Source organism: Asparagus officinalis, chromosome 10, assembly GCF_001876935.1.
Source record: "Asparagus officinalis chromosome 10, Aspof.V1, whole genome shotgun sequence".
In the NCBI taxonomy this organism is placed as follows: Eukaryota; Viridiplantae; Streptophyta; class Magnoliopsida; order Asparagales; family Asparagaceae; genus Asparagus; species Asparagus officinalis.
The window spans coordinates 5,283,836-5,355,924 of NC_033803.1; the positions used below are offsets into that span (position 1 = coordinate 5,283,836).

A 72,089-nucleotide genomic window follows, 5' to 3' on the forward strand; every position below is an offset into this window, starting at 1 on the left:
AATAGCCAGGCATATATGCATCAGTGATGTCAAAAAAAAGCTAGCCAAATAGAATCGTTATTAAATTAAACGAACTTTCACTTGGGACATTGAAGAAAATAAGAACATGCAAATTTTCATCACAATATTTTCTAAAATGAAAATTTCAGATATTTTCGATCAGTTGTCATGAAAATTTTCATTTACCGTCTAAATTTCAAATAATAATTTTCAGATAATTTCAACTAATTATAGGAAAATGAAAATTTTCATTTACCGTCTAAATTTCAAATAATAATTTTCAGATAATTTCAACTAATTATAGGAAATGCAACATCCAAATTTCATCACAATATTTCTAAAACATACAAAATTTTCATCACAATATTTCTAAAATGAATGAAAGCTTTAAATTGAGGGACTTTTTTCTTTAAAGCATGGGTTGATACCTTGGTATTTCCATCATCATTCACAAAATTAAAGACACGGGTTGATAAAGAATATTTTCGAGAAAAATTCATGTATAACCTTCCAAGCTTTCACAAAATATACAAAAGTTTTCAAGAAGAAAAGGATGGCCTTATGAACCTGAAAAAGATTGCTATGAACTGATTTTGACACCAAGAATTTGCATAACTTGGACAATGTATATTAAGTAGAATTGAGATAGCCTTAATTTATTTAGACATGTATGAATGTGTCAAAATTTTTTGATAATCCCAAATGGTTAATTAAGTAAAATGTATAATCATATTTAAGATCAATTAATTTTTGTAAATATAAAACCCAAGTTTAGTTCTATGTCTGATAAAAAATACAGAATAATAAATTTTCATTTACTGGGTTGCTTTGCTTGCCTTAACTTGAAATATAAAGTGTATATTATTTTGAAGAAAATATTCAAAATCCAGAAATCAAAACTCATTCCTAGCTGAGGGTTAAATTGAAACTTTGGAAAGATAGTATTGGCTTTCCATAGCTACTATAAAAGGCTAACGCATGAGATGCCGAGCCCAATAAACTATAAGTTTATTAAGAAATAAAGTCTCTGTTCCCTTTATATTTTTAATTTAATGCAGCTTTATTAAATGCAACTTGTTATATATGGTTTGTGTCATTCACCGCACTCTTTTAACATAAAATAAAAATAAATGTTACTCAAAAAACATAAAATAAGAGAATTAAATTTTGAAAGTAATTGCTATTACATCAAAAATGAAATATAATGAATTGAGTTTTTTTAAAGGAAATTACAAGTGGTTTATAGATGCGGATATCGTGTTAACTTTAATAAGGATACTGAAAATTTACCATTTCTAGAGGAATTGAGCACTTACCGTAGATATCCACTTATGTGTTCATACTATCCATGGAATTAGCAGAGCGAAGAACAAATTTTCCCTGAAATAGCGAAATTAGGCTGAAGGAGGAAAGCAAGCCTAAAGCAAAGATCTATTAAATAAATTTATATTAATATCAGGTTAATAATAAGATATAGAGATGGGGAGAGTGCAAGCTAGCTTGTATATACCTCTTTGGTGTTGATGAATACAATCAAGATAGTAATGGAGAACAATCGTTTGTTGGTGAGCGAGTGATTGAAGCTGCAAGATGATCTGATAAGAATGAATGCATTGTTACAAAATTCTATGCAGTTAGACCTCAAATTCTATCAACAAATAAAATAATATGTAAACAAGAAATCATCAAAATGAAGTCAAGAGTCCTCTATAGCAAGATCCAGCAAAGATTTCAGCAAAAATACCCAATTTTCCCAATAAAGGCGTTGCCTTTTTCTCCCGACCCCAAAGTCAGCGATCTTGATCTGCTTCTGGCTGTTGATGAGGAGATTGGACGGCTTGATGTCGCGGTGGATGATCTTCCGGCTGTGAAGGTAGTCGAGGCCCTGGAGCACCTGGCCGGCGACGTGGGAGAGGAAGGGCTCGCTCTCGATGGGAGCCGCCGTCCATGTACTCGAGCGACGATCTGCCGCGGGATGAGCGGTGTCGCGCGAGGCGGGGAGAGCAGGGAGGGCATCAGAGTCTGAGGGGTGTGAGGGGACAGCGCGGAGAAGTAGAAGCAAGGAGGTGGGGGGAGGACTCTAGCGAGGTCGGCGACTGCGGGTCCACGCGGGTCATGGGTCAGGACGGGTCGCCGTTCGCGAACTTGGATGCGCGGAGAGGAGGGCGGAGGGCGTTTAGGTTAGGGCCGTAGTTCCAGTGGAACTTGAGGAGGCTGTGGTTGTGGTTGAGGGAGTATGAGAGAGATATGGAGGGATGGGAGTGGGTGAGAAGGTCTCTTTTGCTGGCCTTATCCGAAGAGGAAGGTTCCCAAAATATCCTTGCATCTAAGAAACATAGAGAGGGCAAAATATGTATGAGTAGTGAATGATGAAATTTGGCGTGGACCCCCTAAAATACCCTTGGTCCCAAAACAAAATTTAGATGTTAAAAATGCAAATAAATTGAAATGTAGATGGCAATTGAGGAAGAAAAACAAAAAAGCCATCTAGCTTTTAGACAATGTTTTTTATGGGGGCACGTTGCTCTGCAGTATGTTCCTTGTTTTGGTTATGCTTGGGCTTTTGCTTATCTTTTGCACAGGGTCTAAGCATTGACAAGTTTGTCTTTCCTTTTGTATAGGGTCTAAGCATTGACAAGTTTTTCTTTCTAGTCCTGATGTGATATAATTTAAAGGTTGATGATTAATTTAATTCCATAGAACTCTATAATATTAATATTAAAGCAACATTTTCAAACCTACCATATTTTTCTTGGGGGAGCTTTTTTGTTAAGAGTATGGTAACTATCATGCCCAGTTAGGGACTTGGAGTAAGCTGTCACTTGCTTCATGTATAACATGTTTTCGACAATTTATGACGTACTGCTTATGTCAAGGCAATGTGTAGACTGTGTTATCTGTGATTAAAATATTTGATAACCCCTCACCTGTTCTGGCTTGTTTGATGATTAATTTTATGTCCTATGTGTTGCAACTTACTATGTGTTGAAGTTAGGGGAAGAACTGAATTCTGATTAATTATCATCTCAAATAAACAAATCCTTGTATCAGACTGTTTGGAATCTACTTCATTTTAACGTTGAGCGTTAGCTTTGCCATTCTTTTGAGAAGAAACATTTAGGGTTTAACCTTTTAAATTTTCATTCTTGCAGTGGTAAACTAACATAAATCTTTAATATCCTTTATGCAAGTCTAAAATTTCATACTTGCAGTGGTAAAATGACATGAATCCTTCCAAATTTATCCTTCATGCAAGCCTTTTCGAACTCACGCTCCTGCTCCATGTCTGTGATGTCTTCACAGAGAACTCTATTTGAAGTTTCTTAAATTACCACATCCATTTCCAGTTCAGCATGCAGCTCTGAACCCCAGACCTTAGGACCTGCATCAATTTTATGGCTAATTTCACCAGATTAGTTTCGAGTTATATCAAAACCAGAAGCTTCTGCAATGCTCATTCTTTTCTAACAGTATTGTCATCTGTCTGACGGGGTTGCTTTGATTCTATAGAATGTTAGTTATGATCTTTTGTAGAGCAAGGATTTCATGGTAGGCATGGTTCATGGTATGATATCGACTTTTAAAAAGTGAACAAGTCGTCCAGTTCTTTTTCCCCCTCGATTCCTCTAGTATGCACAACATATTTCTAAAACAAAATTATTTCCTTGTGTACAAACTGTTTTCATGGCAATAATGGTCATGTTTGTTACTAATTGGATTTAATTTTTTGTCATATCAATGCTGTGTGAATATCAGCTGCCCATCAATGTAGGTATATAGCAATTCAGTAGGTTTGGGTTCTATTGTTGCAGTCAATGTTAGCCTTGTTCGCGTGGAAAACTGTTTTCTTTTTCATTGATATGATTGTCATCTTGGATTACAAAGATCCAGTCTTTTATAGATCCGGTTACAACTAAATCAAAAGAAAAAAAATAAAAATTACAACTTTCCTCTTGTGAACAAATCGCAAGCTCCTGTTTTGCGGTTGCTTGCTTGTGTGGGTTCTTTGCCAACGCCGGGGTTAATCCGTGGACCACCGCGCGATCTAGATCCGGTCGGATCTACACGATTATGCGGGTATTATTCCACGAAGGGAATAATAGCCGGGAGGGATTAATCCACCAAGGGAATAATCGCTCAGATCTCGAGATCTAAGACCAAGCTTAGATCTGGAGTGTAGTCTCGTGTAGATATCAGATCTGTTCTTTCTTCCTCTCGAAATCCTGCCTTTTCTGACGTGGATGGTCGCCGAGGATCAGATCTGTACGTCCAAGTCTTCAAGTCTTCAAACTTCGAGTTCACTCTTCAATCCGGCAGAGTTTCGGCTCTTGAAAGTTCGACCCCTGAAAATGAACATCTCTAGGCCTATTTATAGGCTCTCAGGACAGTGGCTGCAAAAGGGGAAATGTCGGCCACCTTTGGCCACTGTCGGCCACCTCTGAGTTCCGTTGTTTCCGGTTCTGTCCGTGATTCGGTTGATTGAGACTCTGATTGGTTGATCTGATTTGGCAGTAAGTTGGATTCCTGATTTGGCAGTAAATCCGCTTCTGAGTTCGAGTCCGAAATTGATCTTGATTCGATCGTGATTCGTCCGAGTTTCCCCTTGGTTGGATGGCTCGTTGATTCCTCAACTCATTAGCTTGATTCTGCACGCGGGTGGATGCATTCCGTCGCTTCTGTGCGATTCGTCGATCTCGTCGCCTCGTTGGTTCGTCGGTTTGTGCCGAGCTATGCTAGGGGACCTATAAGCAATTTTATATGCCTACAGATACCCCCTCCAAAGTATTTCAGTCTCGTTCTTTTATAGAAGAGTCTGGGATACTTTGGATATGATTGTCCCTACCTTCAGTCGGTATAACGGGACCTCGGAATGGCTTCTGTTCTTGACTCCTTCAATTCTCCAGGCTTTTCGGTGCTTTGTCGAAAGTCTGTAAGAGTTCCGGTGCTGCATTTATTGTCTGACCGTTTGTCGGAATTTTTTGAACTTGAAGTCGATTCCTTTTAGCTGGCTATTGATTGTGGCGTCGAGTCTTTATGCACAACGCGTTGTCCGGCGTAGTGTGGTTGAGTTATCCTTAAGAATATTTATAAACAATATTCTCCAGGAACTTCTCAACCCAAAAATAGGGAATAGTTTATACTCATATACCTTATTGGAGTATTAAGAAGTAGTTTATACTCGTATACTTTTCGGAGTGTTTTCTGCGCCCAAATGCGCTGAACCGACTTAAAATGAGCCAAAAAAGGCAGTAAATCGGTTCAAAAAAATCCTCCGACTCTTCCGAACATGTGGGAGAAGAGTGAGTAAATGACGGGTTGAATCGTCGCTCGATTTGAAGTCGTTTCGATGCTCGGTTCGACTTCAATTTGAGTTTTGGTTTGAACTGGGTCTGGTCCGGTTCGGTTCGGTTCGGCCCAAAACCGGTTCACCCTATATAAAAGGGTTTCTTTTTCTTTTCTTTTTCTTTACCCTAGGGGGTTTTTTTTTTCTTTTCTTTTTCTTTACCCTAGGGCCGGCCCCCCCTTTGTCCTCTTTTCTGAGTTTCTCTTCCCTCGAGTCTCTTTTCTCCCTCTAAACTTCAGATCCGTATTAGATCTAGCCTTCCTTTGGATCTTGGACTGAGAAATTCCCCAAAAACTCCAAATAAAAAGTTTCTCTCAGGCCCCTCGAGCGCGTGGTTCAGGTTTCCTTAAAGGTCTCGCCTTTATTGGATTTTGGGCTTCTCTTCAGGTAAATCCGCGGGATCGCATATAAGGGTTGAGGGAGTGATTTGATGCCTCAAGCTCGCCTTTTTAGGGGATAAAAAAGTGATTTTTATTTCTAGATCTGACCTCTTGAATTCTTTTTCTGTAGGCCATTATGTCGCGAGTATCGAGAGGTCGTTTTCCTGCTGCATCGGTTGATGACGCGCTTCCCTCATATGCTGGTGAGCAATTTTTTGACCTTTTTCGAAAATTTACAAATTAGTCCTCTTTTTTCTGGATATTTGCAAATTGGTCCATTTTACCCCCCGTTGTTCTCCTTGGTGAGGCAACCGGGAAAGGCCTTGGTTCTCCTTGGTGAGGATCGACGCTTTATGGAAATTTTGCAAATTAACCCTCTTCTTCTGAGAATTTGCAAATTAGTCCTTTTACCCCATTTTGCTCTCCTTGGTGAGGCGATCGGGAAAAGCCTTGATTCTCCTTGGTGAGGATCGACGCTTTAAAGATGGGTTTTGCTTGGTCAAAACCACATCTCATAATAAAGGGGGCGTTTTGACGCTGCATTGTGCTTTATAAGGCAGGGATATATTGTCGATATACCCTATCTTATAAATGCGCAATGTGGCCAAATCGTCTCGCCCTTTATAAGGCAATGACTCTATCTTACCAATTTGTAAGATGAATTCAATTTCCTTTTATATCTGAAATTAACAAACACTTAACTGCTTGTTTTCAGTGGAATATCCTTCCGGAGCTTTTTCATCGCATGCGGTGAATGGACGTCGTGATGAGTATTATTCAACATCTGATGACTTTTCGCCCATTCCGCTCACCTCCCAGTTTGCTCCGGGCACGTCGTTGGAAGTTGTCCAAGTGGTGAGGGAAGGTGGCCATCAAGCTCTTCGCCAGCTGATCACAGATGCGCCTCTCGTGCAGGATGCCAGTTCCGTTCAGTCTCTTAGGAAGACTGACTTCTTGTTTGGAGACTCTACCAGGGATCCCGATGCAGTATTTATTGAGGCTGAGCAGTGGCTTTACCAGACTGGCAGTCGTTATATGTATTTGCCGAAGATTCCTCGACACCGTTCTTTGACTGAGCTCAGGCGCCAAGCTGTGAAGCGGGAGATGTCGTGGAGTTTGACAAAGGAACATGAGAGCGTTCACTGCGGCTATATTACTCATCAGGCAGTTCCTGGTTCGAGTCGAGATCACATTGTTGGACTACATCCTGGAGTACTGGGGCTAGATACTCCGCCTCGCAATGAGTTCCTCACCACTGCTTCTACTTTGAGGAATCGCCTCGCTATCTTAGGACGGGAGATGCCTGCACCGCGCCACAGATTCTATGGTTGGGTCCATTCTTTGGACAGGTTTTGGTGGGCTCGTATGACGAAGTATGTCTTGAGCCGATGGAAGCTCTGCGTTTGGCGATGGCGAGCTCTGCGTTTGGCGATGGCAAGCTCTGCGTTTGGCGATGGCGAGCTCTGCGTTTGGGGGGGGTCCGACCTCTGCGTTCGGGGCCTGCGAACTTGGCGTCAAAGAAGGACGCTCGCGTGGCTGGCGACAGGCTGTCGCCAGCCTGTCATTTCCGTCTATAAAACCCCTCCCCCGTCGACCTAGGGTTTTGGCTAGAGCTTCCCCCTTCTCCGATTTCTTCTCTCTGGCGGCGGCGGCGAACTGCCCAAAATCGCAGCAACGATTTGTGATAAATCTCCGGTGTGAGGGGATTTGAGAGGAGAGAGAGAGATCATTAAAGAGGGTGTATTTATAGTGGGGTATTCATTTATTCTCAAGTGAGAATTGAAAGGGTTCATACCCTTTAATTATTAACACTGTACTACAGTGTTTAATTGAGAGATCTCATTTTTGATCTGCTCTTATAATTGTAATTTCTTGTTTGATTAATAAGAAATTATCTGTGTGGCTCCCGAGGACGTAGGCAGTTGCCGAACCTCGTTAAATCTTGGTGTACTTTTCTCTATACTGCGTTTCTGTTGCATTAGGGGTTTAGGCGTTAAATTCCCAACATTTATAGGTTTTGAAAATGTGCTTCCAACAGTCACAACTTTTCAAAACACCCCTTGGAGCAAACAGCCACTTTTCAACAGTCACTTATCTTTTCATAATTTTTTACACCCCTTGGAGCAAACAGCCACTTTTCAACAGTCACTTATCTTTTCATAATTTTTTTTTAAATTCAAAATAACATTTAAAAAATATATATATTCAATATATATATAAAATAGAACATTTAAGCGGCAGCGGCAAGCGTGTAAAGTGCTAAGTGCGTCTAATAATCGCGTCAAAATCGCGCATTATTCGCGCTACCCGCACTCGGGTTTAGAAGCCTATACTTTGATCCATTATTCAAATCCCAATAAGCATTCAATGCTTTTAAACCTCTAAAAGAATGTTCAAAATTCCAATGTGGGACTATCTTGTTTTTTTACAAACAAATACTAACAATCCCCCACTTTGTTTGAAAAAAACATTTTATAGTATTATATTTAAAAATAATCTGCAATATGTACAAAATGAGATAAGTATACATATGTAGAGGTATCTTTCGATTTAAACCTTTACTTAGTACAAATACCTCAAAGTTCTATCAAAGTCGTTAGTTGCCTTAACATTAAACTAATTACTCTTTGTGATAGAACCGGAGAATATTGTACATACACTAATCTCTTGTTTCAATGAGAATTAATATTTTAGCACTGTTATGGCCTTGTGCTTATTCCTGGTTCATGAACTCTTTAAAGAACAAACCTTTAGTTCTTTTAAGAAGCGGCACCACTTCTAAGTTCATATAGGTGAAACGTCTACAATGTGTTTTCCATTACTTTAAACACACAACAATAATGTATTAGACTTTCATTAAGAGCATAACTCATCCTCTTATTCCGTAATGGACGATATTGACATTATCTTTTAGGGCTTAATGCGTCACTATCAATCAATCACTTTCAGAAACTTGTTATTACCCATTTAAACCATTTAACCAGTTTAGTTCTAGTAAATGGTTGGGTTACTATTCCTGGTGATTTTTAAATATAATGTTTTAGCCCCATTTCACTTGATGTCATCTTTACTACCTCTCTTGCTAGAGGTTTTGTAAATGGATCATCCAAATTTTTATTTGTCTTGACATAGACAATAGTTATGACACTATCTTGTATCAAGTGTCTCACATATTCATGTCTTAGACTTATGTGTCTAGACTTACCATTATATGTACAGTTATAAGTCCTTGACAAAGTGGCTTGACTATCACAATAGATAGAGATAGGAGGCATTAGACTCAGCCATAACTTAATATCTAGCAATAAGTTCCTAATCCATTCAGCCTCTTTACCAGTTGCTGCTAAAGCAAAACTTAATATCTAGCAATAAGTTCCTAATCCATTCAGCCTCTTTACCAGTTGCTGCTAAAGCAATGAATCCAGATTCCATAGTGGAGTGTGAGATACATTTTTGTTTCTTGCTTGCCCAAGAAACTGCTCCTCCACCAAGTGTAAAAACCATTCCATAAGTGGATTGGTTGTCTCCAACACTAGTCATCCAGCTTGCATCGGTGTATCTCTCTAATACAGCCGGATATTCATTATAGAACAAACACAGATTTTTGGTTTTCTTTAAATATCCAAAAATCCTGGAAATGCTTTTCCAATGTTCTACACTTGGATTACTAGTGTATCTACTTAATTTGCATACAGCAAATGAAATATCAGGTCTAGTACAATGCATGACATACATTAAAGAACCAATTGCACTAGCATACTCAAGCTGTGCTACAGCTCTACCAGAATTGGCAGTCAATTTGACACTGGGATCAAAAGGAGTGTTAACTTCTTTAAAACCAAGATGATTAAATTTATTCACTATTTTTTCAATATAATGTGATTGGCTTAAAGAAAAACCCCCACTATGTTTTCTAACTTTGATCCCTAAAATAGTATCCGCTTCTCCTAAATCTTTCATTTTAAACATAGAAGATAGATACTCTTTAGTCTCATTTATGCCAATCATATTAGTGCCGAATATTAACATGTCATCCACATACAAGCAGACAAGCACACCATATTTATCAGTGAATTTAGAATAAATACACTTATCAGCACTATTATGTTTGAAACCATAAGATAGAATAACAGAATCAAACTTTTCATGCCATTGTTTTGGTGCTTGTTTAAGACCATAAAGAGATTTAATTAGTTTACATACTTTTCTTTCATTTCCTGGAAGAATAAAACCTTCCGGTTGTTCCATGTAAACCTCCTCATTTAAATCTCCATTTAAAAAAGCAGTTTTGACATCCATTTGATACACAAATAATTTATGTATAGATGTCAAAGCAATAAGAATTCTAATAGATGTTATACGTGCGACAGGTGCATATGTATCAAAATAATCTATGTCTTCTTTTTGTCTAAACCATTTGGCTACTAATCTAACCTTAAAGCTTGAACAGAACCATCAGAATGATATTTTCTTCTAAAAACCCATTTACATCCTATTGGCTTTGATCCTTGAGGTAAATCTACTAAAATCCAAGTACTATTTCCCATTATAGAATCCATTTCATCATTGACAGCTTCTTTCCAAAATGAAGCATCTCTAGATGACATTGCTTCTATAAAGGTTTTAGGATCATCACTTGGATTAAAACTTATAGGATGTTTATTTAAAACATTATTATTCCTATCACCTTCAACAAGAAAAATAATTTGTTCAGGAGAAATAAAATCTGAAGGTAAAGATTTCTCTTTTCTTGCTCTAGTGCTTCTTCTCGGCTCTGATATTTCTTTAGATGTATTCGTTTCCTTAGCATGAAAATCAGAACTAGAAATATTATTAGAGTTAAGCAGAATAGGAACATTTTCAACATTTTCAGAATCTACAGAAAATTTATTTTCAAAGAATTCAACATCTCTAGATTCAACAATAGTATTAGAAGATAAATCAAGTAGTCTATATGCTTTGCTATTTTCAGCATATCCGACAAAAACACTTTTAAAGACTCTAGGTCCAAGTTTTGTTCTTTTAGGATCAGGAATTCTATAATAAGTCAAACACCCCCACACTTTAAAATATAACAGATTAGGTTTTCTACCTTTCCATAACTCATAAGGGCTTATATTTGACTTTTTAGAGGGAATCCTATTATGAATATAGCATGCTGTGTACAAAGCTTCTCCCCATAAATTTAAAGGTAACTTAGCATTATTAAGCATACAATTTATCATTTCTTGTAAAGTTCTATTTTTTCTTTCGGCTAAACCATTCTGTTGGGGAGTATAAGGTGCTGTACATTGATGAATAATGCCATGTTCTTCACAAAAAGTATTAAAATTATCAGAAAAATATTCACCACCTCTATCAGAACGTAATACTTTAATTTTCCTTTCAAGTTGATTTTCAACTTCTGTTTTGTATTTTTTAAACATATCAAAAGCTTCATCTTTTGTTCTTAAAAGATAAACATACATATATCTACTGCAATCATCAACAAAAGTAATAAAATATCTTTTTCCTCCTCTAGTTAACATACCATTCAATTCACATATATCAAAATGTATTAAATCTAAAACTTTAGAATCTTTGCGAGAAACACTTGGAAAAGATTTCTTTGTTAATTTAGACTTAACACAAATTTCACATTTATCAAATTCACCATTAAAGTTAATGAAGTCTAACTTTCTCATATTTTTCAAATAGCGAAAATTTAAATGTGCTAAGCGATCATGCCATAAATATGAAGACTCAACAATATAAACAGAAGATATAACTTTATTATTAATACATAGTTGATACATTTCATCACAAGAGTAGCCCTTTCCCACAAACATCCTGTTCTTAGACAGGATAACATTATTTGACTCAAAAGCAACTCGAAACCCTTTCTTACAAAGAAGATCAACAGAAACTAAGTTCTTTCTAACTTCGGGTACATACAGAACATTTATAAGAGTCAATTTCTTTCCAAAAGTAAAATCTATATCAACAGTCCCCTTTCCAGCAACCTTTGCACAAGCATTGTTCCCCATTTGCACTTCTGTAATTTCCGAAATTTCTTCAAATCCTTTGAACAAGGATTTGTCCTTGCAAACGTGGATTGTTGCTCCAGAATCAAGCCACCATCCAGACTTAACAGAAGCCATATTGATTTTAGAAATCATAGCAACCAGATTCTCTTCTATCATATTTGCAGAAGGCTTTGATTTTACATTATTATTTTTTTTGTGACGACATTCTTTAGCAAAATGTCCAGGCTTGCCGCAAATAAAACAGGATCCCTTTTTCTTCTGAAAATTCTTCTTTTTAAAGTGTTGTCCACTTTTCTTTACTTGAAGGTTCATATTTTTTTACCGAAGATTCATTCTTTTCCACGGTGTGGACCTTACAATCACTTTGGACAGAATTCTTTGAATCACGTATGCGTGACTCCTCTTCAATTCTAAGATTCTTCTGAAGTTGTTCCAAAGAGATATCCTCAGTTTTATGCAATAGTTTCTTCGAATAATCTTTCCAAGTTGATGGTAGTTTTGCAATAATTGCAGCAACTTGAAAAGACTCTGGAAGAACTATTTTGAGAACATGAATCTTATTAACCAGAACCTCCAATTCATGAACTTGCTCTAGGACAGACTTGTCATCAACCATTTTATATTCTAGATATTTTGCAATTAAATACTTGTTTGTACCTTCCTCCTCGGCTTTGTATTTAAATTCCAGTGCGTTCCAGATCTCCCTTGCTGACTTTATCCTCGTGAAAAGATCATATAATCGGTCCGAAAGTGTGTTCAGAATGTGACCGCGACACAACACTTCATCTTCCTCCCGTTTTGCCTTCTGCTTTTTGATTTCTTCTATTTCCTCCTCAGTAGGTTGTTTGCCATCTGCACTTGGTTTTGGATCTTTTTCTTCTATTTCCTCCTCAGTAGGTTGTTTGCCATCTGCACTTGGTTTTGGATCTTCTATGGGCTGTAGATTAGGGTTAAGGATGTAGGAGATCTTCAATGCTGTAAGAAGAAACATCATCTTGTCTTGCCAGAGAGAGAAATTATTCCCGTCGAATCGGTCCAATTTGACCATGTCTTGATTCATCACCTTGATTGATTCCGACTCCATCGTAGCAGAGATATTTCTTTAAGATTGTTAGTTTTAAAATTGAAGGAGACAGAAATTCTAAGGCGTGAAACACTTTCCTTAAAGAAATATTTGCCCCACTTGATATTCAAAGTTGCTTCGGGTTAATACAAATTTTCTTCCCAGGATACAACAGAAAATAAAAATTCCAGTAAGTAAATCTGGAATTTTCCTTAATTCGTTGTGAAACAAGTTTGTAATATTGCAGAAGTTTTTGATAGAAAAGATTCAGAAAAGAATTGTAAATAGATATCTGAAAACATAAACTATTTATAGGTTTTTGAAAAGGTGCTTCCAACAGTCATAACTTTTCAAAACACCCCTTGGAGCAAACAGCCACTTTTCAACAGTCACTTATCTTTTCATAATTTTTTTTAAAAAAATTCAAAATAACATTTAAAAAAAATATATATTCAATATATATATAAAATAGAATATTTAAGCGGCAGCGGCAAGCGTGCAAAGTGCTAAGTGCGTCTAATAATCGCGTCAAAATCACGCATTTTTCGCGCTATCCGCACGCGAGTTTAGAAGCATATACTTTGATCCATTATTCAAAGCCCAATAAGCATTCAATGCTTTTAAACCTCTAAAAGAATGTTCAAAATTCCAATGTGGGACTATCTTGTTTTTTACAAACAAATACTAACATCTACATCTGCAATTTTTTTTAGCTCTTTCATTTTCCTCCTTCATTTTCTCCTTCAACCTACAGAGCAACAGTGTTTATTAAATACTGGGTTTTTTCTAAGAAAACCTAGGGTTAGATGGTCAAATTAGGGATAAAGGTTTTAAGGAGTGAGAGGAGAGCACTTACATGTTGAAGAGGAGATGGTGAAGTAGAGGAAGATGAGATGGTGTGATCGTTGTCGGTGGCAGATTGTCAGAGTCGGTGTGGTCGTCGGTGCAGGCGGAATAAGAGGCGGAGAAGAAGGATGAGGCGCAGGAGAAGGCAGAAGACAAGGCGAAAGTGTCTGTGTGGTGGAGGGTATGGGAGATCTAGGGTTCTCAACCGAGCTTCGAATGGTGTGAGGCGGTTCTCGACCGGAGGAGATGAGGACGACGAGGGGGCAAGTAGGAGGAGAAGTGGGGCGGTGCTCGGTCGAAGGAGATGACAACGAAGAGAGCGTCGGCAGAGGAGCGAGAGCACCAGCGAAGATGAGGGAGGTGGAAGGGGATACGTTGGCCGGCGAAGATGAGGGTGCACGGTGATGAAAATTTTGGGGACTTGAGAGGGTGCGGGGTGGAGGGGGTTAGGGACTTGAGAGGGTGCGGGCCTGCGAGATGATGAAATTTTTGGGATGAATTTTTTGACGGTGGGACGAAATTTTCGGGGATGAATTTTTGGCGGTGGGATGAATATTTTGGGGAGAACGGAGAGAAAAACGACATTTAATTTTTTTTAAAAATACAAAAAAACTCCCAAACGGTTTTAACCGTTTGGGCTAAAATATCCCAAACGGTTTTAACTGTTTGGGATGTCTGTTTGGGATTTTTTTTTATAGCCCAAATGAGTTTAACTGTTTGGATTAATTATTCCAAACGGTTTGAACCGTTTGGGCTATTTCAACTTGCCCAAACGGTTGCAATAACTGTTTGGACTGTTCTATTTTGTACTAGTGAATAGAAAACTTTATAGGATATAATAACTAAGATAAAATCTAAACATAAAATTCGACCCCTTACATGATGTGTAAAAACAATTGCAAGAATACTAAGTTATGTCTTCTAAAATAAAGAGCTAACACATAAAAATAGAAATAGAAGCTAAAAGAAACTAATCTCCTAAAAATTTTGATACAGACACGGATATGAGTATGTGCATACAGATATATAAGTAAATATACATGCAGACATAACAAATATGAAAAAACTATATATAATATTAAAAAATACAAGAGAGCTGTATCTAAAAAGCTAGAATTAGATCTTTTAGTCATCAATATAACCTCAAAGTCCATTAATCTAAAAGGATTAAAATGTTGCAACTGTATAATGAACATATATTTGATATTTTAGATGCGGATATTAATATTTCTACTAAATATCTATATTTCTAATTATATCCTATCGAATATAAGTTGTAATAACCATATTCATCTACTTACGGATTCAAATTTTCTAGTAGACTTATATTTTTTTCACCCCAGTCAATGGGACGAAATCTTGGATCCGCAGCCACTGCTACCAACAGGTATATTTTTTACATTATAATTTCGTTCTCAAAGCCTAATCCAAAATTTTAAACTTACTCAAAACTCAGGGCATGTTACTTATTACTTATTAAGTGTTACTTATGTTCTTAAAGGATAAGCACCAAGAATTAATAAGTAAAAGTTACTTGTACGTGCCAAAAAATAATAATAAGTTGCCAAATCTCAACTTACTTTTAATAATAAAATTTTCTTACTTATAAGTTAAAATAAGTAGATTTGCCATACTAGTGAAAACTTTTTCATACGTTAAAAAAAGTAACATGCTCTAGAGCTGAAGATATATATTTTTAAAGTAGATTTGCCTTATTATACTGGTGAAAACTTTTTTTAAGTAAAAATAGGGCAAAATTTCCTATCAAAATTATATTAAAAACTTGGGAAAAATGTGTCCAGGCCCCAAAAACAGAAACTTCATGTGCTGCAGCCCCTCCTACTTTCCCCCATGTGATTCAGCCCCTTGAAGTGTGACGTTTTGTGCTGCAGCCCCTTTTTAACAATTATTGCATGCCAACTAAGCTAAAATCCCCAAAACAACCTTATCCCCTCTCCTCAATCCTTCAAACCCAGTTCTCTCTCTCTCTCTCTCTCTCTCTCTCTCTCTCTCTCTCTCTCTCTTTAAAAACAAGGGTTTTCTTAAGCTCGTCGCTCGTAGACAGAATAGAACTAACATTGTAGACAGAATAGAACTAACATTGTAGACAGAATAGAACTAACATTGTAGACAGAATAGAACTAACATTGTAGACAGAATAGAACTAACATTGTAGACAGAATAGAACTAACATTGTAGACAGAATAGAACTAACATTGTAGACAGAATAGAACTAACATTGTAGACAGAATAGAACTAACATTGTAGACAGAATAGAACTAACATTGTAGACAGAATAGAACTAACATTGTAGACAGAATAGAACTAACATTGTAGACAGAATAGAACTAACATTGTAGACAGAATAGAACTAACATTGTAGACAGAATAGAACTAACATTGTAGACAGAATAGAACTAACATTGTAGACAGAATAGAACTAACATTGTAGACAGAATAGAACTAACATTGTAGACAGAATAGAACTAACATTGTAGACAGAATAGAACTAACATTGTAGACAGAATAGAACTAACATTGTAGACAGAATAGAACTAACATTGTAGACAGAATAGAACTAACATTGTAGACAGAATAGAACTAACATTGTAGACAGAATAGAACTAACATTATAGACAGAATAGAACTAACATTGTGCAGATTAGAACTAACACTGTAGACAGAATAGAACTAATATTGTAGACAGAATAGAACTAACATTGTAGACAGAATAGAACTAACATTATAGACAGAATAGAACTAACGGTAACAATACATCTGTTTTATGGGTTCATCATAGATCACATTATCTAGGATAGAATGTTTTATTTGGTGATGGTTATCTGTTCTATGTTGAAGTGTCAGTTATTCTGGAATGATTTTAACGGTAACAATACATCTGGCGTAAAGGTAGTGTTAGGTAATGATTTCTTATCACTTACAGCAGAAAGTGGTACAAAATTGATCTTATATGTGGACGTGTACAAGGTGTCTACTGATAGTAGATTTTGCCTGCAATTTATGTTTCGTGAAGCTTATTGGATTTTGATTGAATTAGGAATAGGACATTCAGTTAGAATGATAAAATATGATTATTGGATTTACTATGTTCATCTCCTGTCAATGGTTTGACATGTTATTTTAGGTCAACCTTAGATAATTTTGATCTGCATACAACTTTAATCTATTTATGATTCTTCTGTCGAATTTATCTGGGGATCCTTAACCATGAATACAAGACAAATGTGATGGGAACCTTGAACATGTTGGGGCTGGCAAAGAGGATTGGGGCACGTTTCCTGTTGACCAGCACTAGTGAAGTTTATAGTGACCCACTTGAGCATCCACAGAAGGAGACTTACTAGGGCTATGTCAACCCTATAGGTTAGTGATCCTATCTTGCTAGTTTTAGTGAAGCTAATGTTTGTTCATGGACTTTTTTGAATGAAAGTAAGCTTCCATTATTCTCTTAGTGAGTTATCAATATATTAATTTCACTATTATGCCTTTCCAGGAGTTAGGAGTTGTTATGATGAAGGAAAAAGAACAGCAGAAACATTGGCTATGGATTACCATCGAGGTGCAAATGTTGAGGTAAGCTAATTTAGTTTTAATATCATTTATATGTACTGATTGTCTTTTGCTAAGTACAACGCTGTCATAAGCATACGGTGGCCTGGCCTTTAAAGTGGCTTAGCAAGGGAAATCCCAAAACATTAATTCTCAATATTCACTGACTTGAATCTCGATCCTACCGTAATGTTAGTTCTATTCTGTCTATAATGTTAGTTCTATTTTGTCTACATTTCTATTCTGTCTACAATGTTAGTTCTATTCTGTCTACAATGTTAGTTCTATTCTGTCTACAGTGTTAGTTCTATTCTGTCTACAATGTTAGTTCTATTCTGTCTACAATGTTAGTTCTATTCTGTCTACAATGTTAGTTCTATTCTGTCTACAATGTTAGTTCTATTCTGTCTACAATGTTAGTTCTATTCTGTCTACAATGTTAGTTCTATTCTGTCTACAATGTTAGTTCTATTCTGTCTACAATGTTAGTTCTATTCTGTCTACAATGTTAGTTCTATTCTGTCTACAATGTTAGTTCTATTCTGTCTACAATGTTAGTTCTATTCTGTCTACAATGTTAGTTCTATTCTGTCTACAATGTTAGTTCTATTCTAGAGAGAGAGAGAGAGAGAGAGAGAGAGAGAACTGGGTTTGAAGGATTGAGGAGAGGGGATAAGGTTGTTTTGGGGATTTTAGCTTAGTTGGCATGCAATAATTGTTAAAAAGGGGCTGCAGCACAAAACGTCACACTTCAAGGGGCTGAATCACATGGGGGAAAGTAGGAGGGGCTGCAGCACATGAAGTTTCTGTTTTTGGGGCCTGGACACATTTTTCCCTAAAAACTTATTCATACGTTAAAAAAAAGTAACATGCTTTAAAGCTGAGGATGTAGTAACATGCTCTAAAGGTGAAGATATGCATCCTCATTGGTAAAGGGTTAAAAAAAGAAATTAAAGAAAAGAATTTATGTAGTTAACCTATTTTATAATAAAAAGAACTAAATTATTAATCTGTTTAATAAATTTTATTTTAGTTTTTGTAATCATTTTTAGTGGTCAGGAATAATGAGATTTTGACTATTTTAAAGGTTAAATCTTCATCCCTCTAAAAAAATTTTGACTATTTTGTTTGTAAATAGAGAGGTTAAGTCATCATCCCTCTAAAAAATTATTTAGAGGACGCCTCATGTTGAAAGGTTTAACTCGTTTTAATTTCTCTAAAAGGATTAACTTCAACCCTTCTATAATTTTTAGATTTTACAAATCATAAAATTAACTCACTTTAACCTTTATATAAATTTCTAAAAGGTTTAACTCGTTCTAATTTCTTTAAAAGGATTAACTTCAACCCTTCTATAATTTTTAGATTTTAGAAATCATAAAATTAACTCACTTTAACCTTTATATAAATTTCTAAACATGTTTTAACAGGTTAAAGTCTCCTTCACCCCTCACATAAAACCCCTCAATGATACCCCCGTTGCCAAAGGCCACCTTAAAGTCAAAACCAACAAAGAACGAATCATCACTAGCAACTTCACCAACGCCCTATCTTCAACTGAAAATTCACATAAAACGCCACAAATTTCACCAAAAAGCCAAAATTCTACTGATACTTTTCTCCTGCAGGGTAACCCGGCGGCCGCAGCTTTGACCTTTTAACTCGGTGACGTTGGCCTTTACTCGGACATCCCCTGCCCTTTTGGTCTTTTCTAGAGTCTTGGCCGTGAGAAATACATTTCTGAACTCTTACCCAGCAAAAGGATTCAATCATCGATCACAGAATTTTAACAAAAACCTAGCTAGTTGAAACAACATAGAACAACAAAAAACCACAAATTCATTAAAACCTCTCAAATTAATCTAAAATATTACATGAAACAACACAAACACCACAAATTCACTAAAACCCTTAAAACCTAAAGATACTTCTCGCCGGTGGGGTAAGTCCCTCCGGGAGCCGTGTAAGTGCCAGTAGGCCCTGTTCCGTGAGCATGTTTCGTGAGGGGGACCCGGCCAACTCCGTGCCCGGGTGCCGCGGTATCGGCCCGGTGCTCCGCCTTCTCTAGGTGGAGCTGGGCCTTGGCTTCGGCCTCTCGGGCCTTTTCCTTCTCGTGGGCCATCTCCCTCTCTTTGTGGGTATGGGCCGTGGCCTTCTCGGCTTTCTCTTGAGTCTTGGCCGTGCCCTCTGTGACCTTCTCTTTTGCGGTGCTTGCCATGTCCTTCACTTTCTCCTTTGCTGACCGCATTCTTGTTGTTGTTGTTGGTGATGTTTAAGCGATGAGATTTGACGGTGATATTGGTAGTATTTTTCTGATAGTGAAGGATGGATTAGGTTCTATATATATATTTGAGTTAGGGGATTGGTTTCGTTGCCACGTTTGGTTGCTAGGTGTGGCGCATGCATGTTGAGTTTAGTCTGAGACCGACACGTACGACGTATACTATTCATGGGGTAAACATGAATATGTCTCGGAGTTGGATATCATAGCGTACGCATTTTATCGGAACAGTTGTGGGCGGTCAGCTTCTGTGGACGGTTCTGACCCTCGACGGAATAAATGGGGGGATAGGATATTAAATTTGTTCTTCAAGTAAAGAGTCGGAATCTTCAGCTTACATGCATGAGGTTCTGATTGTTGATGTCAGTTATCAAACAAGGGATAATTTACAGGTTTATGGAGCGATTAAGGTCCTCTAATTCTGTCTGATGTATAGCTCTGGGGTTTATTGTTCTTCCAAGCACAAGAAAAAACTCATAAGATGACAGAGTTGGGTTCTCCGGTTGTTCCTCCGACGATCAAGTCAGTAGATGATCTTGAGTGTGGAAATATAGAATTACCTCTCAGTTGTGTAAAAAAGACCAGAGAGAGTTACCTCATGCAGTTCCTCTCCTTTTTATAGTGGATCTGAGGGGCAAGAATGTAACTTGGGCCGGGTCTAACTAGGCAGCTAAGTCCACATATAGCTGACAAGTGTTCGGCGCTGGCGAAAATGGGCCATCCAGATGGTCAGTACCAAGCGACAGCAGTTGCTTGGTGCTAACAGTAGTCTGATAAGTCATAAAGACTTTATGGATCGACTAGAGCAATAATGGCTTTGTCAGAACAGTTAATGCAAGGGCAGGTGGCTGTCAGTGCGGTGTTCGAGAAAACTACCAACGCTTTTAGCCGTCCAGCTGATGGCCGACCATACATGTTGACGACTGATACAATGGGCTGAGTGGGGGTTATTCGCAGGGGTGATTGGTTGCGTTGGACGACAAGTATTGCCTTTTGACTCAGTTACTCAAGATGTCGGCTGAACAGTGGGCGGAGTCGGGTCACTTGTGGAATCAATTGAAGGGTTGGCCGAGTAGTACCGCCTTTTGTCTCGATTACGTGAGATGTCGGCTAAGCAATGGTCCGAGCTGAGGCGGAGATTATCTTCGTCTTGAATTAGTCGTATTAGGTATAGTATAAGACACGTGTCGACTAGGGCTACATTCGGTCTAGATACGGCTCAGATATGATGCCTAACATATCCATATCCGCTTACTCATCTCGGATACAGATACGGATACGGATATACCTCGGTAAGGAAAATTCATATCCATATCCGCTAAAATCGGATACGGTTACGGATATACATGCGGATATATAAGCGGATATGCATGCAGATACAAAACGGATATGAGAAAGCTAGATAGTATTGAGAAAAAATAGTTCATGTGATACAAAGATGTGATACAAAAGAGTTTGTTAATATGTTCAATATAACTGAAAAGTTAAGATTAGACATCTTGATCATCAAAATTAACCACAAATCCATAATCTAAGAATCAAAACTATTGTAAGAGTATGACTAATATGTATTCGAATATTTCGGATACGGATACTAATATTTCACTATAAAATCATATATGTAACCATATCATATCGGTTATAGATTTGAGTAACCATATTCGTATCCTAACGGATACGGTTATGGATATTTCCTCATATACGGATATGATTTATCACCACTAGTGTCAGACTGTTCTGTGGAGATTAATATATAGCATTTTTTAGGGGTATAACACTGATAAAATGTGTATTTCATAGCATGCATTAAAGATATATTTGATGCTTGCAAATATATAGCATAAAAAGATCATTACAAATTTTCATAGAAGTATATATAATAATTCATGATAATACCGAAAAAGTCAAAATAATTAGTTTAGAGTGTTTTGCTATTCATTTTAAAATCGAAAATTACATTGACTCTCTATTGTGATAATACTAATATTTAATAAGTTAATTGCTACTGTGAAAGAATCCTTAGGTGCATTCAATGGCGGAGCCAAAAACTATGGGAACGCTAAGAATTAAAGAAAATAGAACATTTGTTAATTATTTATTTCATCGAATAGAATTTTTTTTCACATTAGGCCTTATATCTTTGTTATGGACTAATTGAATGGCTCTTTTCAGTTACAATATGGAATCGAATGCTCTTTTCTAGTGGATAAAAAAGATGGACTACTTTGGTCTCTTCTTTTTCCATCTCTTTGTTGGTGTTTATGGAGGACAAGGAACAACCTAATTTTCAAAGAGACAGATGTATCTCCCCCATGTTTTGGTATCTAATATCACTCATTTCATAATGTTATGGACAAGTAACATTGCATCTAAGAGAGCTACCACTGTTCAAAAATAGTGGCCGAGAGGGGATTAGCCCAGCTTCTGCTACAAAACGCTCTTCATCCCACGACATGGCTCGAGTGGATGACAACTTCTAAGAAATCAAAATGTTGATCTAACTCTCTTTTGTAATTACTTATATATAAATAACGTCTAATCTCTTTTTGGTTTTGATGTAAGTACGAGCTCTGTGGTAGCTCCTAACAATATATACTTCCCCTTCTATCCTTTCCTAGAACTGTTTAGTCTGAGTTCTCTACTATAATTTTCCTTTTCCTTCGTAATAGATGACGACTATAGCCCTCCCCCTATTCTTTGGTATGGACTAATTATTCTCCTCAGTAACTTAATGATATATGAACAATGTATCTCACCCAGTTTCTTTCTGTCAAGACTATTCACTTCTAGGTTAGGATAGGTTTTTGATAACCTAATGATATATGAACAAGATACCTCACCCTATTTCTTTCTGTCAAAAAAAGTCCAAAGCTATGATTAATTAAACTCTTAAACATTACCATTCCCGTAGTTTAACTGGTGCAGGTAGACCTTTTGGATAAAATTTTAGACTGATTTATCCTTAAACTTGATATTGTAATTAAGTTACCGACTTAAATCAGACAACTGATACACACTGGTTTCTGTAAAGAGCTAGCCCTCCATACGAAGGCACCAAATTAAGCAGTACGTGCCTCGACAGCCTCTTGCATGCACTCCACATAGCGACCGACGTGGCAGCTAAATCTCTCCTTCAGCCGTCAATAAATCTCTCATCCAATCCACCCCCATCCCCGATCCCCGATCCAAACTACCACACCCACCAACAACCTCATCAATGCATTCTGCAACACAAAAGGTAAAGGACATGGCCAGCACGGCCAAGGAGAAGCTCAAGCAGTGCACCTCCAAGGCCGAAGAGAAGGCGGAGACGGCCACTGCTCATACGAGGCTAGGCAAGGAGATCGCCCACGAGCGAGGCAAGGCACGAGAAGCCGAAGCAAAGGACCGCCGGTGTGACTTATCCGCCTTCCGGGACCGTAGGTTCTGCATATCCAACGACTGGAACAGTCAATCCTTCGTATTGGACAACCGGCACTGTGAATCCCACGTATCCAACAACGGGCACTCGTCCTGCAGGAGAGAAGTATCCCTAATATCTGAGTCAACTGAGTCATGCATGACCGGTGTGTTGCCAACCTGATATATACTCATTCAGATCATCAACATCAACATATGCAGATCATCAAAGTCTGCAAAGTCTGCAGTTGCCAACCAAGTTTGAAGAGGGACATGCCGGGCTCGGCACCTGTTTACCGTTTACTTATGCGGCAAAAGAATAATTTACAGCAGTATCTGTAAATTTACCATGAGTGCATGTATAGCAACTATTAGGAACTAAGCATTGTACATAAGTGTTATGTTGTGCGTCTGTTCAAGTTTTGCGATCATTGTCATTGAATAAATAAGTGGCCAAGTTGTTACAATATTTAGACAGATTGCCAGGAAAGGAGAACAGACTGCTTAGTTTTAACATACGTAGAATAACACCAATTCAACCTCCATTTGAAGTGGCTGAGTCTGCAGGCCGAAAAGTATCTGCGCCATTAAAGCATGGATTCAGCTGCTTTCTCCTTGATCATCTGAATCTGATTTAGAGAGTGTTCTTCAAACCCAACGTAACATTCCTTTGTACTCCATACTTGGATGAACGTTTCCATTGATTGTGATAGCCTGCTTACGAACTGGAGCAGGCCTGGTGTTGTACTTAACCTCAAACCTGGGCAATGTTCTATGTTCTTGTGACATAGATCTATCTTGTGGTAGGACTTCATCTAAGAATTCGTCGGCGACATCTCCATCTTCGTCAATTCTAAGGCGTCTGCCATACCACCTGAAACCCTGCTTTGTGGTAGAGAAGCAGAGGGGGAAATGGTGAGCTAGAGAATTGGCATAGCTATCATAAGGTCATATATCAAGAGTGCATACAGAATTTGTATTCAGATGAGCTCAAGAGAACTAACATATCTTTTCCTGACCAGATCACGTTAGCCTACGTAATGCATGGGAGACTGTGATAGTACAAGGATACCTCATTGTACTAGTTCTTTCATCTCCCATAAAAGTTGGAGGGAAAAGAGGGGGATAATTGCAAAATGGTAACTTCTTTTTTGGTCACTGGCAGCAAATAATTATAGTAGGAATGCATCACTCAGACAGGAGTAAGTTGAAAATTGTAAGGCTCCATGACTATCCTACAAAGCTCAAGATACAAACTAACGCTAGAATTTTCTTTCCTTTTCCCTTTTTTCTTTTTCAACAAAAAATATGAAAATTTTGAGGCTTTACATCTCGCAGAAGAAAGAATGATGCAAAAATAATACACCTTTCTGTTGTGCATAAGGGGAAAAAGATTGAACCTTAACTGTAACATCCTAAATTTGGGAGGTAAATACGACAAGCTCAAATCCGACCCAATACAAGCTCATATCCGATGCAAGTTCAAGCGCAAACCAAATGCAATATATGCTACTTCAAAATTTATAAATGAGACCTTATAAGTGGAAGCCCGAGAGTGTAGGAGAACAAAGCGTCCAAGATCCTCAAAGCAACAAAATTCAATCTCATGTCCCTTTGATTTATGTGCCAAAAAGTATCCCAGCTACTGATGATGAAGAAGCGAAACTTCAGCTTGTGACGATAAACAAAAGAAACTTCAGGTCACTGCTCACTCTCTGCAACCTGAGCATCCTGCTCGATGATATAGGAGCAAGCAATGCAAAATTGTCTTTATTTCTCAAATACAAACTAGAATCTGCACTTGGCAGTTCCTTGACGTACCATCAGACACTGTCAAGTATTTGAAGCATGTATCTTAATCTTAATCCCATTTTAACAAACAGAACCTAAGAAAAACAGAGCCACAGACAAAGATCTTTAAATTCCTATCTTCAAAGTGAAAAAACTGATTTGGTCAATAATTTTGCAATCATCTCCAGACCTATATTCGGTCCAGTACACTGCCTACATTGGCTTTTCATTAGACCTGCACTCAATTAGCACGACCCTTATTTCACTTATAAGTCAGAGGATATCTTGAGCCACTTATATGAGTAGCTTTACTTGAAGAAACCCAACTCAGAAGAATCTATTCAGAGAGCTATATTCAGGAAAAGAAAGACTCTCTATGGAGTCAAAGAGGACAGATAAACTCGAAATGAATACCATGATGAACATAGCAATTACTTGAAACCCCGCTCTAACTAAGTCTTTTAAGTTTGACCATAAAAAATACATTGTTTAGGAGCGAACTTTCATAGAAAGCCACTTAAAATTTTTGCCAAAACTTCCCACAAAGAGCAACTATGAAATATCAAGAATTCCTAGACTACAACGAGTACATCAATGCTTAAAATCGCATTATCCATGAGGCCTGATGTAAGAAAGAGACTAACTCAAAAAGATCACAGATAGTTGGTGTACCCTGGCTTCTAACTAGATCAACCTATGCACAAGGAAACAAACATTTATCTTGTGGGAAATTTCAGTTAATGCAGCAACGGTTGTTACATTTTGATACATATCAATTAACAGTTATGGATCTAATATATTTCTTCATGACAATAACGTTTTTTTTAATAAGTGTGGGACCGGAGAACGGAAGCAATTGAGGTGGCATTGAAATGAGATTATAATTATATATTTCTTTCCGTGTTCCATGATGATGATAAAAGACGTGAAAGTCAAGAAAGAAGTACTACAACACCAAAAGAAACAATCATTAGCAGGAAGGTAACTTCTGTGTTTGACTATATGCAGCATGCTTTGTTGCTGAAAGCCCCGATAAGTTGCCTTAGTTAACTAAAGGAAATGACAGAAATATAACACATAACATACACTTATGAAATATATGGCTTTAAACAAATTCACCTAAGCATCGGCATCAATGACAAGGGTTGCATTTTCAGACCTCACACCTTCCTGAAGGCATCAGGTGTGAAGTTTTTGGCAAATCCTGATCATCAAGCTGTGAGTTGAGTCAGTTCTTAGAAAGGTTTTGGTTTGGATAGCCATCAGCTTACACAGTTGACAGTCCCTATCAAGGCCAGGTGTATGGGGCAGTAGCCCATATGCAAATGGATGGTTCATCTAGTAAGGATTGGCACTTCTTTTCTGTATTTGCATGAGACATCACACGAAACAATGCGATAACCTCTTAATAAAACAGTATAATAATATAACGCAAGATTGAACATCTTTAGGGCTCAAGTACAAAATACTCTGATCAGTTTACAAGTTTAACAGGAGTCACAGGAGTACATATACAAATCTACCTTGTCATTTATTAAATAGGTTAATCAAGCTTCAAAATCACAAGTCAAAATGATAACTTCTACCAAGAATGGGGAGTATTGAAGGTAAGTTATACTGATCCCCTAGATACCATGTGGTATATACGCAATTAAAAGGAAATTTCCTGCAGTGTTTAGGTCCAGTTCTAGTCAGAGTGGCGTTTGGATAACAATTTCAATATTCAACATTCTATCCATCATAAATGGAGGATAAGATTGGGTTAGATCATAGTAAGCATCGATTGCCACTATTAGTTCCATTCGAAACAAGGATCAACTTGGATACAGATAAAATTCCATATCGTCAACATCAACAGTTACAAGCAATTCGAAGACACTGTGGTTGGCCAAAGACATCCCAGGTTTCCTCTTAAAATTTCAGCTCTATGATCCATCAATTTCATGAATTAAATCAACCTGAGAAAAGAGAGTAAATTGGACAAACAAGAGCACCACACGAGTGTTTTAGATTCTAGATAGACCAAGTAACTCAAGTGCATCTTAAGCTTAAAAATCTAGCTCGACAGTCGGTCAATCTCCAAATATCCAAACAGAGAGGAAAATGAGACAGACAACATAGGGCAAAAAAAGTGAATTATGTAGGGATTCAAATGAAAGATGCAACATACTATCATTTTTATTTCTTTTATTCCATTGGTATAAAGGAGGTATCAAATGCATAATAATATGACATTCTTAAGATGGCTTAATACTTAAGTGGTTGCTAACAACAATAGTTCACCCTTACAGGTTACCTAGTGATTAACCTTCATTCTGATTAATCTATGGGAATGACGGTCTTAGAATTTATCTGGGGAAAAGAGAAATTTCAACAAAATCTATCAAAGATGATTAAACTGAGCGCTAAAACTTTTATTTAATGCATCACCAACTCGCCTGAATTCATAATGTAGCTCTATATCTTTTCTCTATAACATGCAGAGAGCTTCTACCTTTAAAATCCTATGACAATAGGTAGGTTTTTTTATGAAAATTTTGTTGTTAATAGTCAATAGCCGTAAATTTAGGGAAAACTCTTTAGGATAGTCATAATACTGTTGTGTGCGGCGCGGAAGCAGGACAAACAAATGGGCGTGCTTCGAGAACCAAATCAAACCAAACGTCGAGATAAAGGACAAAACAACCAAAATAACGGCACAATCACCAATAACACAAGAGATTTACATGGTTCGGCAATTGCCTACGTCCACGGGGAGAGGATGGGGAGATTCCACTAAATCAAGGAGAGTACAAAGGGTTATAACCTCACAAAACTCACAAACTAACCCTCAACCAAAGCTCTCAACTTGCTCACAATATCTCCCTCTCTTAATGCTCAAAAGTCTCTCTAACCTCTGATTACAACTCTCATCCCACTTATGATTGATTCTAATCTTCATATATATAGAAAAACTAAAACCAAAATAGACTAGGAATCCTAAAACCAAAAACAAAACAAATTAGGAATCCTAATAGATTAGGAATACTGCTATCCAACAATTCTCCACCTCGGCGAAGTATTCCCAAAACTGAGCCGACACCAACATGAGCACCAATGTGTCGTCTCATCAAATTCGGCTGCACCAATGTGATTGCCTACGTACCCCCTCTCCCAAGGGATCAAACCGCCCGTAGTTCATCCAAATGGCCTCCAAAAGCCCTCAAACAAATAGAAGAGCACGCAACCCTCCTCCATCATCACCAAATCTGCGACTGATAGCACCTCCAATGACCTCAAACTGAAACGATCCAAAACACCTCCACCTGAGGTGAACCAATGGCCATGTCCAAACTGCGCCTATCAGCTGCACTCAAATCAATCAACACATCATCTGCATCCAAAACCAAATGATCTTCACGCTGTGTCACCTCAGCTGAAGTCCCAAATAATACAGAATGACCTGGAGTATGTGGAGTAAACTCCACCCAATGTGGAGTAGCATCATCCTTCACCCGCTGCGATATCCAACTGATCTGATCAACACTCTCTACCTGTCGAGAGTCCAATGTGACATACCTGCTCAGAACAAAATCAGAAGCTCCCAAACGATAATTAAACGAGCCTCCGAATCCCAAACGTGCAATCGGATCAAATTTCACATCCTTGATGTAACCAAATGCTGGGTAACCAAATATCCGACGCCAACCAAAATCTGAAGCAGCTCCACCAAATCTAATAACTCCTAATACAGCAGTCGGCGACCTATGCATAAGATGACCCAAATATGTCGAAGCCCGAACTCCAAAACCAATGCTCGACATCAAACGTCGATCCTCCTCCAGAAAAAAACGACCAATCAAAAATATCATCTCATCTCGTCGCCCCAATGTTTCCTCTCCAATGAAGTGTCTCAAACTGCCATGAGCTCGGCATAAATACAGTAGGTCCCTCTTGTACCTCCCTCTAAAACCAGAATGAAGTACATTTACCTTACTGTCAATACACTTCTTCAACTGTTGTTGACTACTAGGACTTCAAAACCAACGGGATTTGGTTATAACCCACAAATGCCTAGTATAATCCCCAACAAAGAAAACCAAAATACCAATTACCTTTCAATGATGTCTCCTTGGAAGGCCCCCAAATGCCTGAATGAACACCAAATAGAAGACCCCTCAATCATCGAATAGAAGTGTCAAACTCCACCTAGATCTCCTTGCTCATACCAACGTGCTCAAAGGACTTCAATATGCAGGTTAAGGGCACTTCTCAATCATCCAATACACCGTATCAACAATTAAATATCCCAGCCTCAAATCCTTCTATCTCGGCCAACTATCTCAAAGCACCAACAAACGGAGAATAGATCCAAACTGATAAAGGAGAGATTTTTACCTCCAATTGAAACCCTAACAAGAGTCTCCAAACGATCTCACGATCCACAAATAGGAAAAATCCAACATTTATCTCCAAACGAAGCCTTGAAGAGCCTCTAAAGCGATCTACTCCTCCAAATAGCCCAAGCGCCAACAAACCAATGAGGAAAACAAACGAAGAATAGATCCAAAACTGAGAAAATAAAGAAACTTTACCAAAAAGATCTCACATTTCTCACCAACTGAAACCCTAGACGAGCTTCCCAAATCGATCTACTCCTCCAACCAAGACAAAACCCTAGATCTGAAATCCGGAGCTCTGATACCAATTGTTGTGCGCGGTGCGGAAGCGGGACAAACAAACGGGCGTGCTTCGAGAACCAAATCAAACCAAACGTCGAGATAAAGGACAAAACAACCAAAATAACGGCACAATCACCAATAACACAAGAGATTTACGTGGTTCGGCAATTGCCTACGTCCACGGGGAGAGGATGGGAAAATTCCACTAAATCAAGGAGAGTACAAAAGGTTACAACCTCACAAAACTCACAAACTAACCCTCAACCAAAGCTCTCAACTTGCTCACAATATCTCTCTCTTAATGCTCAAAAGTCTCTCTAACCTCTGATTACAACTCTCCTCCCACTTATGATTGATTCTAATCTCCATATATATAGAAAAACTAAAATCAAAACAGACTAGGAATCCTAAAACCAAAAACAAAACAAATTAGGAATCCTAATAGATTAGGAATACTGCTATCCAACAAATACAAGCAAGGCTTTGTGGATCAACATATCTATTACAAGTCCCCTTCAAATATCAAAGATCTAAAAGTGTTATCAATGCACGAGGCTCAATACGGAGGCGCAAAGTCCCTTTATGCGCACATGCGCATATGCAAGGAGCAACACGATGCACCCGCCTGAGTGAAGCAAGGCGCACACCGCACACATAATTTTTTAAGATAGATGATCAAACACGAAAGAACATGTTTATGTATTTCTCACATAAAAACTATGTCAAGATAAATAATATGTTACCAAATCAAAAAATAGTGTCTTAATTTCTAATGCTAACACATCAAACATATTAGCAAAGTTCATAATTTTATAAATCAAAAGTTAACTCAAGACTAATATCGAAGCAAAATCAAACAGTATACAAGTACACTTTAGGGTCCTCAGATGGGCTACTACAATGTCCATTAAGTTTATTTTGCTTTCTTAGGATATGGGTCATTGGAAAGACCCGATTGAAATATTAAAAAACAAAATATATGAGGCTATGTCATACATACGCTATGCACCCCTGTTACTTGGGTACTTCTAATCTGAAACTGTACCCATACTCGCATCCGTACCCGTACGCAAACTCCTTGGACACTCCTTACATATGTGTACATTTATTCAAGCATGTACTCCATTATACAATACATGTTTTACTTTAAAATGCTTGTCATACATTTTTTGGACATATATTCTACACTCAACATCCACCTCTTGAAACTCGTTGGACATAGGTCAACTTCCGAATTATGATTTTGAAGGGTTGTTTGGATGTATAGTTCAAAAACTAGTGATTTTCTAATTTATAATCCACATAATAAAAGAAACAAAAAATTGTTATAGAAATTTTAATTATCATCCTTACTCTCATATAAATTATTAATTCCAATACATAATATATGTGTATATAAATATTTATATAGCCATATCCTCATACCCTATCTTATATAAGTTTGTAGTGTTCTATGCCTATACATATCAGTACGGCGGTACCTGCACCAGTACCCGTACCCATGCAACATAGCTATGTGCAAAGCGCAAGTTGCTTGCGAGGAGCAAAAGGCGCTGTCACATTAGATGTGTGGCGCTTAGCCACCACCCTGCATCACAGGACGCACAAGGCGCAGTGAAGCTCGCACCTTTGATAACTCTAGTTGTGATCATGGTTCAGGATTATAACTTTACTCTAAGATGCCAGCAGGTTATTCGCCTTTTTCATGGGCTGAAACCTAAACTCATGCGGCGATATATACTTTTTCAATCCACTTCAAATTCTTGGGCCAGTGGAGTTTGAACCAGGGTTGCTCAGACGACATGTTAATAGTCTCATCCACGGTCTATACCAAAACTCTAAAATTGTGATCAGGGTTGGGGATCATAATTTCACTCTAAAAGTATCAAAAAAGTGAGCATAGCAATAATGAAGATACTGAGACAGATCAATGGCAATATACTAAGAAATAGGATAAAAACGAGCGCTTCTCTAAAGCATTATTCCTAGTGAGGCTAAATGAGAACTGGTTGAAATAGTTAAGTATATGTAATGGAGTTAAAATGTGCCAGCTAGGAGAAGTGACAGGAAAGCAACAAACAAAGTGAAATAAAATGAAATAAAATAAAATAAAGACAGAGCAACATATGTCTGAAAAGTAGGCAACAAATGAAAGGTAAGCAACTTCAGAAGAGAGATACAAGAGAAAATATCTTCAGATCTCAAGAAAACACTTTCCTAAAGATGATAGAAAACAACCCCCTCAGATCAATCTCACATTACAAAATATCATGTTCAAGACGGCTGAAAAAGGGCGATCAACCTGCCGTGCACTTTCGAGTATAAAATTATAACCTCCAGTCTTGATAATAACTTCAGATTTTTGGTACTTCAGGAGGGTGATAAACAACCTGTTATCGAAAAACCAATCACAGACTCTCGCCTGAATTCACAATGCAATTCCACGTCTTTTCGTTATAAAGCACTGTGAACAAGAGAGGACAAGGGATGGGGGGGACAAGAGATGGTGGACACCCCCCCATGCCCACCATGCTCTCCATGCCCATTGCTCATGCCTATTGCCCATGCTCTCTTGTCAATGCCCATGCTCACCCATGCTCTCTTGTCCCCTCTTCTTTGCCTATAAATAGAAGGGAGGAAGAGAGGAGAATGTGTGGAGGAAGAAAAGAAAGAGTGGGAGTTAGAGAGATTTTCAAGAGAGAAAATTCAGAGAGAGGGAGATAGCTTGTGAGTTGTACAAGTGAAAGTCAGTATTCTCCTCATAGTGAAATCCCCCTTACCTCCTCCCGTGGACGTAGGCAAGTTTGTCGAACCACGTAAATCTCGTGTCTGTATTGTCTTAACTGTGTGTTTGTTGTTGCTTGTAGGTGCCCTCGACAACTTAGTCCTAGAACTGATGTGAGGAAAAGTGTATATCTCACTTTGCTGAGATATTTCACTTCTGTTATTATTTCCTTCGCGAAACACGAATATAGAGGTTGGTTTGAACTTTTGTGAAAACAAAAGTCAACGCTCTCTCTCAGGTGATATCGCTTCGGCGGCGTGAGGACGTGACTTCTGCGCCCAACAAGCACAGATGGCTTCTACTTTAAAATCCCATGATTGAATAGGCAAATGTCTCCAAGAGAAATATTTTGGTAATAGTCAATGCCTGGGGAATTTAACAACCTCTGGATAGCATTTCAAGGACGATCCACAAAGCAAAGTTCACTTAAAATTCCAAATTGGGATCTCATGTTAAAAGCTCAACTGCACAATCATACGTTCGCTCTACTAAGTTTTCAGCAATTGAAAAACCCCAAAAATAAAAAAAACACAATCTTGAAAAATGCTAGGGTTTCCTAAACTAGCTCAAAGTAAAACCTAACTAAAGAAATGAACAAAGTACCTGAACTCCGCCCTCGCCGATGTTGCAGGGAACGATGACGGGCCCGGCGACGGCCTTGAAAAACCCCAAAAATAAAAAAAACACAATCTTGAAAAATGCTAGGGTTTCCTAAACTAGCTCAAAGTAAAACCTAACTAAAGAAATGAACAAAGTACCTGAACTCCGCCCTCGCCGATGTTGCAGGGAACGATGACGGGCCCGGCGACGGCCTTCCCCTCAAGAATCCGAGAATGGATCCGATCCTTCGGAGGATTCCCATTGGATTTTTCTGAAGATCTGGAGAGAGCGGAAGAAAGAGGGGTTTATTGGTAAGCGGGACCCACTCAGGGCATCTCCAACCCATCGCACCAAAATGGTGCAAATTTTGCACCAAAATGGTGCAAAAGTCACATCTAACAGTAATTCATCTCCAACCCACTGCACCATTTTTTGCACCAAAAAGGAATATTCTCAGTATCTTTCTTTTTATCTACTTTTATATTATTATTTTTTATTCCCTATATTTTTAACTATTTCAACAATTAACCCCACATATCAAATTTTATTTTTTCACATATTTTCCAAACAAAATGATTTATTATTTAAAAAATTAAACTAATAAAACAATAAAATATTATTTTATTAATTAAAATAACTTGATTGCTAAAATATTATATTTTTATTATTGATATTGCCAAAATATTACATTCAAGAACACAACAGAAAATAAAATACAAGAAAATAATTAAACATTAACAACAATATAAAAATTACAAATTTAGTATGCACTTAACTATCTGAATTAGTGTATTCCTCCCATAGATGATCTATCAATGCATTACGAAGCGCAATATAGGCATCTTTATCCTTGATTTTTCCGTAACGTGCAATAAATTGAGTAAATCTTGTAGTTTCATCTGCTACCATATCAACTTCTGGTGTTGGTGCTTCCCTCACTTCTTGAATTGGTGCATAAAGATCACGTTCATCCTCGATTATCATATTGTGCATAATAATGCATGCAGTCATTATGCCATGTAATACATGTTTTTTCCAAAAACGTGCTGACCCTGCCACGATTGCAAATCGTGATTGGAGAACTCCGAACGCACGTTCTACATCTTTTCTACATGCTTCCTGTTTCATGGCAAAATATTTTTTCTTCCTACCTTGTGGCTGTTGGATTGTTTGTACAATAGTAGCCCATTTCGGATATATACCATCAGCTAAATAATAACCCATATTATACTCTTTTCCTTGAATAACATAGTGAGCGGGAGGAGCAATACCTTGAGCTAGGTTAGAGAAAAGATTAGATGACTCCAGCACATTGATATCATTATTGGTGCCTGGCATACCAAAATATGCGTGCCATATCCAAAGATCATAATCTGCCACAGCTTCGAGGATAATAGTTGGTGACCCACTACGTCCTGTGTATTGCCCAGACCATGCTGTTGGACAATTTTTCCATTTCCAATGCATACAATCAAGACTTCCTAACATTCCTGGAAAACCACGTTTTTTTCCAATATAGAGTAGCCTAGCAATATCGTTAGCGTTAGGTGTTCGTAGATACCGCTCTGCGAATATTTCCACCATAGCACGACAAAATTTTGTCATACTTTCAATTGCTGTTGACTCACCTATTTTAACGTATTCGTCCGTAGCATCAGCTGGTAGACCGTATGCCAACATGCGAAAAACAGCTGTTACTTTCTGTAACGGTGATAATCCCATTCTACCAAGTCCATCACTTCGTTGTTGGAAGTAATAGTCATGATCTTTCACTGCATCAACAATACGAAGGAACAAACTTCTTGACATCCGATATCGACGACGAAACATATCTTCTCCAAAACGTGGATTATCGGCAAAGTAATCTATGACCAAATTCTGATGCGCATTTTCTCGATCGCGGTTGATCACTGCATGACCAGGACTGACCTGATTTCAAATTTTGATTCCCACCGACAACGTTGGATAATGTGTAAAGCTGACCTGATTTCAAATTTTGATTCCCACCGACAACGTTGGATAATGTGTAAAGCTGACCTGATTTCAAATTTTGATTCCCACCGACAACGTTGGATAATGTGTAAAGCTGACCTGATTTCAAATTTTGATTCCCACCGACAACGTTGGATAATGTGTAAAGCTGACCTGATTTCAAATTTTGATTCCCACCGACAACGTTGGATAATGTGTAAAGCTGACCTAATTTTAAATTTTGATTCCCACCGACAACGTTGGATAATGTGTAAAGCTGACCTAATTTTAAATTTTGATTCCCACCGACAACGTTGGATAATGTGTAAAGCTGACCTGATTTCAAAATTTGATTCCCACCGACAACGTTGGATAATGTGTAAAGCTGACCTGATTTCAAAATTTGATTCCCACCGACAACGTTGGATAATGTGTAAAGCTGACCTGATTTCAAAAATTGATTCCCACCGACAACTTTGGATAATGTGTAAAGCTGATCAGTTTGTACAAAATGATTCAATTTCAAATGTTGACCACCGACAAATTCAAACCAACCGCAAATTCAAATTCAAATTCAAATTCAAATTCAAACAAAAAAAAACAAATTTCGATTGGCTATAAATAACATTCACGAATTCTACTTCAAACCACCCAATTCGAAGTATTTCTTCAAAGTATTTCTGATCTCCAAACCAACCGCTTTTTACAAAAAAATGTCTGTTCGATTAACTGGATACACGGTTACTGAAGATGTGCTCCTTTGTCAAGTATTCTTGGATATTTCTCAAGACCCTATTATCGGTAGAAACCAGTCTCGAGATGCATTTTGGTCTCGTGTGGAGGACAAATACAATGAACTTCGAGATCAGCATTTTGAGATGCGTATGAGCCGATCAATTCGTTCTCGAATGGAAATCATAAGTAATGAAGTAAGGAAATTGAATGCGTGCTTGAGACAAGTAGAGAATCTGAATCCAAGTGGTGCTTCAGATGAAGATATTGTAAGTATTCTATTAATTATCGTCTGAATTTTATTATTATTGTTGAAATACATAACTTGATGTTCACTATAATTTGCAGTTAGTTCGAGCAAAGATGTTATTTATGCAAGAACCAAAGTACAAAAAAGGTTTCAAATTTGATCATGTCTGGAATATGGTTAAAAATTTTGAAAAATTCAAAGATGATGTCCCCACAGCAAGACAAGTTGGTCGAAGACAATCCCAAAGTGTGAACTTCGACTCGTCACAATCAGATAATCCCACTCCGGAATCTCCTATATCAACATCTCCTGGACTGTCATCATTTACTCCATCTGAACGACCTATTGGGGTAAAAAAAGCCAAATTGAAAAGAAAAAATGATGATCATGAGTCAAGCGTAGTGGAATCCATCGAGACCTCCAACAACCGACTTATAGACAGGTTAGACAAGGAGAGCTTGGACAGGCAAGTAGCGTTTGATATCGAACGAGAAAAGATAGCCATGAAAAAAGATAGAGATGAATGAAAAATTATAATGAAAGATTTGAATTCCATTGCTGATCCAAACGTGCGTGAGTACGTTCGAGCTCAACAGATTAAAATAATACAAAAAAGAAATCAACAAGAACAAGGGTCTGCTTCTAATTTTGGCAATTATTTCAATGATATTGGACACTCTGGCCCCGATCTACCAGATTATTGAGAGCTGCTTGTCCATCTCAGGAAATGTTCCATGTTTAGTTTGTATTTTATGTTTTATTTTAATGAAGTTTTATATTATGCGTGTCAGTTTTTATATGTTATGTATTTCAGATATGTAATTTATATTTGAATTATGTATTAGGATTGCTCTTTATATTTTTAATTTATATTCCATGGGACTTTACTTATATTAATATTATAATTAATAATAATGTCTTTAAATTTTAGCATTATTTTTATTTTTAAAAAATAATTTATTTTGTCTAAATTATACAATTGGGGTAAAATTATAAAATTTAAATATTATTGGGGTTGTTTTATACATTTAATAAAACAATTGGGGTCAAATTGTAAATACATAAAAGTATGAGATCAAAAAAAAAAATTTGAAAAAAAAAAATTAAATGAACAATAATGCGGAGATGAACAGTGCGACGCCAGATATAGCGTCGCGCTGTTCATCACCGCTAAAATGGCGCACTAATGCGGAGATGAACAGTGCGACGCCAGATATAGCGTCGCGCTGTTCATCACCGCTAAAATGGCGCACAAAATGGCGCTTGGTTGGAGACTGATCGCAGCGGCAAAATGGGGTTTTGCGGCAAAATGGGGCACGGTTGGAGATGGTCTCAAGGATTTACGACGGATTTCTTTTCTTTCTTGACCTTTTTGGACTCCCCGTAGTCCTCCACCCGCTTTCAAGGGGGGCAGTTGCCACAAATTTCGCTAAAAGCCCCTCTTCAGGCGCTTCTCAGATCAACCCCCTTAACGTTTAAAATTCAAAAACCCCTTGTCTTCTGGGGTTTTTGTATAAAACCCCGCCTTCGACTTTTAATATTATTTTACAAGAAAAGCTTGAGCTATAATTTTTACCGGCAAAAATGTCTCCCTACATAATACTATCCACCAGTGTGAAAATAGTAGTTAACGTCATTAGGGGATTTTTTGGAAAATATTAAAAGTTGAAGGTAGTTTTCTGAGAACCCCTAAATTTGAGGGGGGTTTGATATTTTAGAGAATTATTTGACAGTTGTCAAACATTAAAGGGGTTTTCTAAATTTTAGCCCATTTTTTCCTCTTGTGGATTTTTCAGAGATTCTCATGTACAACTTGCCATTTTTTTAATCAGGCAGAACGAAAAGAGACTTGTGATTTTTTTTTAAACCAAACCCCGGTCGTTTTTTAAGTATAATTAAAGTCATGAAAGTCAAACTAAAATTATACATGTAGTTATCGAGTTTATAATTAGGGTCCCTCATAATTATGAGGGATCAATCTAAAGCGTAGGTGGATATTTGAAAGTCGAATAATTTTGTTATAAAAATAGCTATAAAGTTGACAAGAGAGTTATATATAAGATGATCTACGTCATAAATAGAAGATTTGTAATTTCTATATTAATCCTCTAATCACTTGTGAACGATATAGTTTACCATTTTCTATAGTATTTATTAGTAGAGTGCTTCTTTTTTATCCAAAATTCATGAGTAAGGATTCTATCAGAACATCCCATAGAAAGTGGTGATCTATATCATTCATGAGTGATTAGAACGTTAGCTTTGGAATTGCAGATCTTCTATTTGTAGTATAGATCATCTCACTCTTATAGAAGTGGTTAAGATAAGATAACACGTCATTTTCTTAAAATTTCAACGAATATCAATGACTATCATAAAGACACATCATACGTCGCATAGTTTGTCTCATGGTTATATATGACCCCCTGTCTTTAGGGGGGTTATTCACCGGGACATTTGGGGGCCCACTGGGACAATTGTCTCACTTGGATAATTTTATACACTTATGATAATTTGAGGGGTAAAGTGGGATAAAAATTGGGTAATGGGACAATTTGATTGAGACAAACTACCTCTATACTTAAAGGAGAACTCAAAGAATTATTGTTCATGTTACAGTAAATGCTACAATAAATACTGTAGCATGAAGAGTTTCTCAAAGTTATTGTTCATACTACAGTAATTTACTGTACTATAAACAGTACATCAAATCTGCTCCTTCATACTTGAAGTTACTATTCATGCTACAATAATTTATTGTATCATAAACTATAAAGTAAATCAAATGTATTATTAAAACTTGGATTCTTTTTTAAGTATAGAGGAGTAGATATGATTTCTAAATCCAATGTATTAAAACTTAGATCCTTCTTTAAGTATAGAGAAGTAGATATGATTTATAATTTTAAGCATACAATAATTAAAGCAAATGTATTAAAACTTAGAGAGAAGCAATTTCAAAATGCAATGCTTAAAAAAAATAGGGGGTCGTGCAAAGCACAAGGTGCACACTAGTTGAGGATAATGGAACAATTTGAGTGAGACAATTAAATGATGACGTCTTTAAAATATGATATTTATGTATTTATTAAGTTGTCATTACTAATTAACTCCCATAAATAAACTATCATTATTATATTAAGGATAATTTTTAAAGTACTAATAAAAATATTATTATTATCAATAATATAATAAATTAATAATATGATGTATTGAAAATATTTGATATAAACATTTATGTATCAATTTAATCCTTATTAATACCATAATTAATATATACTAGTGATTAATTATTATTTAAAGAACAACCTAGATTGAGATATAAAAGTCATAACTACTACAAATATAGGCGTGATTGTTGAACAAAGCATTCATTATAACAAATTAAGTCAAATGACAACCAACTAAAAATATCCACCTATACTCTTAGATTGATCCCTCATCTACAAACAGCTAAATTCACATACTATAGAAGATATCTCTACAAATAAAACTATTGATAATAGTGTATGAATTGCAGAAATTGCCAGTGGGCTGATAAATTTAGAGCAGGGCATCAGAGAACCTGAACTCTCTGTCTTCATAGCTGAACCAAGGCATAATACAAAATCATATCATCTATACATTAACACTATATCATTTGTACACAAAACTATTATTTCTTGTCACCACACTTTTCGGCAGTGGCTTTATAGACTCTGTGCATTGCTTGCTGCTTTGACATCACCTGACGATGTTGCAATGTACCGGTAAAAAAAATCACAGGGCCAAGCTTTCCAACTTCTTCTTGAGTATTGGAGAATTACCAACCAAGCTCTATAATTTGTTGGAACTTTTTGCTTCCAACCTGACTTGATTTATTCTATTTCTCAACCTTCGTCGGTGATCATGAATTTTCAATAGCCCGTGCCCAAGAACAACGGCGGAGTATATACCATGTGTGATCATAGGTGCAAGAATATTATCGGTCTGCAATCATTTCAAAATTTAATGTCATAAGAAAATGTGTTTGCAGTCAGTTGAAAATGTAATGTTATAAGAATAGTATCCATCCGCAATCGTTTGAAAGTGTAATGTTGTGGGAGTAGATTTGTCTGCAATAGCTTGAAAATGTCATTTTAAAACAACTTTTTTTGGTGGTTAATAAGTGTGGAGTTTGTCATGGAAAAACACCCAAAGCCAAATTTGGTGATACAAATTACCTGAATCCACTCATAGCCAAGGTACAGAGCCAACAGTCCTTCTAGAAGTGGAGAATATATCTTCCTCATTTGCCTTCTTTCATACCAAGCTGCATAACATAATCCAAAGTCAGACATCTAGTACACTAACTTGTGACATATACATCACGGCCTAAAATACTATCTACAGAATCCAGACAGTATTATCTTTTAAAAATGTAATACAGAGGCAGGCAGCAGCAGCACGCAGCTATTGCCATCTTAGCTTCAAACTGACCATGTTAAATTCAGACTCATAAGCAATCTTGCAACGGTTCGCATGATTTCCCTCCATCTTTAATTTCTAGTTAGGTGAACTTTAGTTCAATAAGTTACTCAAAAAAAAAAAAAACTTTAGTTCAACAAAAACGTTGGTTTGAGAGTGCCTACTCAGCTTCTGTCCAAAATTTTCTTGGTCAGTAATGTTAGGGTTCAAATCTACCTGCAAGCGTGAGAGAGAACAACAAAGACAACAAAAGCAATTGTAGAAGACATGGATTTTTACGTGGTCCGGCAAGATGCCTACTTCCACGGCTGCACTAAGGTTTCTTTTCTTTCTATCTGGCGAAGTTAAACTTACAACGGAGAGTGACCATGAACACAAATAGAGAAGAGACTAGGGCTACATGTATTATTACAGATATACCCTTCTACATAACATACAAATTTTTGTTTCCGCGACTCAGGGGGTTAGCCTGCACAATACGATCAGACACCACAACTCCAAAAAGTAACATAAACCGGAGGTGCTGTTTAAACAGTCCAATGGATAACTAGCTCGTATTTTACCAGTGTATGTCATCCATAATTAAATACACACAAAAAATAGTGACTATTCAAGGCTGCAGTTTTAAAACAATACAGAAGTGCACAGAAGAGACTGGGGAAAGAAATAGTTTTTCTAATTGTAAACTTTTCCATTAGAGTATGCGGGGGCACTGACCTGCAAAAAGTTTCTTGAGGTCTTCTCGGCCTGAACGAGACTGCAATACCGGTGCGACCACATAAGTAGGGTCTGCAATAGAACCATATAGGAAATGGATGAAAAATGATTATGACATAGTATGTGCAATTGCTCAATCAAAAATACATATAGGTGATACCATGATAGCTCAGACAAAAACCTACCTTTTGGTGCAGTTGCAATGTAGTAGAGAGATCCAGTAAGGGCAGCTGTTATCACAGCGGCAAATGCTTGAGCAAATGGAACAAAAAGAGGCAGCATACCAGTCTACAATAACCCACAAATATTAGAGACTTCAAAATTTTTGTGAAATCACAAAGAAGAAATACTTACTTATGACTACTTTATGCAGAATATCAGAGAAATAGAAGGACAATAAGCATACCAGAGAAGCGATGCCACGTGAGTCTTTCACAAGTTCAGTCCCCTTCAGAAATATATCAGCCAACGAGCCCTGTAATAAAAGGAGGATTCAACAAATTGAGAAAGGTAATACTGTAAAGCAGAGAAATTATTGTTAAGCTGGAAAGCTTCTTGACTTAAACTCATGCTTTTTCTCTAGTATATATAAAATTCTGATTCTTTTCCCCCTTATAACTTTAGGGTCCAAGGATCCTACCACTACACCAAAACTACGAAGTTGTAGTGAGGGTTATGTTTTTATTTTCCAGCAATGCCTTCTCAAGTTGAGTGCCCTTTTATGGGCCAAGAAATGGACTTAAGCAGCAATATTGAATTTTTTTTTATCCACTTTAAATTCGTGACCGGTGACCGGTGGGAATTGAATCCGAGTTGCTCTAATACTATGTCAAAGGAACCTGCCACTACACCAAAACTCCGAAGTTGTAGTGAGGGTTGAGGTTATACTTTTATATTCTAACATTTAGTACTCTTATCCTAATTGTTTCGAGACACTTCTATTATTTTCATGATCAAGGAACCATTTTTGGCAACTTGTACAAGTTTCAAACTGTGGTTAGGCTCAATAAGACCGACGATATTCTCAGTGTACTCTCAAGTCTGACCAACATATGACTACAATTTTTGGAAAACCAGCTTTATTTAATTTAACACTGATAAAACCTAAGCATTCTTCCCTTCTTCAAAGTATGATATGTAAAGAATGAAATTAGTTTAGTTTCCAACTAATTTAGTGGATAATAAAGTGAGCAGAGAAATGGAGAAAACGTGAAAAATGATTGCACCGTCCAATGTTAGAGCTTCCACATTCTCACCTGCACAGCGACACGATAGAAAAGCTCCTCTCCCACTGAGCTCGCAATAACAATGAGAATAAACTGCAAAATTTCAGAGGTCGGTATCATTGGTCATTGGAATACATGACAACATGAATGAGTATTAAGGTTAGTAAGTACCTGCCAAGGCGACATGCCATAGAAAAAACTCCTAAGCTCCTCATCCTCCACATCTCTAATTGCTCGGGCATGGGGTGAATACTTCACCACCTCATCCTGTTTGTGATCATTTAAGCTTAATATAAAAACTTCCAATAACATCTATTCTAGATTTAAGGGTTGCTTGCACAATAACCTAAAGTTTCACCCTTTTTTAACATTGATGCCCTGAAGTTCTATTTTCACAATTTGATACACAAAAGTGCAAAAAAGTTGCCATTAATTTTGGTTAAGAATATATAAACATATAAATGTGAATGGGAAACAAGTTTACATCCAAATTTCAGTTTTTTGAGTTTGAAGAAAGTGAGGAACAAAGCTAGGGCTTTTGGGTATCAAATTGTCAAATCAACATCAAATTGAAAACTTCAGGGTAGAAAATTGTCAAAGTAGAACTTTAGGGTATCAATGTTAAAAAGGGTGAAATTTTGGTATTAAAGTGCACATAAACGTGGATTTTAGGTAATTTTTCTTGTTAACAAGTGGGTCAAATATTAAGATGAATTGAATTGCAAGGTTAGCATATAAAAGAAGGTGCTGCAAATGACAGGTCAAACATGAATCAAATTACAACTTATTGTTTAACATCTTTCTTCTAGTTTATTCTAATCAAATATCAATGTGAATCAGCAAGTATTTGATCTAGGTCAAATATTAAGATGAATTGAATTGCCAGTTTAACATATAAAAGAAGGTGCTGTAGAGTGTAGATGACAGGTCAAACATAAACAATTACAACTTAAGTTTCGCGTCTTTCTTTTAGTCTATTCTCATCAAATATCAATGTGAATCAGAAAGTATCAGATCCAAATCTAACATGTTATACAAATTGTTACTAAAAGAACATGTGATACAAGTTTCAAGTTTCAAATTCAAAAAAGAGGAATCTAAAGTCTAAGAACATTTGACAATTTATCTCCAAAAAGTGGAGTGCTTGACAATTCAATTTAAATGATAAGAGGTTAAACTTTTAGGTATGCTGATGTTAATACATTCAATCTAGTTTTTTTTAATAAAAAAAATTCAATCCAGTTTTGGAGTCAAGGTTTCTTTCGAAAGAGTCAGCTTCCAATTTTGTGGCTTATTCCACACCTACCAGTCATTTGCAGGTACGAGATCAAACCCCACAAGGTTTTCATACTAAATTTCAGTAGTGGCTTATTCCACACCTACCAGTCATTTTCAGGTACGAGATCAAACCCCACAACGTTTTCATACTAAATTTCAGTAAGTTTTCCATTGTAGTGGTGACAAAGCTAGGTTGGTCACTCTTAATAGGGAATTCTTCCATTTGAAGTCCTCACCAGATGCGCTACAAACCCAATTTCAATAGGATTAAGATCCTATGAGTTGTCCCTTGAAAGTAGGGATGACAAAATTGACCCAAAATTATTTGCCCACCCATACACACCCACTAATTGAACCATCCAAACCTATCTGTTTAGTTAAATCATATTCCCTTTAAAAGCACGAGTTCGGAAAAATCTTTCGGTAGACAAAAATACCATTAGAATTCAAAATACTAATCCATAGAGTAAGTTGATAAATTGATGAATTTTTATTGGATATACATAGTATGAAGATAAGGATATAGTTTAAATTGAAATGCAAACCTGAATGAAATTATTAAATGCCAAATTTACAAATGTAGATGAAGGGCACATATGCAAAAACCAAACAAGTTAAAGAGACAAACAATGTCTGCCCCAAGGGTCGAACCCAGGAACAATAGACCTACAAATGTACATAATATGGACGGGATATTTGCAAAATCCAAAAAATAAATTAAAGAGACAAAAGTTATTCTCAAAATTATAAAAAGGGAAAATTAAGACAAACAGTTGTGATCTGAGGACACAACGTGACGATCTCTCACTGAATAAAATTCACGTAGTTCACGGTACTATATAATTAGTTTCAAAGTTTAATTATACTATTATTATTTAAATAAAAATTTATTTATAATTGTTATCTCTCACATGCAACATCACATACCAATATATATAAGCCAAGAAATTACAACAATTTCTATAGCACTTTCATCTCCTTCTATAGGTACGTGCTTTTGTTATTTTTTCCTTATTAGATTAGATTAGATTAGATTAGATTAGATTATTTTAAAGCAATTAATTATATTGTATATTTAATTTTTTCATATTAAGAAATAACAACAATTTTCATAGCACTTTCATCTATTTTCTTATTATTGAATTAGATTGGATTATTTTAAAGTAATTAATTATATTGCATGTTTGATTTTTTTTCGGATTAGAAATTATAATAATTTTCATAGCATTTTTATCTCTTTCAATAGATATATGTATTTGTTATTTTTTTTCTTATTAGATTAGATTATTTAATTAGATTAGATTGTTTAAAATTTATGAATTATGAAATTGCAATAATTTTCACATCACTTTCATCTATTTTTTTTATTAGATTAGATTAGATTATTTTAAAGCAATTAATTATATTTTATATTTGATCTTTTTTCAGATCACAAAGTTTATTGTACTATTATTATTTAAATAGCTACTGTTTGTATAAAAGTCAAAGAGAATCTCACACGTATCTTAGATCTCAATGCCAATTGTAATACTTACATATATGTGTTGGTTAAAATAAATTTCATGTATGAACTTAACTTATATGATCCTACTTTAACCGATTAGATAATATAAATTTTTTTAACACCCAAACTCTTTCACAAAACCAAAAGAGAACAGCAATGATATAGCTATATATATCCACAGGACCATGGATATCTTGAAAATGAAGAAAGAAAATCACACAAATAAAAACCATATTAATTACCTCTACACACTCACTGTTTTCAAAACCACACTTCTCCATCTCCATCCATAATATATCCACGTATCCAAATTAAGCTGCTAGAGTTTCCCTCTCACCAACTACACCATTGATCAACTCTTCTTTTTTCTTTGTACTTAAATTGTATAACATTCATTGTGATAAGGACTCACATGGGTCCTCTGCCTGCTTTTAACGCACAATAAAAAAAATAATGTACTAGGTCTTATATTTAGTTAATAATGAGATTTTGTCATTATAAACAAATTAAGCAAAGATTAACAATTCTTAAGAATGTGCTACGTTTCCCTAGCTTCCATTGCAAACTTGTTACTTGTTTATTCCTGGCTCCAAGATATTTTCAAAATTAATTTTGAGGGTTGCTTACATTAAAAAAGTTATATTAGAGAGCACATATAGTATGTTTTATAGTTTAAGATTGTCAACACATTTTGTCTCTGATGCATATTCGTTATGGTAGTAATATAATTTGATTGATCCAAGTATATCCTAATATATTTCTAGACTCCTGTCTTGTCTTTTGCTCTTTATTATATACTAATATGATATCACAATTGACGTAGACGATGAAGATACTATGTAAAATTGCCCAAGAAAAAGATAAGGGTGGAGAAGGATTGATATCAGCTCAACTAGATATGAAAAAAGAATGGATAAAGGATAATATTTTTTGAATAATTTATAATACAACTTAATTTTTTGAGTAAAATTACGAATCTTTAGAAGAGATTTTCATGCAAAATTTTTAATATGCTTATGTGAATACTTTTGTCATATAAAATTATATTAGAGTCATCATTAATCTTTAGTATTTATTTTTTATTTTAAGGCTATCAATAATTAATATGTCTTGTAGTCTTGTGAAAAGTATGTGCTCTATGCTGAGCTTATACAAACCATCTTAATATTAAGTATTTGGTTATATTTTTACTAACACATCAATAATATATTATCGTATTTTTTACAAACTTAACACTACATTTAATGACTAAGATAAATAAATTGACGATCGATGATTTGATCTAATAAACAAATGTGTTACATTAAGTTTGATATAATTTAAAAAATAAATGTTATGTATGCAAGTATATAAAAGTATATTGATCCCAGTTTTACACACAAATTTTTAAAAAATTAAATAAAATTTATGGTAAATGTAATAATCCATGTTTATAGATTTTAGCTGAAAATGAGTCTGGCTTATTTTATAGTAAGAAAATAAATAAATAAATAAATTTGATATTTAACCACGTGCGTTGCACGTGCACAAGAACTAGTAGGTCATGGGTGGACGTTGTTTCTATTTAAGATAAATGGGTCATAAATGGGTGGGCTATTACCCGCCCATTTACCCATTTAGATGAGTATTTTTACAAAAACACCCTAAAAGTTTCAACAACTACAAAAAATATTTTTTAAAGTTTAAAATTATAGAAAACACCTTAAATAAACTAATGACCAGCACACATAAAATTAGAAAATTACCGATAGCCTTAAAATTTTAACATTTGCAAAAAACACCCTCAAAGTTTAAATATTATAAAAAACACCCTAAAGAGTTTAAAATAACAAAAAAATTCTCAAAAATTTCTAACTTCACAAATGACATATGAAATCATAACATTTACAAAGCCCATATAAATTTAAAAATTTACAATAAACACCCAAAGTTTTAGAAAATGAGAAAAACACTCTTAGGGGTTTAGATTTATAAAAATAACTTTGAAATTTTAAAACCTAGCTAAGGTACATGGAAATCTAAAAAATTACCAGCAACCCCCTAAAAATTTATAATTCGCAAAAAACACTTTCAAAGTATAAAAACTTGTAAAAAACACCCTTAAGAGTTCAAAATTACAAAACAATCTCAAAAATTTCTAAACTTGCAAATGACACGAAATCTAAAAATTTTTACCAGTCCCTTATAAATTTAAAATTTGTAAATAACACCCTCATAGTTTTAAAAATTACGAACAACATCCTCAATGTTTTAAAATTATAAAAACCACCCTGAAATTTCAAAACTTACGAATGATATAAAATCAAAAAATTACCAGCAACCCCTAAAAATTTATAATTTGTAAAAAAACACTTAAATTTTAAAAAATTACAAAAAACACATTCAATATTTAATATTACAAGGGGATGTTGGAGATTTCCAAATTTCATGTCATTTGTAAGTTTAAAAAATTCTTAGAGTTTTATATAATTTTAAACTTTTGAGGGTGTTTTTTGTAATTTCTAAAATTTGAGGGTGTTTTTTACAAATTATAAATTTTCATCAGGCTGCTGGTAATTTTTAAATTTCACTTGTCATTTGTAGGTTTTGAAATTTCAGAGTGGTTTGTGTAATTCTAAACCCTCTAAGGGTGTTTTTTACATTTTTTTTAAACTTTGAGGGTGTTTTTTGCAAATTTTATATCTATAGGGCACAAGTGGAAATTTTTAGATTTCATGTGTCATTTGCATGTTTAGAAAATTCTGAGATTGTTTTGTAATTTTGAGCTCTTGAGGATGTTTTTATAAGTTTCTAAAAGTTCTTTTGCAAATTATAAATTTACAGGGTGCTGTTGATAATTTTTGAAATTTCAAGATTGTTTTTAAAATTCTAAACCATTGATGGTGTTTTTCGTGTTTGTAAGTTCAAAAAATAGGCCCCTAAAACTTTTTTATATATAAAAGTCTAATAGCTAAATGGATTATTTGCAAGAGAACTTTATAATGTGCCCACCCATTTATGATCCACCCAAAACCACCCATTTGACAACCCTACATGAAAGCAACCTTTTCAGTAAGTATTTCAGGGGCCAAGTAAACTTGCTTTCGAAAAAGTTAACCACAACTACAAGAAGCGGTTGACAGCATTCTTACTAGTAGGCTGATCTCGATACATTCAATTCAGTATTAGAGGCAAGCTTTCTTTTGAAAGAGTCAGCTTCCATTTTTGTGGCTTATTTCGCTCCTGCTCAATTATCATTTCTGGTATGAGCTCAAACCCCACAAATTTTTTTAGGTTAGTTTTTTGTTGTATGGGTAACAAGGTTGAGCTGGTCTTAATAAGCAATCTAACAATTAAAGTCTTTTGTCAAATACGCTACATACCAATTTTCCACAGAATTAAGATTCCTTATACCGTTATACGTCGTCTCTTGAAACCAACATTTCCAAAACGTGCTTCCACAGCCTAGTAAACTTGCTTACGAAAAGGTTAACCATAAATACAAGTTAAACAACAAATTGATGGTCCTTCATTTATCTATCAGTAAAAATTCCTTAGAAATTACCAGCTCGTATAAGATTTCTGGCAAGTAGAATTCAAGATAAGTTGTGAGGGAATGCATACATCCAAGATGAAGAGGAGGGCCATAATTGGGGGGGCCGCATAGCCGAGCCCGTCGACTATAGCTTTGAGTGACGGATCAAAACCGCCGGTGTTATCTACTCCGGTGATTGAGCATATGAAATTCCCTGCTAGGGCCATCGCTCCGTAGATACCTAGTTGGAAGAACAGACACAGGGTTCGATTAGTTGCAAATACAGCAAAAGAAAAGGGGGGAAATATAGTTACACCGAACATGATGAAGTAAAGTCAGCATGCTGTAAAATTTAGAAGGAGAAAGTTCAAGAGCATGCCGTACCTAAATTTTAATACTTTGAAATTAGAACCTAAAATCAATTAATTTCACATACAACTTGGCCAAATTGACGGCTAGCTAGCCTCAAAATATGATGATTTTGAAGTTTAACATTTGAATTTGTTGGTTGGTAGAGTAAGAGAGCTGCAGAGCAAATGAGTTTTTGGAAAAACAAATTTTTTTTTTTTTTTTTGAAGATTAATTCTCCAAATCTGCAAGTCTAAACCAAGAATTCCCCTTTCCAGATCGCACCATCTGCTTCGGTTACTACAGAAGCTTGGGGCTAAAAACAAATTTAAAAGTTGAGATTCTAAAACAAATCAAAAGCCTGAGATTAAAAGAACCAATTTTCCCTACTTTCTTACAAAAAATAAAGAACTTTATACTGAAATCCTACTTAAATTACAGAAATAGCCCCGGCGCCTCTGGATAAGACTCATAACAACCGTTGGTTCCCTATATACACATGCCTTCCGTCATAATCTAAAAATAAAAAAATAATTAAAAAAACTTATTCTCACCGATCCCATAGCTGAGCCTAACAACCGCCCCCAACTTCTCCCAAACAGCAATCTCAGCAGCAGCAGCAGCGTCGCCTCCGCAAAGACCTCGATTCCAGCGGAGAAGCTCGACCTCCGGCGATCCCCGCCTCCGCCGCCGCGAGCGCCGTCGATGCTCCCCTCGCTGCGCCCTCGACCGAAGCCCGAACCCTGCTCCACCGGCGGCTGCTCCGTTCTCTCTCCCTAGCTTCTCTCGTGCCGAGCTTGATGCCCGCGACCGAAGACGACGAGGAAGAGGAACGAGACGCGAGAGAGGATAGAGAACAAGAGCGTGACACAGAGCAGCTGAGCTCCATCGATTACTTCGAAGCTTGAGATCTCATAGCATTTTCTTTCAAATTTTTTTTTTCCTTCCTCCTTTTTAATATAATAATAAGCGGGAGTCCGTCGTCTCCTCTTCTTATATTATGTTCCGCGTGAGTCGGTGGGGCCCAGCGTCAGCTATGAAAGCTCTCTCTTATTTTGGCGCGTTCTTTTTGCCGTGGCCCGCTTTGGTTCTGTGGGCTGTGAGGTACCCCTCAAGATATGAGATATCTAAAGGACAAATTTTGAAAATCAACCTTTTTGATAATTTAAATAGTAAAACCGACCTTATATGGTTTTATTCAGCAAAACCGACCCTTCTCGGAAGAAAATGGTCGGTTTTGCTGCGGTGTAATTTTTACGAAATGCACGAGACTGCTAGTCCCGTGCATTTCAAAGCTGAGTTGAAATGCACGGGACTAGCAGTCCCGTGCATTTCATTTGAAATTGCATCAGCGATCTCCTCCGGTGGCAACAAAAAGACCCATTGCTGGACCTCCCATGGAAATCTCATTCAATCCCCGACAAAGCCCCCACCCTTGACAGAAATAGAGGAGTTGAGCCTCCGACAGTCCCTTAACAGGCTCTCAACCCTCTGCAACCGCTGCGTCGAGCTCAACCTCTCGATCCTAATCGAAGCAGAGTACTCCACAGTGCAACTCGCGATCGACTACTTCACGTACTCTGCGGCTCTAGAATTCAACAAGAAGTCGGGGTCCGGGAGCGCGATGGTGCTGGGCACGGTGCAGTGTTACGTGAGGGACGCGAAGGAGAGGCTGGCGGGGATTGTGGGGGCAGCAGAGAGGGAGGGGTTTGTGGTGGGTGTTAAGCTGGTGAGGGGGGTGTATATGACGAGGGAGAGGGAGATGGCGGCCACGTTGGGGGTTGAGTCACCGATACATGGGGAGAGACCCAGCATTTTTGTTGCCACCGGAGGAGATACCAATTTCAATTGAAATGCACGGGACTGCTAGTACCGTGCATTTCAACCCAGCTTTGAAATGCACGGGACTAGCAGTCCCGTGCATTTCGTAAAAATTACACCACAGCAAAACCGACCCTTTTCTTCCGAAAAGGGTTGGTTTTGCTGGATAAAACCATATGAGGTCGGTTTTGCTATTTAAATTGCCAAAAAAGTTGATTTTCAAAATTTGTCCATATCTAAATTGTATGTCGGAAGCAGGAAGCTAAAGTTTATGTTTGGCTAAAAATGCGAAGGTGCTGTTTGTTTGCTAAAAAAATTGAGAAAACCCCACGCCAAGTCAGATTTTAAGAAATCTCCTTCTGTCATGTAGGATTTTGGTTTCAACTGATTTTTAAATCACATGTTTGTTTCGTTTTGTGATTTAAAGAAATGAGGGTGTCACGTAGGATGCCACGTCGGATTTTTGAGAAAAAGTGTTTTCACACCAAAAACCTCTGAAAACATGCACTTGGAAATGTTACTTCAATGAATTTTTAATTACTAAAAGCACCATTGAAACAATGACTATGAGTAAAACAGATTATTTAATATCTAAAAACACTATTACTATTGCGGTTGATTTTCATTTCCTTTTTTTTATGTTCAAACAAACACAAGAAATAAAAATCGAAATATTATTACTATTGCAGCTGGATTTGTTTCATATGTGACGTGGCGGTGACGCAAGGGTGATTTTATTGCGAAACAAACATAAAAAAAAAGAAATGCGGGAAATGTCTTGAAATCTCTTGAAATGAATTGAAATGTGGGGTTTTCATTTTCGATTTTTTTCGGAAAACAACCAAACAACCCATAAATAGGAAAAACGAATCTTGGAATATATAATATCTTGTTTGGTTCAGTTTCTAAAAGGGGAAAAATAAAATAAAATATGTTTATGATTATCTTTGATGAGCTCGCTACCGGCATAATGCCAACATCCGATATTATTAGATAGGGGTAATCGTACCCAATCTTTGGGGAGTAGTGTTAGGGGCACACCATTAAACCACACTATCAACCACACCCCTCTCTATCTATAGTGTCTTTATGATTTTTTTAGTAAAACATGTGGGGCCCAACAAACACTATAGATAGAGAGGGGTGTGGTTGATAGTGTGGTTTAAGGGTGTGTCTCTAGTGTTTCTAATCTTTGGGTGGGCGATGATATGGTAGGGTGTTGTCGGCTCTTCACCTGAATTCCTCTCCAAAATAAAAGATTTTTGGCAAATTGGGTGTTTTGGCATTTTGTAAAAACTATTTATTACTCTTCTCTTTCTTTTTTGAAATAACCAACATATTAGGAATCTTATTATGCAACAAAATGTTTTTTACTTTTTTTTTTGTGCTTTTGCATCCTACGTCCATAAATTTTTGGTGAACCAAATAGCCCCTTAAGATATTCATACATTCGCGAGCATAGCTTTAATATTGTAGTATTTTAGGAAAAACATGAGCGTCGACATGTGTGGTTTAATTTTAATTTAAGAGTGTGATCGTTTGTAATATCAGAATCGTATGTGTGGAAATAATTTTCATGCTTGTTGCCTATCGAGTAAGATTATTTTTCATTATGGTCCTTAGATTAGTAATGCGATACAATATATATAGATGCTATTATAGCTTGATGTAAAATTTACATGTCATTTGTTCAATGACTTGATATAATGTAAGAAGCATTGCAATTTATCAGACCTAAAATTTATGCGTCGTCATCTCTAGTAAACAAATGACAAAAAATGCGTGAATATGCATGTTTTTCCGCATGTGCAAAATGATGAAATGGGTTTTCTACCCCTAATTTCTCATCAATATCTTTGCGGAGGGATGGTATTAACCGTATTATAGCTCCTAAACTGAGATAATTAAGCAAGTGGTTCTTTAATTTCAAACTCTGGATATACATCACCAAGTCTGTGTTTTTCACATTTATTTTCTTCTTCGCTCATCGTTAATTAAAATCAAGACTTTGAACATGAATTTTTTTTTTTTTTTTTTTTACAATCCAGATTGCAATTTAAAATTTGATGATAGACTTCAGCCGTTGTTTTGTGACTTCGATCGACCTCTCCTGTACTAATTCGATGGTCACAATCAAAACGTAGTCAGTTATCCTGTCATATCCTTTCTCGTGCTGGGATTGGCCATCATATCGCAGATAATATATATCTAACCAATAAGAGAATGCCACGTGGAACGACGATAAGAGGTACATCCACGGTGGCAATTGGGCCCATCGTGTTCGCAAAAGAATCAAAAACCCGACGTTCCTTTCTCTTTCTCTTTTTTTTCCCGCAACATAGAGTCAAACACACGTTGCCGCTTTCTGAGCACACGCTTTGGACGAGCGAAAGTTTTTCTTGGGAAAACTTTCACATAAACCCGCAACTTGTAAAACGTTCCCCATGAACCCATCCTTATATTTAATTTTCCCGGTAGAGTTTTACACCTTCCCCAAAGAACTTTCCAACGTTAACACCGTTAGTCTTGGACCATAACCCCCATTCATGGTTCGGTCTAGCAGTAGAGATCCGTGTACTGGCTCTTGAGCAACAAAAATATATCCTCAATTGAGTCAGCTCGGATGAGAAAAAATATTTTAGATGATTTCATAATCTTCTAATATCATAAGCAATATTAATTCAACGACGAGTATGTAAGATGATCAGGATTTGGATCTTGACCTGTGCGCAAGAAGAAAGAAGGTTGAGATTTCATAGGAAAATTTAGGGAGGTTCGTGTGTGGCGGTGGGGGGATTAAGGCTCTGTTTGGCAAAACTAGCTAAAAGCTACGAGATTATAGCTGAAAGCTGTTAAGCTAGCTGAAAGCTGTAAAATTGTAGCTGAAAGCTGTTAGCTGTGTAGCTAGCTGATTGACTAGAGCTGTTTGGCAAAAGTAGCTGTACAACTAGCTTAAATTTATTAAATGACTAAAAAAGACATGCAATATTATTGATATAAAATTAGAATTATTATGGGCAAAAACGGAAGAAAAAAATTGGCAGCTCCTTCCCAAAGACAAACGCTACTTGAGATAGCTTTCCAAAAGCTACTTGCAAAAGACACAATCTTCAAAATAATCTCCTCCTATTTTTGGTCACCAAACAGCTCTACTAGCTTATTGACCAAGTCAATAAGACACAAGCTCTTAGATAAGACACTTTTTTTGGTTGCCAAATAGCTAAGGAGTTTAGTGTGGAAAAATAGAGTTTCGAGGGTTAAATAGTAACCATGAAAAACGTCAGAGGGTTTGGTGAAATTTACTCTTTTCTTTTCACTATTTTGGAACTTATCGTACAAAGTACAAAAATGGACCCCCTCGATGTCCCCGGCCACTCATTCGAAGGATGCCGTGTCTTAATCTTATCGTGGGCTTTGCTTTCGCAACAGGAAACTTTTTTTAAGTACTAATTTGGCAGTGCCTAGACCCTAGATATCCCAAAGGAGGAAAAGAGGAGGGGAAAAAACGTAGAATATATAACTTTCAGTTTTCAAAAGGCTTCTCGAAGCATGTTTCTAATGTTGAGTTATTTGAATTATGACTTGTTGTTCAATTTGAACGCCATTGCGATCTTTCTTTTGCATAGTTTGCTTTTGTAACAAACTTTTGATGTTGCAAGCCGCACCTAGTTAGTAGGCTGCAATTATATATAGTTGCAATGCAAGTGTCATTTGCATGTAACTAAGATGACGTAACTCTTCTTATTCGCAATTGCAGTTGTAAACTTGTAATTATTTAGTTCATTTTTTAAATTTATATCTTATAGTTGCAGTTTTGTTTGTTTGATTTATTACATTCATATAAAACTTTCTTTTACCATTAACATATTGTTAAATTATTAATTCAATTTTTATATTTTCTTAAATATTTATTTTTTGAAAAAAATAAAGATTTTAAAAAGGGATTTATAGAGCTTTTAGTTTTTTAAGGTTTGAAAAAAATATTAATTTTTGAATTATTTTTATAAAATAATATTTAAGGATTAAATTTTTTTAGAAAAAATAGGAAAATTTTCATTAAAAATAATATCATTAGAAAATAAATAATTTTTTAAAATGATGATATTTTCCAAAATATTAATCTTATTTCCAAAATTTTGATTTATTAAAAATATTTTTTAAAAAAGGAAAATAATATTTTCCTTTTGGAAATAACATATTTATAAAATAATAATTATCCTAAAAATAATATTTTTTCATAAATTTTACATTGATTAAGAATTATAATTTTTAGGAGATAATAATTTATAAAAATACAACGTTTTTTAAATTAATACTATTTTTTAATAAAAAATAATTAAAATAAATTTTTTCTAAAAATGTTTTGAAAAACATGTTTACCTAAAAATAATATTATTCAAAAAAATATTATAATTTTTCTCAAAAATATTTTCAGAGAAAATTTTGTTGGAACTAATTGTTTAATATATTTTTTAGAATCATAAAGAATAAAAAATAAACGCAATACTCTTTTAAAAATTTATTTTAAACTATTAATGAATTTCATAGATTTTTTGGAAATGTTAAAAAAATTGATGTTTTATAAAAGTTGAGTTGGTTGCAACTAGGCATGTCCATCCGGGCAGATCCGAAAAACCGGGCTCGGGCCCAGACCTAAGCGGGCCGGGCTCCGGACCGACCCAGATTTTTTTTTAATTTTTTTTTAAAAATTACCATAAGTCATAAAATATACATAAAAATTAAAGATAATGCTAATAAAAACAATCATATTATTAATAACTTGAAATGACATAAATTACAAGTATAAGAAATTATAAAAATAAAAGATGATAAAAATAACTTCTTTATTAATAATCAGTAAATCATTTACAAGTATAAATTTATTTCGGAATTCGTCACATCATAATAGATGAGTACATCCCAACTAGGTTGGCACATACTCACTTATCTCACTATCATTTGTAATTGTTTTTGAAATAATTCATTACAAATTTAAAACTAATAAATAAAAATTACAATTTAATGAATATTGTTTAATCTTTATATCTATCTGCTAGTTCCAACTCTTCGAATTTATCTTCAAGTACAGTCATACGATCGATGACTTGCGTCCGCTTCTCATACCTCCACCAATCTTGTATGCACATCACCGCTTGTACAATATACGGATCTAAGCATGTCCTGTGGTCGTCGATCAAATGTCCTGCTGTGCTGAAAGGGGATTCCGAAGCTACCGTCGAAACCTGCACTGTTAGTAAGTCACGAAACATGGTGGAAATATAGGATAAAAAATAAATCTATATACTCTCCACCATTGCAAAATATCTAAAGTATTTCCTTGACACTTAACTAAAGAAGCAGATAAATATACATCAATTTCAGAAACCTCTAATGCTGACCAAAGTCCAGATCCACCAGTTAGTTCAGCTACCGTTGCATACCTATCAAATCTTACACTTTTACCTCGACTTGTGCTCAAAGGCGCCGAAGCTGTAGACTGTTATGCAGTTACATCATGTCTAGCTACATACTCATCATATAATGTTTGAAAATAATTTCTAATAGCTAAATGATGAGAAGTAGCAGTAAGGGTGGATCCATCATCTAAGTCTATAATCTGTCCACCATATAATGATTGTAACAAACTTCGAAGGCCAATGTCCTTCAAACATCACTAGTAAAAAACAGAACATTCTAGACGGAAAATATTCCGTCTAGTTTGCTATTAAACTAGACGGAAAAGTTCCTTCTATAATTTTCGTCTAGGATAAAACATCCTAGACGGAAATTTTCATCTAGGATAGTATCCTAGACGGTTTTTTTTTTTAATTTTTTTTAAAAATAGTCAGGTATCCTAGACGAAAATTCCCCCCTAACATACATCTTAGACGGAAATTTCCGTCTGAGGATAGTTTGGTCCATCTAAAAAAACAAACAAATCAAAATTTCCCCAAAAATCAAAATCCCCCCCCCCACCCACCCAAAAAAAAAACCCGCTCAAAATTGAAATAAGATGCCCTCGCCCTGTAATTCCGTCACCTTCGACCTGGGCCATGTTGTGCGCGGCGGAAGCTTTCTAGGGCAACACGAACAATAACTAGAACTAAACCACAAACAATATGCAAACCACAATCACAGCAAGAACACACAATTTACGTGGTTCGGCAAGTTGCCTACGTCCACGGGGCAAGGAGGGGGGAGTTCTTTCTACTAGAAATCAAGAGAATACAAATAGGATTACAAATCTCTCAGACCAAACCCTAAAACAAAGCTCTAGATCTCTCAAAGCTCTCTCACAATTGGATGCAATGATTCTCTATCTTTGGCTGCTCAAATTCGTCCAACCTCTACCCTAATCAAACAGGTTTAGGTATATATAGAACTTACAAAACGAATCGGGTCGAAAACCTGAAAGCCCAGCCCAAAACAGCGTCGGTCGACCGGCACGAATGCGGTCGACCGGACCGGTCGACCGCCGCCTGTTTTTCCTGATTCTGCTGCTGATGCTGAAATTCCTTCAATTCTCCACCTCGGCGAATGTTTCCACCAAAACTGAGCCGACACCAAACCATCCAATAGTTCCTCAACAAGTCCAGGAACAATACTCGAGCTGAAACACGATCTCCCCCCATCTTGATCAACTGATCAAACCGGCTGCATCTAAAGACTGCCTACGTATCCTCTTGCCCAAGGAATCAAGCCGAACGTAGTTCACCCAAATGGCCGCCAATGGCCTCAGCACTGAAGGATGTTCAACAACTTCAAACAATGACCAAATTTCACTCCTGAAACAACTTTGGTCAACATATCTGCAGGGTTGTCATTTGTGTGGACCTTCTCTAATATGACATCTCCATCATCCAAGACGTCCCGTACAAAGTGGAATCTGACATCGATGTGCTTTGTGCGAGCATGATAAACTTGGTTCTTTGCCAAATAGATAGCCGACATACTATCACAATATATCCGAATAGTCTCATGTGCAATCCCCAAGTCCTCCAATAATCCACGCAATCATAAAGCCTCCTTAATAGCTTCAGTAACTGCCATATACTCTGCCTCTGTAGTAGAGAGAGCCACTGTGGACTGAAGCGTGCAACGCCAACATACAGGTGCACCTGCCAATGTAAAAGCATAACCTGACGTAGACCGGCGTTTGTCAAGATCTCCAGCATAATCTGAATCCACATAACTAATACAAGCCTGCCCGTCCTTCTCATCCTTCTGAAACACTAAACCAACATCCACGGTGTCTCGAACATACCGTAGAATCCACTTCACGGCCTCCCAGTGACCCTTCCCGGGGTCATGCATGTATCTCGATACCATGCTCATGGCCTGTGACAAATCTGGCCTCGTACACACCATCGCATACATCAAGCTACCTACTGCACTAGCATATGGGACCTTCGACATATAATCTCTGTCCTCAACTGAAACCGGTGACATCAACGCTGAAAGCTTGAAGTGGGGAGCCAATGGTGTGCTAACTGCTTTTGCATTGCCATCAAAGCTGAATTTCTTCAACATCTTCTGCAAGTAGTTCTTCTGTGTAAGCTTCAAACTCCCTCTCACCCTATCTCTCTTGATCTCCATACCCAATATCTTCTTTGCCTCTCCAAGATCCTTCATCTCAAACTCGGATGATAACTCCTCTTTCAGCTTTCGAATCGCTGAAGAATTCCTGGAAGCAATAAGCATATCATCAACATATAAAAGCAAATATATGAGCTCACCATCCTGTAGCTTGTGCATATAAACACATGGGTCATATGGGCTCCTTGTGTACCCTCGGCCAATCATAAAGCCGTCGAATCTCTTATACCACTGTCTTGGTGACTGCTTCAAACCATAAAGAGACTTCTTCAGCTTACAAACCAAATTTTCCTTTCCTGCAGCTTTGAAACCCTTTGGTTGTGTCATGTAGATCTCCTCATCTAAATCACCGTGTAGAAAGGCTGTCTTCACATCCATCTGGACCAAATCCAAATCCAACTGTGCCACCAACGCCAATAAAATCCGAATCGACGAATGTTTCACAACGGGTGAAAATACCTCGTTGTAATCAATGCCCTCAAGCTGTGCATATCCCCTGGCAACTAATCTGGCTTTGAACCGAATGTCCCCAATAGAAGATCTCTCCTTCTTCGCATATACCCACTTGCAACCAATAGCTTTCTTACCCTTAGGTAGATGTACAAGTGTCCAAGTGTCGTTCTTCTGAAGAGACAACATCTCCTCCTCCATAGCTTCCCTCCACCTGATCGAATCGGGGCTAGACTCTGCCTCCCTGAATGTGGCTGGAATCATATCATCAACGACCTCCACTGATAATGCATATGCGACCATGACATCATTATACCTAGCTGGCCGATGAATCTCTCTCCTCGGTCTATCTGCTGCAATGGTCCTCTGAACATGACCCTGTTCCTGAGTCCCATGATCTACTGTATCCTGTATCTGCCCATCTGTCATCTCATCTCCTCCCAGTGTCACCTCTGTAGGAGCCTCAATGGATACAGTGTTCTCTGGAGTGGGTGGAGTCACATCATCCTCCACCTTCTGCGATATCTCTCCTGTCTGGTCTTCCTCCACCTGCTGAGGGGCTCGAGGCCTCATCATGTACGTCTCGTCAAATGTGACATCTCTGCTAATAACTATCTTCTTGTCCTGTGGATCCCATAACTTGAAGCCTTTGACTCCATCTCTAAATCCCACAAAGACTGCTTTCCTCGCTCTCGGATTTAATTTACCATCACTGACATGATAATAAGCTGGACACCCGAATATCCGAAGCGACTCATAGTCACTAGCCATCGAACCAAACCAACGCTCCAAAGGAGTCTTCCCGTCTATCGCAGTGCACGGCAACCTGTTCACAAGATGGCTCGCATAAACCAACGCCTCGGCCCAAAAGGATCTAGGCAATCCACTCTGCGTCATCATACACCGCACCTTCTTCAGCAAGGTACGGTTCAATCTCTCAGCCACCCCGTTCTGTTGCGGTGTCTCTCGAACTGTGAAGTATCTTCTAATGCCGTGATCCCGGCAAAACTGCAGAAACGGATCACTCTTGTACTCTCCACCGTTATCTGAACGTAGAGTCTTCACCTTTCTACCTGTCTGCAGCTCCACTTTCTTTTTCCACTCCACAAAAATATCCAGGACCTGATGTTTATGCTTCATCGGGTATACCCAATTCCTCCTGGAATAATCATCAATGAAAGTGACAAAATAGTTGGCCCCACCAAGAGATGTGTTCTTGGAAGGACCCCAAACGTCCGTGTGAATATAATCCAATGTACCTTGGGTGTTATGAACAGCGGTGCCGAACTTCACTCTAGTCTTCTTCCCAAGTACACAATGCTCACACAATTCCATCTTGCAGGTCTTAGCACCTTTCAATAGCCCCTGTTTAGCCAATGACTGTAGGGACTTATCTCCTGTGTGTCCAAGTCTCATGTGCCATAAGGTGGTAGTGTCCTCCTCTGTAGTGATAGAAGCTGCCAGACCCCCTGTAACTGTCTTGCCCTTCAAGTAGTATAGGTAGTTTTCCCTGACACCTCGCATCACCACCATAGAACCCTTCGTGACCTTCACTGTAGCATCCTCTAAGATCACTCGATATCCTGCTGCCTCCAAAGTCCCAAGAGAAATGATGTTCTTCGTCAACTGCGGCACGAACCTCACTTCCTTCAATTCCCTCACTACACCATCATGCATCCTGATCCGGACTGAACCAATACCACCAATAGGGCATACGTGATCATTACCCATAAGCACGACATCCCCTCTTTCCAGCTCCTCAAAGCTAGAAAACCACTCCCTCTTAGGGCAGATGTGATATGTAGCTCCCGAATCCATCATCCACTCCGTGGAATCCGCATAGCAAACCGACGGTAAAGCAGGGCATGAATAGCCTGAAGAATTGATGCTTATCATATCCATATCCGCTTACCCATCTCGGATACAGATACGGATATACCTCGGTAAGAAAAATTTATAACCATATCCGCTAAAATCGGATACGGTTACGGATATACATGCAGATATATGAGTGGATATGCATGCGGATACAAAACGGATATGAGAAAACTAGATAGTATGGAGAAAAACATAGTTCATGTGATACAAAAGAGTTTGTTAATATGTCCATTATAATTGAAAAGTTAAGATTAGACATCTTGATCATCAAAATTAGCCACAAATCCATAATCTAAGAATCGAAACTACTCATCTCATCCAATAATATAGTGACAACTCATTTTCTCCCTCACTTTCTTTCTGAATTTTGACGAACCAAACATTAAAAAGTAGAGAAAAACATCAAAATTCATTTTCTTTCCCCCCACTTTCTGCAATTTTTTGCGAAACAAACAGGCCCTAATATGCATTTGTAGTATCTCTAGTAAAAAAATATCAATCCGAATAACAAGATATTATATATCTTTTATGCATTTAAAAAATACTTATTATGTCCTTTATTTTTATAAGAGGAATCAATTAAGCTTAAAATTCATATAATAGTTTATTGAGCATTAGAGGATATAAACAGAACAATTATATTTGCTTTTTAAAAAATATTTTCAATTAATTATTAATTACATGTTAAATAAGGCTCTTTTTAAAAATATGTTACTGCCTATTTGATTTTGTATTGTTTTTTTCTTTAAAATATATGATTTTTAATAAAAAAAAGTCACACATAAAATTCTAAATTTGAGAAGGAGATGCAAGAATGAAAATAGTCAAACTTTCTAGAGAAAACTTTTAAATTCGAAAAAGATATGGATTTTACACTTAAAAAAGATGGAAGAGTGAAAAGTGACATACATTTCTAAGAGGAGGATGAGGGGCTGGAGCTCACATCTGTATCTATATTACTTATAAAAGATAATTCTGATGCCAAAATTTTTAATTTTCTTTTTTTTTGCCCTCTCAAATTTTGACAACTTGCAATTATACTATTAGTTATAATTAAACTTTAACTAGTTATTCAAAACATCTTATCAATTATGGACCTCCTAACCTTTCCGTATATTTAGGCATTTACTAAAATGTAATTTATAAAAATACTTTTTAATGATAAGAAAATTGATAAAATATGTTATCATATATATATGTACGTGCATTCCACTTATTAGTAACAACAAATGTGCTTATAACTTCTATCACTCCAACTCTTGTTGTTATAACTTATAACACTCATTAAATTGTACGCAATTACAGCTGATATAGTTCTAGCTTATTTCGTTATTTTGCAACGAAATCTCAACCAGACAGACATCTATATTGAAATTTGACTGTAAAACAACGAACTATAACCTGCATTTCATCCAAAACAACGACCTGTAACCTTGGGGAGTGTGACGCTGATTCAGCTGGCCCAAACATTTAGCCCATAAAAAGCAAAAAGAGGCTCTCCCACGCCTCCCGCCTCATCGCGGACATCAGGCTCGGGGCCGATCACCTCCTCGAAGCTCTCTTCATGGTCGGTGACGCCCCTCGGCGATCCAACAAGACCGCACAGCTTATCCTCAAGGAGGAGGCAGCCATGCAGCAGCACTTTCAGGATCTCCGGGACCTCGGTACTTTGGTTTCCCCCTTCTCGCCTCATCGCGGACATCAGGCTCGGGGCCGATCACCTCCTCGAAGCTCTCTTCATGGTCGGTGACGCCCCTCGGCGATCCAACAAGACCGCACAGCTTATCCTCAAGGAGGAGGCAGCCATGCAGCAGCACTTTCAGGATCTCCGGGACCTCGGTACTTTGGTTTCCCCCTTCTTCTAGGGTTAGGGTTAGGGTTAGGGTTGTGGATTTTTGGCGTTCGTTCGTTTTCTGTTGAATTTGATTGGTTTGGGAGCTATAGCTAGATTTAAATATGTGAAATGTCTTTAATTGTAGACAGTAGTAGACTAATTTCTTGAGTTCCAAAGAGTAATGGTTTGCTTTAAGTTAGCGTTGTGGTTTAATTTTGGGATGGCATAATGGGTCATTTCGAGGATTAGGAGGCATACAACTAGAGTTTCTTGGATGAACATACAAGCAAAATGGGGGGAAAAAGGGAGATCACCCATTCAGATGGCATCAAATTTTAAGTCGTTATGGAATAGTTACTAGAAATATTTACACGGATTTTAAAGGGTTTAGAAGTGAATCCTCCACCTGGTTATTATTAGAGTTTGAAGACAAAAATATAGAATCAAGACTAATGGTTGAACATTAAAACTTGCTCTGTTGCTCATGCAATAAATTATTTGGGGAACTAATTTCCCGTTAATCCCTCTTACAGTCACTTGAGCCTTGTGAGACAAAGAATGCCGTTAACATAGTGGACTGCAGAAAAAGAACTGATGAGCGGGCCCTTGAGAAAGAGGAAGAAGATTACTTCAACGAGGAAGGTTTGTCCTGGGGTCCCAACTTCTCTTATGTAAAGAATATCCCTTAATCTTGGTGCTCATATGTTTTTTTTGGCCAGCGATGAAGAAGACTCTGCTTCTGCTCATACTCAGAACCATGGTACATCCCCAAATTTGCCTAATGGAACTAAAGTTGCACACTCATCTGTTAGGTATTGTTGTCATCATTTATATTCACATGTCAATTATACCTCTTTGTAACGCTCAGCGTTATCAACTTCTTTGTTACTCTTAAACATTGACAGCTTCTTTATAGCTGTCATCATTAACAAATTGTAATAAGTTGTGGGAAACTGCCGGGGTAAAGTCGAATTGTTGATGCAAATTGGATATGCCTGCTCCATATCTAATGGCTTGAGAGGTTAATGGCTTGAGAGGAACTAGAGTGAATAATGTTGGTCGAGAGATTGATGTGTATCCAAGCTTGGAGATGTCTTTACTCTGGATAACTTAGCTTGAGGGCTCTTTCTATGGCTTCCGTTTAAGTTCATGGACTGAGAAAGATAAGCAGTTCATATGGGTAAGGAAAAACTGATGTATTCAAAAAGGGTATATTCATATGGGTAAGGAAAAACTGATGTATTCAAAAAGGGTATATTCATATGGGTAAGGAAAAACTGATGTTGTTTACCCAGTGACTAAAAAAAAAATCTGCATTAAGGGCTCTGTTCCTAGAGTAATGAGTCCACATTTCCAGAGGTTTTCTGTTTAGTCTCCTTTGTGTTTTAACTGTTTAGTATATAGTTTGGTATTATTAGCATTAAGTACGACTAGTGTTACCTAAGTTAATAGACAAGTGATAGTGCAAGTATTTATATCCAGCTAATATGAACATTAAAAGTTGAATATTAATGTAGCCTGTATACAATCTTGATTTTAAGTTGGAACAGCTTCTATATTTTAAACTTCATGCTAATGCCCTTAGGGGTTTATGCAGTCTGCCTGTTTTGACATAATTTTTGTGTCCATGCAATTGTTTTCTTATAGGTTGTACCCAAGCTATCTTGCCCAATTGCATTGTTTTCATATTACAACCCTATTTTGAAGCGTGGTACTCAGGAGTTCATGTCTACCATCAAAGAAACTGGAGTACAAGGTGATTTTTCATCTCATTCGAATAAAATGACTCTTAATCTATTGTAAGCTGATCAATGACATTGATGCCTTTATTTTTCATCTCATTCGAATAAAATGACTCTTAATCTATTGTAAGCTGATCAATGACATTGATGCCTTTATAGCTCAATTAGCATTTGATTATTGCAGATATAATTTGCTGTCACATTTCCTAAGTTAATAGTTGTCATATACTTTTCTGTTTTACTTCATATACTTCATGAATGCTGTTGTAGTCTTTTGTTATTTCTCGTTTTTTTTTACATTGATTGGTTTTCCTACCTTTGTGATTAAAACCCTATGGTTGCTGCAAGTAAATGACTGTGCTGAAGCCAAACAAACAGCCAACTATGATGCTTTGAGAAACCAAACCAACAAACGCCGAGAGAAAGACCAAACAAAACACAAACACCAAAGTTTTACGTGGTTCGGCAATTGCCTACGTCCACGGGGCAAGAAGGGGGGTGGGTTTTCACTAATAGAGAAGGAGAGTACAAATTGAGATTACAAATCGCTCAAACGAACCAACTAATCTCACCAACAAATCTCTCAAACTCTCAACCAATAACCCTAATAAATAGCTCAGAAAGATCTCTCTTTTCTGTGCTCCAAAATCCCCAGATTTGCTCCTACAAAACCCTCAAATCGTATTGGTATTTATACCAAAACAGAAACCCAAACAGACTGCAAATAGGAACTCTAACTTTCCAAAAAACCCGTCATAAGTCGACTTAACAGTCTGCATAAGTCGACTTGGCAGAGCGAAAAACAGCAACTGGAGAAGAGATCATAAGTCGACTTATCAGACCTGATAAGTCGACTTGGCAGAGCAAAAAACCAACAATCCAGAGCAGAACGTAAGTCGACTTAACAGTCTGTATAAGTCGACTTACCATAAGTCGACTTATGCCTGTGCATGAGTCGACTTATGACCAAAAATCTGCTTTTTCCAATTCTTCTCCACAATTCTCCACCTCGGCGAAGTTTTCCCAAAACTGAGCCGACACCAACCAAACAAATGCCTCACATGCTGAGACCCAAATGAGAGTGTGAACACTCACCCCAAATGTCGATGTCGCTCACCAAATCGGCTGCATCAAAATGACTGCCTACGTATCCTTTGCCCAAGGAATCAAGCCTTCACGTAGTTCACCCAAACGGCCTCCAAAGGCCCTCAATCAAATAGAAAAGTCTGCAACTCTTCTCCAATATCACCAAACGATCTGCAACTGATAGTATTCCCAATGACCCCAAATTGAGACAAATCAAACACCTCCACCTGAGGTAAACCAATGGCCATATCCAAACTATATCTACCAGCTGCAACTGAATCCAAAACCAATCCATCATCTGCATCCAAAACCAAATGATCTCCAACCTGTGTCACCTTAGCTGGAATCCCAAATGACGCAGTATGATCTGGAGTATGTGGAGTAATCTCCACCCAACGTGGAGTAGCATCACTCTCCACCTGCTGCGATATCCAAATGACCTGATCAACACTCTCCACCTGCCGAGAGTCAAAAGTGACATACCTGCTCAGAACAAAATCAGAAGCTCCCAAACGATAATCAACTGAGCCTCCGAACCCCAAACGCGCAATCGGATCCAATCTCACATCCACGATGTGACCAAATGCTGGGTATCCAAATATCCGACGCGACCCAAAATCTGAAGCAGCTCCACCAGATCTAATAACTCCTAAAGCAGCAGTCGGCGACCTATGCATAAGATGACCCAAATATGTCGAAGCCCGCACACCAATGCCAATGCTCGACATCAAACGCCGATCCTCCTCCAGAAAGGAACGACCCATCGAAACTGTCATCTCATCTCGTCGCCCCAAAGTCTCCACACCAATGAAGTGTCTCCTATTGCCGTGAGCTCGGCACCAACGCAAGAAAGGACCCCTACCAAAGCTGAAACAATGAGTTACCTTTCTGCCAATACACTTCTTCCAATTGTTGTTGACTTCTAGGACTTTACACCAACGGGAACTGGTCGCGACCCAATAATGCCTAGAACAATCACCAACTGTGGAAACCAAGATACGATTACCTCCCAATGATGCCTCCTTGGAAGGCCCCCAAATGCCTGACTGAACACCTCCAAAAAGACCCCTCGCTCGATGGATAGAAGTGCCAAACTCCACCACGGTCTCGCTCATCCTAATGTGCTCACAGGACTTCAATCTGCAGGTCATAGCACTCCTCAACAACCAATGCACGGTATTACCAATCATATACCCCAGCACCAAACAATGCCACAGTCTAGCCGAATCTGATGAAGTCGTCATTTCCCTATCAATCACCGTGCTTCCGTGCAAATAATACAAATTTCTTCTTCTGACGCCCTTCATCACAATCATGGACCCAAATGTAACCTTCAAGCGTGCATCCGCCAAGGTCACCCTATAGCCAGCTGCCTCCAAAGCTCCAAGTGAAATGATGTTCTTCTTCAACTGAGGAACGAACCTCACTCCAACCAACTCCCGAATCACCCCGTCACTCATCCTGATCCGAACAGTACCAATACCACCAATAGAGCATTTGTGATCATTCCCCATGAGCACGAAATCCCCTCTTTCCAACTCCTGAAAGCTGGAGAACCAATCCCTCCTAGGGCAAATGTGGTATGTAGCACCCGAATCCAATATCCACTCTGTAGAGTAGGCAACACAAACTGACGGCAGTGCAGATAACGAGTAGCCCGAAGAATCCGAATCTGAATCGTTGCCACTAGCCTTGACAACATTCGCCTCTGAAGCTTGAATAGCTTTTCCCTTATTCTTCCCGGCTCGATCAACTAACTTTGGGCAATCGGCTTTCCAATGTCCATCTTCTTTGCAAAAGGCACATTGATTCTTACGAACTCCAAGATGTGCCCCTCTAGACTGCGACCTCCCACTACGGTTTGGACCCTTTGCTCTTGCGACCAACGCCCCCGCTACCGGCTCAAACGAAGTCTCCTTATCCTTCTTTCGAAGCTGATAATTCACAAGTGCAGCGGTGACCTCACTATACGAAAGAGATGCCTTCCCATTAATAAGAGTAAGAACGAAGGTCTCATATTCCTCGTCGGGCAAGGAACTCAACAACAACAACGCCTTGTCCTCATCTTCAATCACCACATCTACATTCGTCAAATCCGCAAGAAGCTTCGTGTAGTGGTTCATGTGATCACCAATGGAGGTTCCTTTCTTCAACTGGAAGCGGTAAAGCCTCCTCTTCAAATGCAAGCGATTCTCCACACTCTTGGTCAAATACTTGCTCTCAAGGATCTCCCAAATCTTCTTTGCAGAAGTCTCATTGATCACATCATACTTTAGATCTTGAGTGAGACAAGACCTAATCACACCACACGCCGTTCGATTCATCTTTTTCCAAACCTTTTCATCAATATTATCCGGTTTCCCGACCAACTCCAATGTATCTTCCAAATTTTGCGCGTTGAGCGCATCCATGACTTCGCATCGCCAAAGTCCAAAATTGTTTGTGCCATTGAACTTTTCCACGTCAATCTTCATCGAGTGGATATTCAAGCTTTGGACGGTCTTCACGCCGGAAGTACTGCCCACAACTCCTTCTTTCTCGGCCATAATCCTCAAGGCACCACCAAACCAATGCGGAAACAAACGAGAAATAGATCCAAACTGAAAAAGACGAGATTTTTACCAAAAAGATCCCACCTTTATCACCAAACGAAGCCCTAGATGAACTTCCAAAGCGATCTACTCCTCCAAATAGCCCAAGCGTTGCCCGAGCTCTGATACCACTTGTTGTGCACGGCGCGGAAGCCAAACAAACAGCCAACTATGATGCTTTGAGAAACCAAACCAACAAACGCCGAGAGAAAGACCAAACAAAACACAAACACCAAAGTTTTACGTGGTTCGGCAATTGCCTACGTCCACGGGGCAAGAAGGGGGGTGGGTTTTTACTAATAGAGAAGGAGAGTACAAATTGAGATTACAAATCGCTCAAACGAACCAACTAATCTCACCAACAAATCTCTCAAACTCTCAACCAATAACCCTAACAAATAGCTCAGAAAGATCTCTCTTTTCTGTGCTCCAAAATCCCCAGATTTGCTCCTACAAAACCCTCAAATCGTATTGGTATTTATACCAAAACAGAAACCCAAACAGACTGCAAATAGGAACTCTAACTTTCCAAAAAACCCGTCATAAGTCGACTTAACAGTCTGCATAAGTCGACTTGGCAGAGCGAAAAACAACAACTGGAGAACAGATCGTAAGTCGACTTATCAGGTCTGATAAGTCGACTTAGCAGAGCAAAAAACCAACAATCCAGAGCAGAACGTAAGTCGACTCATGCACCAACATAAGTCGACTTACCATAAGTCGACTTATGCCTGTGCATGAGTCGACTTATGACCAAAAATCTGCTTTTTCCAATTCTTCTCCACAGGAGCTAGAGAACAAAAACTCTAAAGAAAAGGCTCAGGTGGCTTATGAAAGGAGGAAGCAGCTTGCAAAGCTCAGGCTGAAGGCTGGAAAGGTTGCTGATGAGAAGCTTGGTTCCCAGCTAGATGTTCTCGCTCCCTTGAAGTACTGAGAAAGTTAATGGTTCGAGTTTTAGCTAAGGAAAACAAAGAAAGCACCAGGGGATATTCCTGTTATTTAACTTTGCTCTCTTTTAATATTCTCCCAGTAGGTGCTTTTAATATTCTCCCACTATTGTACCTTTATCTCAGCCTGGTTCTGTTGGTGGGTTTTTGCTGTGTTATGAATTCCCACGCTACATTCCGTTATCAATCTATTCAATGGTTTGCTTATCTGTGGTGGCTCTAAATTGTGTTCTTCTCAGTTCTGATCGAATAATTGTTAGACGACGATGACGACTACGGGAAAAAAAAAACTACTGTAGCATAACATCTTAGACGGAAATTCCGTCTAGGATGTTCAAATTTCGTCTAGAATGCTTTTTTTTTTTAAAAAAAGTGTAAAAAAACATTCTAGACGAAAATTCCGTCTAGGATGGGTATCCTAGACGGAAATTTCCGTCTAGAATACTACATCCTAGACGGAAACTTCCTAGACGCGTATTAGGATACTTATCCTAGACGGAATTCTGAGTATCCTAGACGGAATTTTCCGTCTAGGATGCCTCATTATTTAGTAGTGGCATGGATTAATAAGAACCCCCAAACTAAAAATATGAGGAATAGGCCTAAAATACTTATTAAATTTACTCTCCATTGAAAAATTATAGCTCCAAAAGTATCATTCATACGATATTTAGTAAATTTTTTTTGAATATTTAAAATTTGTAAAGCAGCTAAAATAATTGTTGGATAATAACAGCCAGATAATAACATTGTAGTATCATAAAAGACTTGTAACATCTTATTTAAATTACATATAATTGTCCATTCATCTTCAGTTATTCCATGAGTACTATCAGAGCTAGAACTAGAAGCATAAAAATTTATAAAATTATTTATAATTTTTTATATTCTATTGCTACACTTAACATTGCACATGTGGAATTCCACCTATGGCCAACATCTTTTGGAATTAGTCTGGGTTTATAATTTTTTTCTTTTACAACATTATTCCATCTTTTAATTCTCATTTTAGAAGCATTATTGTAGACTGTCTAAAAATCACAACAGATAGTTGATCCCCATCAAACATCGATGATAGAAGTTACAATTTGACGGCTTCCAGAATGCTACAATTTGAAGACTTTCACATAGAATGTTACAATCTAACGATCTTCACAACAACTGATGAAATCTCTAATCAACAGCCTTTACAATCAACATCGGGAGTTATAATCTGACGACTCTCATATTTTCAAGGAGAAAAGACGAAGATTACAAGATGACGGTCTTTGCAACGCTCTAGCAAAAGAGACTATAAATTAACGGTCTCTTCAAAGCAAAACGCAGAGGTCATGCCCGCGTTTCAAGTTCAAAACGCAGGGTTCATCCCCAGCATTCTAGCTGAAAACGCATAGGTCATCCCTGTGTTACAACATCAAAACGCAGAGGCCATGCACGCGTTCCAGAGTCAAAACGCAGAGGCCATCCCCAGCATTCAAGTCCAGACGCAAAGTTCGTGGACTCAAAACGCAGAGTTCATGCAGAGCCCAACTCCGCGTCTCAGGTCCAAAACGCATAGTTCATGTAGAGCCCAACTCTGCGTCTCAGGTCCAAAACGCAGAGTTCATGCAGAGCCCAACTCTGCGCCTCAGGTCCAAAACGCAGAGTTCATGCAGAGTACAACTTTGCGTCTCAGGTCCAAAACACAGAGTTCATACATAGCCCAACTCTGCGTCTCAGGTCCAAAACGCGGAGTTCATCTCTGCGTCCCAACTCCGCGTTTCAGATTTACAACACAGCGCGACCTGTGCGTTCAGCCACCAAAATAGGCCCAACTCTGTGTTTCAAGTCTAAAACGTAAAGTTCGGGCCCAGAACGCCCAGGCTGACGTTTTGACTCGTTCAAAGCACGAATCCAACGGTTTCAAAATTGTTTTCCCTATGATTTGGGGAGCTGTTTAAGGGGGCGGTTACACCCTATTCAGTCCCACTTAGGAGCGAATTAAGGGGGCGGTTATACCCCTTAATCCCCTATAAATAGTGGGAAACTCAATTAAGTTAAGGCGGCTTTTTGGTTCTGGATTTGGCTCTCGGGTTGATTCTTCTCCTTGGCAGCAAAGAAGAGATTATTGGATGGCTTTTTTGGGGGGAATTTTTGGAACTTTGAAGATCATCTTGGAGCTTCCTGCAGCGACAAAGCTCCTTGGAGCCTTCGGCCTTGGCTTGTCAAACCGATTTTCAGTTAAATCAACTCTTTTATAGAGTTTCAAACTCGTTCAGAGTTATCAACTCATCAAGAGTTCTAAAACTTGCTTTGCAGGTTCTCCATAGCGTTAAATCGCGAGGAGGAGATATCGTTCCAGTGAATCAAGACGTTCGGATCGTTAACGGAGAGCAAACTCGACGCGAGCATTCTAGGGAGGCACTCCATTGCTACTGTGAAGAACCCAGAATTAAATAAAAGGAGAGAACCCAAATCATTCTCCTCTCTTTTGTAATCGGAATCCAAATTGTAATTAAGATCGAGAGAATACCATTCATTCTTTTTATTATAAATTTTCCATCAAACAAAAGATGGCGACTCTGCTGGAGACTAGCTTCTCTGATAAAGAGGTGGTGGTGCAATCCGACTTCATGCTCATTGGAACGACCGTTGAAACTCTGATCATCGAGTTCAATCAAGCCAAGTTTGAGGAGGCCCTCTCCTCTGGGTCCCTTATCCCCAAGGCTATGCGTAAGATCCACAAAGTTTTCAAGGAGACTAAAGCTCCAGTTATGGCCTACTCATCGAAGGACTGTCTCCTTTGGGGGTTGCACTGTTCATATAGTCCCCTCTCTGAAGGAGAAGACTTAGCTTCGGCACAACTCTAAAAAAGCCGATCCTCCAATCAACGCGAGCTCCACGTTTGTGAGCCTCAACACGAGCTCTGCATAAGCCAAGCTAAACGCAGCCCTCAGGGGTGCGTTTCCCAAATAAAACGCAACCCTTAGAGGCGCGTTCCAACATCAAAACGTAGAACTCAAAACTACGTTGATCTGGCAGAACGTAACTCTCAGGAGTGCGTCCCAGAACCAAAATGCAACTCTCAGGAGTGCATTCACAAACTGAACGCAACTCTCGGGCATGCGTTTCAGAACCAAAATGCAGACTTCAAGACCACGTTTCATCAGCAAAACACAGACCTCGGGACTGCGTTTCACCAGCAAAACCTGGAGCTCAGGCATGCGTTCGGGTGATGAAATCCAATACAGAACCTGGTGTATACCGTGGAGCTTCGGGGCGCTGCCCCGAACCCCATCGGGGGGTCTCCACTCTCCCTGGACCCCCTGTCCAGGGGCGCGCCGCCCCTTGGACCCCCGGCTCACTAACCGAGCAGCGAGACCCCCTGAATACTCTATGTAGCGTGACTAGATTAAGGGGCGGATATAAGAAG

The 72,089-nt window shown here is 37.5% G+C and overlaps 6 protein-coding genes, 1 long non-coding RNA gene and 1 pseudogene across 10 annotated transcripts in view; 3 read left to right on the plus strand and 5 right to left on the minus strand.

Annotated features, from left to right (window-relative positions):
• The window catches only part of LOC109825928, a 4,004-nt gene extending 2,076 nt beyond the window's left edge, over window positions 1-1,928 (minus strand). For 2 of the 3 annotated variants that reach the window (XR_002243136.1, XR_002243137.1), the window contains exons 1-3: window positions 1,745-1,928; window positions 1,511-1,595; window positions 1,317-1,431 (exon numbers count right to left, since the gene is read on the minus strand). This is a non-coding gene — a long non-coding RNA (uncharacterized LOC109825928). The remainder of the gene's footprint in view (window positions 1-1,316; window positions 1,432-1,510; window positions 1,596-1,744) is intronic. The other variant, XR_002243138.1, reaches the window with a different exon arrangement.
• On the minus strand, window positions 12,025-12,834 carry LOC109825547. Its single transcript, XM_020392395.1, has one exon. The coding sequence runs from the start codon at window positions 12,832-12,834 to the stop codon at window positions 12,025-12,027; it is 810 nt and encodes a 269-aa protein (XP_020247984.1).
• LOC109826953 (late embryogenesis abundant protein 18-like) lies at window positions 19,128-19,512 on the minus strand. Its single transcript, XM_020393963.1, has one exon. It carries the CDS (start codon window positions 19,475-19,477, stop codon window positions 19,148-19,150), a length of 330 nt encoding a protein of 109 aa, XP_020249552.1. The 5' UTR covers window positions 19,478-19,512; the 3' UTR covers window positions 19,128-19,147.
• Window positions 33,518-34,555, minus strand: LOC109825548 (putative nuclease HARBI1). Its single transcript, XM_020392396.1, has one exon. It carries the CDS (start codon window positions 34,553-34,555, stop codon window positions 33,518-33,520), a length of 1,038 nt encoding a protein of 345 aa, XP_020247985.1.
• LOC109825551 (glutathione S-transferase T3-like) lies at window positions 35,431-36,226 on the plus strand. The gene is made up of 2 exons (XM_020392401.1): window positions 35,431-35,718; window positions 35,798-36,226. Exons 1-2 carry the CDS (start codon window positions 35,431-35,433, stop codon window positions 36,224-36,226), a joined length of 717 nt encoding a protein of 238 aa, XP_020247990.1.
• Window positions 39,111-49,694, minus strand: LOC109826071 (annotated as a pseudogene).
• LOC109825553 (proline dehydrogenase 1, mitochondrial-like) lies at window positions 49,994-50,584 on the plus strand. Its single transcript, XM_020392404.1, has one exon. It carries the CDS (start codon window positions 49,994-49,996, stop codon window positions 50,582-50,584), a length of 591 nt encoding a protein of 196 aa, XP_020247993.1.
• Window positions 62,339-68,853, plus strand: LOC109825873. Of its 2 annotated transcripts, none has more exons than XR_002243117.1 (4): window positions 62,339-62,953; window positions 63,031-63,123; window positions 63,959-64,067; window positions 68,518-68,591. XR_002243117.1 is itself a non-coding variant. In XM_020392782.1 (4 exons), the coding sequence occupies exons 1-4, from the start codon at window positions 62,764-62,766 to the stop codon at window positions 68,662-68,664; spliced, it is 300 nt and encodes a 99-aa protein (XP_020248371.1). In that variant the 5' UTR covers window positions 62,339-62,763; the 3' UTR covers window positions 68,665-68,853. The 2 variants fall into 2 exon arrangements, 1 of the variants encoding a protein (XP_020248371.1); XM_020392782.1 differs by lacking the exon at window positions 63,959-64,067 and having other exon boundaries at window positions 62,339-62,766; window positions 62,845-62,953; window positions 63,031-63,071; window positions 68,518-68,853.

Coding starts and splice junctions, on each gene's coding strand:
- LOC109825551 (XM_020392401.1), top strand. CDS start 35,431: ATGTCTGTTCGATTAACTGGATACACGGTTACTGAAGATGTGCTCCTT. Junction 35,719..35,797: donor GTGCTTCAGATGAAGATATT/GTAAGTATTCTA, acceptor TATAATTTGCAG/TTAGTTCGAGCAAAGATGTT.
- LOC109825547 (XM_020392395.1), bottom strand. CDS start 12,834: ATGGAGTCGGAATCAATCAAGGTGATGAATCAAGACATGGTCAAATTG.
- LOC109825553 (XM_020392404.1), top strand. CDS start 49,994: ATGCACGAGACTGCTAGTCCCGTGCATTTCAAAGCTGAGTTGAAATGC.
- LOC109825548 (XM_020392396.1), bottom strand. CDS start 34,555: ATGTCAAGAAGTTTGTTCCTTCGTATTGTTGATGCAGTGAAAGATCAT.
- LOC109826953 (XM_020393963.1), bottom strand. CDS start 19,477: ATGCGGTCAGCAAAGGAGAAAGTGAAGGACATGGCAAGCACCGCAAAA.
- LOC109825873 (XM_020392782.1), top strand. Junction 62,954..63,030: donor AGATTACTTCAACGAGGAAG/GTTTGTCCTGGG, acceptor TTTTTTGGCCAG/CGATGAAGAAGACTCTGCTT. Junction 63,072..68,517: donor TGCTCATACTCAGAACCATG/GTACATCCCCAA, acceptor TCTTCTCCACAG/GAGCTAGAGAACAAAAACTC.